The sequence below is a fragment of the Phaseolus vulgaris genome, chromosome 10, assembly GCF_051622355.1.
Source record: "Phaseolus vulgaris cultivar YP4 chromosome 10, ASM5162235v1, whole genome shotgun sequence".
Taxonomy (NCBI): domain Eukaryota; kingdom Viridiplantae; phylum Streptophyta; class Magnoliopsida; order Fabales; family Fabaceae; genus Phaseolus; species Phaseolus vulgaris.
In genome coordinates, this window is record NC_143507.1 from 45259395 (window position 1) to 45329645 (window position 70251).

General features: G+C 32.7%; 8 protein-coding genes across 14 annotated transcripts; 4 read left to right on the plus strand and 4 right to left on the minus strand.

Moving 5' to 3' along the window:
* Positions 1–5939: 5939 nt before the first annotated feature.
* GOS11 (golgi snare 11) lies at positions 5940–10040 on the minus strand. The gene is made up of 5 exons (XM_068622255.2): positions 9697–10040; positions 7593–7832; positions 6833–7000; positions 6522–6635; positions 5940–6230 (listed from the first exon to the last, which is right to left on the minus strand). Exons 1-5 carry the CDS (start codon positions 9733–9735, stop codon positions 6117–6119), a joined length of 675 nt encoding a protein of 224 aa, XP_068478356.1. The 5' UTR covers positions 9736–10040; the 3' UTR covers positions 5940–6116.
* A 3796-nt stretch (positions 10041–13836) lies between these two features.
* Positions 13837–18881, minus strand: LOC137819430 (aquaporin NIP6-1). Of its 2 annotated transcripts, none has more exons than XM_068623285.2 (6): positions 18744–18881; positions 18236–18485; positions 17890–18114; positions 17299–17493; positions 15232–15293; positions 13837–14305 (listed from the first exon to the last, which is right to left on the minus strand). In XM_068623285.2, exons 2-6 carry the CDS (start codon positions 18461–18463, stop codon positions 14131–14133), a joined length of 885 nt encoding a protein of 294 aa, XP_068479386.1. In that variant the 5' UTR covers positions 18464–18485; positions 18744–18881; the 3' UTR covers positions 13837–14130. The 2 variants fall into 2 exon arrangements, with proteins under 2 accessions (XP_068479386.1, XP_068479383.1); XM_068623282.2 differs by having other exon boundaries at positions 13837–14310.
* A 4218-nt stretch (positions 18882–23099) lies between these two features.
* LOC137818285 (factor of DNA methylation 1) lies at positions 23100–28203 on the plus strand. 3 transcript variants are annotated; one of them, XM_068621606.2, is made up of 8 exons: positions 23100–23265; positions 23951–24840; positions 25016–25197; positions 25650–25739; positions 25848–26135; positions 26880–27095; positions 27390–27628; positions 28017–28203. In XM_068621606.2, exons 1-7 carry the CDS (start codon positions 23240–23242, stop codon positions 27618–27620), a joined length of 1923 nt encoding a protein of 640 aa, XP_068477707.1. In that variant the 5' UTR covers positions 23100–23239; the 3' UTR covers positions 27621–27628; positions 28017–28203. The 3 variants fall into 3 exon arrangements, with proteins under 3 accessions (XP_068477707.1, XP_068477709.1, XP_068477708.1); XM_068621608.2 differs by having other exon boundaries at positions 23253–23405; XM_068621607.2 differs by lacking the exon at positions 23100–23265 and adding an exon at positions 23409–23469.
* A 2097-nt stretch (positions 28204–30300) lies between these two features.
* Positions 30301–31998, minus strand: LOC137818286 (putative CCR4-associated factor 1 homolog 6). The gene is made up of 2 exons (XM_068621609.2): positions 31633–31998; positions 30301–31366 (listed from the first exon to the last, which is right to left on the minus strand). Exon 2 carries the CDS (start codon positions 31320–31322, stop codon positions 30471–30473), a length of 852 nt encoding a protein of 283 aa, XP_068477710.1. The 5' UTR covers positions 31323–31366; positions 31633–31998; the 3' UTR covers positions 30301–30470.
* A 1187-nt stretch (positions 31999–33185) lies between these two features.
* On the plus strand, positions 33186–35023 carry LOC137818287 (small ribosomal subunit protein eS12). The gene is made up of 5 exons (XM_068621611.2): positions 33186–33319; positions 33792–33835; positions 34325–34613; positions 34695–34760; positions 34843–35023. Exons 2-5 carry the CDS (start codon positions 33828–33830, stop codon positions 34900–34902), a joined length of 423 nt encoding a protein of 140 aa, XP_068477712.1. The 5' UTR covers positions 33186–33319; positions 33792–33827; the 3' UTR covers positions 34903–35023.
* A 1644-nt stretch (positions 35024–36667) lies between these two features.
* Positions 36668–45738, plus strand: LOC137818881 (sister chromatid cohesion protein PDS5 homolog D). Of its 3 annotated transcripts, none has more exons than XM_068622522.2 (14): positions 36668–37120; positions 38422–38625; positions 38778–38959; positions 39957–40083; positions 40213–40410; positions 40720–40779; positions 40915–41940; positions 42039–42134; positions 42648–42718; positions 43449–43500; positions 44088–44168; positions 44426–44466; positions 45239–45307; positions 45401–45738. In XM_068622522.2, exons 1-14 carry the CDS (start codon positions 37013–37015, stop codon positions 45444–45446), a joined length of 2361 nt encoding a protein of 786 aa, XP_068478623.2. In that variant the 5' UTR covers positions 36668–37012; the 3' UTR covers positions 45447–45738. The 3 variants fall into 3 exon arrangements, with proteins under 3 accessions (XP_068478623.2, XP_068478624.2, XP_068478622.2); XM_068622523.2 differs by having other exon boundaries at positions 45404–45738; XM_068622521.2 differs by having other exon boundaries at positions 45239–45738.
* Positions 45739–50246: 4508 nt separating this feature from the next.
* On the plus strand, positions 50247–52395 carry LOC137818289 (cinnamoyl-CoA reductase 2). Its single transcript, XM_068621616.2, has 5 exons — positions 50247–50478; positions 50620–50774; positions 50892–51077; positions 51209–51561; positions 51908–52395. Exons 1-5 carry the CDS (start codon positions 50274–50276, stop codon positions 52077–52079), a joined length of 1071 nt encoding a protein of 356 aa, XP_068477717.1. The 5' UTR covers positions 50247–50273; the 3' UTR covers positions 52080–52395.
* Positions 52396–53774: 1379 nt separating this feature from the next.
* Positions 53775–59259, minus strand: LOC137818288 (metal transporter Nramp1). Of its 2 annotated transcripts, none has more exons than XM_068621613.2 (14): positions 59192–59259; positions 58811–58950; positions 57850–57928; positions 57714–57754; positions 57262–57340; positions 57041–57145; positions 56651–56760; positions 56025–56206; positions 55849–55918; positions 55475–55648; positions 55261–55365; positions 55037–55168; positions 54583–54678; positions 53775–54305 (listed from the first exon to the last, which is right to left on the minus strand). In XM_068621613.2, the coding sequence occupies exons 2-14, from the start codon at positions 58928–58930 to the stop codon at positions 53964–53966; spliced, it is 1635 nt and encodes a 544-aa protein (XP_068477714.1). In that variant the 5' UTR covers positions 58931–58950; positions 59192–59259; the 3' UTR covers positions 53775–53963. The 2 variants fall into 2 exon arrangements, with proteins under 2 accessions (XP_068477714.1, XP_068477713.1); XM_068621612.2 differs by having other exon boundaries at positions 59109–59229.
* Between the last annotated feature and the right edge of the window lie 10992 nt (positions 59260–70251).

Genomic DNA, 70251 nt, shown 5'->3' on the forward strand with positions numbered 1-70251 from the left:
CATCGGTGTCACCACTTCCCAATGTCGATGTAGTAGCTTGGCCCTACGTAACTAAGGATGTGAAATGGTGTGCACTTTATGATTCAGACTCAATTTACTCCACTGCAAATTCATGCCAGAAAAAATTCTGAAGGGTCAGAATGTGATCATGTACTTTCAAATAATTGCATTGGAACCTTGCTTTTAAATTGTAGTGGCTTGCAATTTTACAACTATCTATTCATATTTTTCTTTCATTTCAGCAATTGTAAACTACTTCATCAGCAACTTCCATTCAAGTCACTCTTTGAACCAATCATAATTCAGAAGCTAGTTTTGTTGCTAAGTTTTTTTTTTTACTAAACTATGAGATTTATTCTACACCAAACTTTCATACCTGTTTCTACCAACCACTATTTAAAGTGTGCTTTACCCTCTTTACCAATTTATAACTATTTGCTAAGAATTGACAAATGAGAAAACTAAATTTCACTTGCTAGATTTTCTATTCTTAGGGTTCCTTCAGAAGATTGTCATAATGCAACAGCCAGAGATTCATATACAATAAGGGTAACTAAGCAATAATGGCAGCTACACTCTTGCTCCCTTAAATTTAACAAATGACTACTCTTTGAGTAATATTCACCCGGTCGATTATATGTAGAAAACTCAGAACAAGGATAGATAACAATTTTAGTTAATTCCTTCTAGAAAAAATAAATAATTTATAGTGTTTGTCATGTTGTACCCAGACAAAGTTCTTTGGCATCTCAAACTTTCTCTTATACTGCTGCATCTGCATGATGATATTTTTGTCAGCGTTCTATGTTTATGTCTTTTTGTTTCCCCTTTTCTTTTGCATGGTTCCTTCTCCAAATATTTTACTTAGGATTGTTTTTTAATGTATATTACATACTTCACCTCTGTAATAATTGAACTGCATCATGCATCATAACTGTAAGTAACTTAAGTATGGAGTCAGAGTCTCATGTTAAATAAAAAATAGAACAAACCTAATACTAAAGTAAGTAAGATGAATAATATATATGGTTTTTGAGTTAGGGTATCAACAACTAAATAAAATATTAGTAAGTATCAATCATATAATAGTTTTTATTATAAATAAAAGTCACAAGGAGATCATTAAAAAGTAATATATGAGACCATAAAAAATAAATTAAATTATGATCTTTATGATAAAGATGACTGATGTATTATTTATGTACTGAAAGTTAATCATTGTACATTTGTTTCCATTTGAAGTTTGTATTATTGAGAAACAGTATGAAAAATATACAACAAAAAAGAGATCAAAAAGATGTTATGAGGATAAAATAATTTGTGATACAGAGAAAAAAATTGAAGTTGTAAAAATTAGAAAATGTTATGTAAATATATTATATGAAAAACATAACACAATTCTATAGTACTTATGGGGTTTCAAGTGTCCAATATGAGGAAGCTTTTTACTTACAGAGATCTCATGTTGATATATATGTTTGTAGCTTTTACTTACACAGATCTTATAGTTGATACCACATCATAAACTATGGTCCCTAGTATTTTATCTGAAGAAAATGCCCTTTCATAGTTGGGTATGTGTCTTTTCTCGTTTGTGTTTTGAGTTCTTTTAAGCACATAATAATTGAAGTCTATTATGGGAATTTCAGATGCCAGTTTCCTTTCTTGGAATAGTAAAACGTGACACGAAAAATTGCCATATAGAGGCAACCAATCCAACTTTCCCTCCTACTATGCAATGCCTGCTTCTACCATTTTGCTTCTTCTGTCACACAAAACATGTCACTATTCCACACACCACTCTCAGACTCCATATCTTCTCTCTCTTTCTATTTTCAAACCATTTTTTAGTGTCTTAAGAGTATATATATTATTAAAATCATGCCATCTAGAATGAAGTTAGTTTCTATGCCCTATTGCAGAAGTTTATATTTATTTAGCCAATATCTCTTTCTATAAGTTTATTGATACTGTTTTCATTACAGAACTCAAGAAAGTCAGTTTAGTTTTGCTGTCGGTAACATGATGTATGTAAGGTTATTAGACTAATGAACTTGTATTCCTTAAACTAAGTTTCAGATTTAATCTTTGTGAATAAAGAAAACAGGTTTGGAAAGCAATTTTTTGTTAAAAACGACCAATTAAATTATCTGACATAAATTGCAGGTATGTCACAGTGAAAAAATAATTGCTGCAAGAGAGCTGAACATTTAGTCCTCTCTCTTTAGGCATATGAACTGCATGCATCTCTTTCAAGAGGTGGAACTGCGTGTATTATTAATTAGCTAGCTAGGCACCTTAGGTAACAGTTGAAAGTAATGTTAGGTAAGTTTGTATGATGATAAAACTGTAGACTGTTACAGATTTTGTCTTGTAGCAGATCTTGATAAGAAGGCTTGGCATGAATGAGGCAATGATTAATTTGTAATTAATCTTCTTTATGCACCAAGGAAAATTGATGATGATGTATCTAATCTAGTGCTGCAATGCTATGAAAATGAGGTCCCCCTGGTCCCCCTTGAAGCTCTTGCAACCTTTCACTTTCTTGAGAGTTGGAGCCTTTTTGCTTGCAACCTCATTTTATTGTGATTGTGACAACAACCAACACAAAGTGTTGTACACAAGCAACTGAGGCCGCACGGTTGGCTTGCAGAAACACATGCTGTGATACCTAGCAAAGAATTCTTTGACATTTGATGGATAAGTAATAACTTTTGAGATTGTTTAACCCTTTTGCTTGTGCTCACGTTGGCTTGGAATCAAATGCTTGACAAGAAAGGATGGTGACAAGAAAAGGATATCTCCCGTGTCTGCATCACACAGGAAATTCATACAGGGGTTAAACATAATCAACCATGAAGAAGGACAAGATTTACAACTCATTCATATCTCTTTTTTTAACTATTGCTTTCATCTTAATGATACTGAATCCACAAACAATTTGCTAGATGAAGTGCTGATTTTAATGGTACAATACAACTTGTACTCAAATTTCTTGAGTTTTGTTTTCTTTAACTCTAGTAGATGAATTCTTAAATTAATTGTACTTTTGTGGTGTGGTTAGTTTGGTAGGATATTGGTGAGAGAGGGTCTTAATTAGTAGATTCTTTGGAAGGAGAAATCTGATTGGAAACTGAGGGTTGGCTTCCCTATTTTGTCGTGTTGTTCTTTGTTTTTGGTCAACTGTCGTGTTGCACATAGCCGTGGAGAATGTGACATGTGGCCTATAACCAGATGTTGAACTGATTAATGCATTGTACAGTACACTCTGCTAATACTTTTTCTTCTTTTTTTGTCACATTTTATTTCTCCAAGTATCATTTCAATTCGTTTGGTACTATGAAGGAGGGAGGTGGATATGAGAAAAAGTTCAGTTGTTTGGTTACAATGAAGTGTAAAAGTAAAGAAAGAAAAAGTTCTCAAAATGGAAAGAAGAAAATTCTATTCAGAAAAGAGTTTAAGCTTAATACAGACTTACAAAATCAAATTATAATTGACTCTCTTCTTCCTTTTCTAGTTCAATCTTAATATAAGAAGGCAATTAATCTATATGTTAGTTGTGTGAAAAACTTCAGATGGTTTGTGAAAATATTGAAAAATAAGTATATGGCAGAATCTTAAGGGAAAAAACATCAGAAAAGTGTAAATGTGATTTAGTCTACTAACAAAATAACACGTTATGCTAAGAAGAAGGAGTGATTAGTGGGAAAGAATAATTAGAAGATGGATGATGTTGGTGAAATTCATAGTTGTTGATCGAAGTCAAGGGAACATGAAAATATGTATTGATATGGTTGGAGATAAAGGTGAAATAGGATAAGTGTAGAGTTGCTGTTAAAGTTTTCTTTCTGCTTTTGTACTATTGCGTTTGCTGGGCCGAATTTGACTGAAAATCCCTTTACAAGATCTTCATGCTTGTTCATTCAGTATGCATCAATGTTCTAAAAGTAACAGTGACTCAAGAATTTGTCCATTACCAACCCATCATGCCAACACCAGAACATCTAAGGATAACTCAAAAATGACCACTTATTTCCACTACCATGCAAATCACATCACCATGTGCTTCCATGAAGTGTTAATCTGAATATGACAGAAGAGATATAGCTAACACACGTGTCTATGACTCATTTGCACTCATATTGATGCTAAGATCTTAACATGGAGTGGAGAAAATTAGGCCAAAAGTTGAGGTAATGTAGCTTCAATGCTATTTCAATTTCAAACTCAATGGTGCCACTTCAGATCAAGCCTTTTTTTTGTGCAATTCATGGCTTTTTTGCTTTGAATGTGATGGCATCTGTGCAGAATTTATCCATGATCATTCATGGCTGAATTTATCATTTAGACTTGTTAATGATTTCCAATCAAAGTAATATGAAAAGGCTGCAGTTGAAAAGTTCTATACAAATTCTGTCAGCTTTTCTTTTCCAGGATTCTCATTTAGCAGTGTTATTCAGAGCATGTTTAAAATATATATTTATCTTGTTAAGTTACCATGAATCTTGTTAATTGTGACAAAACAAAATTGTATTTAAGTGTCTGATAATATATTTGTTTTCCACCCATAATCCTGAAGTGTAAAGCTAAATCCTGTCCTTTTTAAAAATATTGAAATTATTCATTTTGAATTCTAAACTCTTGAATACAAATTTATATTTTTTATTGGAATATTAAATTTATATTTTTATTGTGAAATTTAGAATACAAAATTAGTATTTCAGAATATTAAAATATAAAATTAGTATTTTTGTAATATATAATTCGAAATACAATTTCTATTCTGATTTTTCAGTTCAATCTTATTATGAATTGCAGACTCTACAATAATATGAAATTTATATTTCAGAATAAAAAGAAGTCATAAATTTTAAATTTCGGATTATACTTTTAAATTCTATAATCCAAGAAGTCTTCATATATTTTATATTTCTAAACTAAAAAAAAGTTCGATAAAGAATATCAAAAAATAATTTAAATATTTTTTTGAACGTGGGAGGTTGCGGAAGAAACGCATGGAGGTGCAGAAAAAAATTGCTGAAGGACTCACATGCATTGTTTGTGTTGTGGGCCCATTTAACAGGCTCACTGTCGCCCTTTTTTTACACTTATTTTATTTTATTTGCATCTTTTTCTTGTTTGCACCCCTTTTTCTCGTTGTGTTACTTTCTATAAAAAAAAAAGTCTTTCTGGAAACTAATTCTGGGAAGGCTTTTCAGAAGAAAAAATTCCAAGAAATCAATTTCCTACATACATTTAAAGAATAAATTTTCAATTATTTTGTTTACAAAAACAATCTTTAATTTTTATATTTTAAAATTTTAAATTTAGTTATTTTTTACTTAAAATTTTGTCAATATAACATTTTTAAATAAAATAATGGATATGAATAAGTTAATATCTATTTAACAATTATAACGAGTGTGAATGTCCTTCAACAAAAACATAAGATGAATGTTCAATTTTAAAACTAGAAAAAATGTGAATGCTATTTAGCATCACCTAAGAGATAGATGCATCTTTTCTTTTTTTCCTAAAATTAATTGTTCTTATTTTTGGTTCATAGTCCAGAAATTTAAGGACCATAATTAAAAAAAGGAATTTAATTTAAGCCTTAGATGTAACCTTAAAAAGTTTTAGATATTTGAATTTTCTTTAGTTCCTATGACTTTTACTGAAACAGGATACAATTTCAAGGATTAAATTGCACATTTAGTCTACTTTTGATACATTCTAAAAGTAAATATCCAATTACTCTCTGTCTGTTCATTGCTGACTTTAGAACAATATATCAATTCTTTCACCAGAATTAGATTAGTTCATGAAAACTAATCATGTTTCATTTTTATTTACAAAAACTGTCTCAACAAATTGATATATAAAAACAGTTCATATATATATATATATATGCTATGATTTATGAAATGGGAACCAAGAAATAGAACACTAGAAAATTTCTGATCTTTACTTTGCAAGGCATTGCTTTTCTGATACATGGAATGAACAATGGAATAAAAAATAGACTATTTCAGCATTGCACGAGGTACTAAGCTCTCAATACACAAAAGAACATACAGGAGTTTACAAAAGTGGAGCATCTAACAGAAGCAACAGCTTCACTTGGATAGCCAGTAGATGAAAATCAGAAATGTGCATACGGCTGCAACAAGGGAAAGTATAATGGTATCCATTGACTTTTTCCTCTTTATTGCTGAAAGTATGTTATTTACCTGAAACATTATTAAAAACTGCTACATCAAACACCAGAACTTCAAACAACATCCATGCAGAGCAGATAAAAATTTTAGAATCAAAAGATGTTTTCAAATTGGTTGTGTCAGTTGGTCAAAACCGGATGCTGGATCTCCAAGTGTCGTACAGATCCGACCGGTACGAAATATGAAAACTTATTCAGTGCCCCTTTTCTTGCACTACTTATTCAATCTCACAAGACATGCATGATATATATGGCAAACGAGAAATGATTTAAACACCAAAGCCCATGATGATGAGAATCATACCGTTGGGAGGCGACTGCTCACGTTGCCAAGCTTCGAATTGATACCGCCAAATGTTGAACGTTGGAAGACAAGTGCTCCTAGTGTTGCTTGTGCTTGTGAAATGACATTGTCCATCTGCACCTCAAAAATAGGTAGAACAATTCAAAATAAGACATAAGTTACAATTTTAGAGAAAAAATCAAAGGCTTCTTGGAAAAGCAGTTATTTGCAGTTGTTGTATTGTATCCCTAGTGCAGGGTTGATCTGGATTGAGAATAAAGAAAACAGCATTTTATATCAGAAAAGCGAAAAAAAGTGTTTGTATCACTAACATGTCCTGTACTTCGGCTGATAGATGCACGCTCTTTTAGGAGTGCATGCTTTTCGGTGTCTACACCTTGTTCCAAGTCTAATCTTGTCCGATCAAATTCTTTAAAATCTTCTAACAGTGAAGCATGTTCTTGCTTAGCTAGAAGACTTGAACGAAGACGATAAAATTCCTGCAGTTCAATTACATCCAGCTTAGTGCAAAATGTTTAAAGGTTTCATTCAAGAATTATGGAAGGCAAAACTTAAGTCAAAGATCTAAGAGCAAATTATGGAAATAATATATAGTGAGACTTTGAAGATTAGTATCAAGTATCACTTAACATAAAATATCAAAGAGGCTGAAAAAGAAATTGGGATACAACACAGGGAGAGGGATCATAGTAAATATTAAAACATGTATATAATTTAATCACAATTCACAATATTACAGTACTATCATCAAGATATAATGCTGATGACAGTTACCAGCAGTTTGTCATATCTTCTGGTACTGAAAGAAGAATTCTTTCTACACAAAAACTTATAAATTAAATTGGGAAAGTTCCTTTAACATTTACTTGCCATTAGGGGAAGTGAAGAAGTTGAACATATTTTGGTTAGAATCCTTAGTTGTCAGAATAAACCATTGGTCTCAGGGTGGCATACATGAAATGTCTGTCACTATTTACATGCAGAAAGCAATTCAAAATGATAAAAGCTCCATAAATGGCACATGCTCAAAGAAAATGATGCAGGATAACTCGAGCTTGGACTGTAGAATACCTGGGTGAGATCTTGAAGAATTTCTTGGTGTCTAGTCAAAGTATGAGAAACCATTTCTGAACCACCAGATGACACCCAAGCTTGCATCTGTGCATTTACTTGTTGGAGTTGTTTTAGTAATCGCTCAATCCAAGACTCTAGATCACTCTCTGAGGCATCAGCTTTTGAGGTAACATTAGCAGAAACCAATTTACGATAAGAATTCATCTGCTCATCCAACTGAGCTTCAAGTTTTCTCGCCTGAAAGAGATTTGGGGGAAAAACTACAAATCATTTTCCTAAGAAAACAAAAAAATTTAAGAACTAGGTAACCACAAAGGAAGACAGAACCAAAAATATCAAATTTCACTTCTTTTTCATTATTACTATCATTACTATGATGATTATGTTAGTATGATTAAGGAAGAGGAACAACTTGTAAACAGATTAAACAACACTTAAACCAGCAAACAAAATAGGTCAACTTAGAATCCACACTTTCATGATGAAGGAATGTCCCGAAAGATTAATATATATATATTTCAAAATATAAAGGAATTGCACGCTTGAAGATGTAAAGGACTTACAACTAAAATTCCACAATATTATGTACAGTTATATCATGTAACACTATTTTTCTCTCTATATATTATATCAACCATCTTATCTCACACTTTCATATCTTTCCATCTCTCTCTTTGTTTGTACAACTACAATTTATCTATTGCATAAGCTTTTTATCAGAACTCCAGCTAATACCCCATACCATGTCTGTATAGATAAAGAACAGGCAAATACTGAGAAGCATATCTAAAAAATATCGATTTTAACCATCGGTACATGAAAACGAAAGGTTGCAATTGTTACAACTTAACTATTTAGCAGAGTTATTAAAATAGAACAATTCACAATTTGAATCATACCATTTGATGTGATTCATCTAGCTACAATTTGTATCTTAAGATGAATTTCAAATTCTATGAATCTTATGATAAATGATTGGATTGATACAATTTCATAGGATGGATATGAATCACACGTTCAACAATTCATTATTCTTTCATTTTGTTACTTATCCTTCTGCAATTCTCATGAAAGAAATTGAAAAGTCATATAATCTTAAAGTGATAAATGAAAAGAATTGAAGAAACATTTCTAAACTTGTCCTATTGAATCATACGGATACAATTCCATAGGATCAATATGAATCACATCGTTCAATGCATGAACTTTAATTGCTGGTTAAGTTTCTTCATTTCCACTCTTCCAATGTAGAGGCTTAACGGACTCATGTTTTGTTTTACAAGGTGTTTTATATAATTTAAAATTATTACATTGAACACTATGAATCATCTATATCATATATTTAAAGTTATTTTTCATGTCTTTACATGTTATGATTTGACACAAATTATGATTTACAATTCAAAAATTAGCTTCACAATTCACGAATTTAATTGAATCACAATAATAGAGTCTGTTTGGTTTGGCATTGGGGTAAGTTATGATAGATTTGATTTTGAAAAAAAACTGAGAGAATTGCATTGAAAATCGTACTACTCATTGGAAACTGCGAAAATTGATTTATAATGGTAAATCAAATTCGACCTTAGTCACTCAAAATCACTTCATATTTTCCAAACATTGTAACAGAACAGCAATATCCCTATACCATCTATGATCACGTTGTTAATCATCACAGAAAAATTGTTATCAGTCACAACAATCCTGATTTGGCACCTTCGAAAGATCATCTAATGGAAACTCACTCTGTGGATGTAGATCAGAATGCAAAAACCTGATCTCCTAAACAAATCAGATGCATTCGTAACCTATCAAATGAACCTAAATCGAGGGACAAACAAAACTCTATAACTCAATCCATCAACACACTGCCGTAAACCTGCAACTCAACAAATCAACCCGTGTTGAAAGCACAGATAGCAAAAGGGTAGAATCCCATCCCATGAATTCCCCATCACCGACAAAATGAAGAAACTCTATAAGGAAAAAAGGGAAATTTAGAGCACTCGAATTACGCATGCCCATATCAATTGCATCATTTTCAAACCTACCCAGATGCATAATCTGGCAAACAAAAGCATAAAAACAGAAAATTTGGAACCTGCTTGCGAAGGGCATCCCAGGAACTCGGAACCTCCATGGATCAGAAACCAAAGTAAGATAAAAAAATCGAAGGTTGTTTTATATTTTGATGGGAAAACAGTGAATGTTGATGATGTTTTGAGGTTGTTTGTCGATGAAGACGGGTCGTCTGCTCCCTTGAACAGACGACTTGCAATTGCTTTCTTCGTTTTCCTTTCTTCTGTTTGATGAATTATTTTTGTTTCCTTTTATGGTGTTTTTCTACCAAAAAGGGCAAAAAAAGAAAACAAAAAATGAGTTTGCTTTGTTTATAATCCAGAATTTTAGATAGATCTCGATCCTTTCCTTCCTTAGATGAGACGTGTGTCCACCAATTCATGCATTATCATATAATAATAATCACATACTAATCAAACTAACTAATTTTCTTTATTTTGCTCAATTTTTAAATTAATGTTACCCTTTTATTCATTGAATAATAAATATATTATAACTTCTAAATACTATTATTGTACTATTTTTATATTATTTTATTACAAAATTATTCATTATTACATATTTATTTTTAAATTCATTGTATCAAGAATTGGATATGTGAAAGCATCATTTTTCTATTCATTTTCCTATCACTAATGACAGTTATCAAATTGTCTTCTTATTAACTATATATAGCACACATACGATACCACATTTGACACGAAAATATCACATTTGACACGAAAATACGTATAATTTTTAAAATATAAAATATAGAGAATACAGTTCTATATATATTGTATAATTATGAATTATATAAATTGACAATAAAGATTTATGTGCACAAGTATGTTTCTGATTTTTTTATAACCATAATAAAAATTCATACAATAAGTTTGAGTATTAGAAAATTAATATATTTTTTAATTAAATTGTATTAAAATAGTGCTAGAATTGTCAAAAAATTCAACAAATATTTTTTGAATTGAATACTTCATGGATATGTGTCCTACGAGTGTCGGTATCCGATACGTATATCCGACACCGACACACCATTTAAGAAAAGTGTCTAAGTTTTATAGCTTATTAATTATTAATGAAGAGTTTATATTTATAATATGTAATAGAAAGAAAGAAAAATTAATAACCTATACAAATTGTATAAATATCTTATAATAGATAACACATTTTTTTTTCATAACCGTATCTTAGCAAATTCTTTCTTACCTTTATAACTTTTTTTTATCGAATTTTCATATTTTAAAAAATATTGAAATTATTTATTCTTAATTTTATAATTCAAAATACAAATTTATATATGAATTCTACAATATATAATACAAAATTTTATGGTAAAACTCAAAATATAATTTATATTTCAAATTGTAAAGCTTGAGATAAATTCAAAAATATAAATATGTTAAATTGTAGAGTTCTAAAATTATTTTTTAAATTTAAAAATATCTTGAATATTTTATAATTTGACATATATTAAAAGATATTTTTAATTTAAATTTGGAAAATATTTTTGAATTTTATAACTCAGAAAGGATAAATTAGACTTTTCACATTATGGAGGTAAAAAAAATACTATATCTTATAAAATGTGTATTATTTTATTTTTTTTAAACTACTTAATCCACACAAAAAGATAAATTAGGTGAAGTCCTTAAATCCTTCAACTTGCATATTGCATCTTCAATTAATATAAGCATGTATTCACGACGTTAGTTTTTTTTAATGTTTTGATAAATTTTTATGCTAAATATAATTTTTTTTCATACCATTTCAATGAGTAATTTAAACGTTATGTTATTTTTCCATATTAATTCATGATGATAGATTCTAAAAATGTGTTAATAATATAATATTATTATGTTTATGGTACTATTTTAAATTATTTATTTTAGTTAGATGGTAGTCAATTTATAATTTTTTTAAAATTTTGTAGGTCAACCTAAAATTTATAATTTACCACGAGTTGAGTTAGATTGAAATATTGAAATTTTTAAGTCAATCCAATTAGCCTCTAGATATACTAATTTTCATCTTTTTATAATGTAATTTAGGGTTGGTTTTGTTTTTGATTGAAACAAAAAAAAAGAAAAAAAGTTTAAAATATAAAAATAGGTAAGAAATAAAATAATTTTTTTAATTGTTTGACAGGATAAAATTAAAAATTAATATAGAAGGTGCTTTTAAATTTTTGTTTTAATAGAAATTAAAAAGAGAGATTATTGAAAAATTTAATAAATAGGAATAGTGATTTCATAAATTGTTTTTTCTCTTCTCTCTTAATAAAAACACACAAAATTAATTATCTTTCATTTTTATCTTCTCCTTCACTAGCAAAACAATACACAATAGTTATATATGAATGGGATATTTTTGGATATCTAATAATATTTTAAATTAAAAAAATATTAATATCTAAAAATAACTTTTATTATTAATAAATAACTTTTAAATTAATATTTAATTAACTACTAAAATTTTAATAATTTTGTAGTTTCTATTTAATGATTTAATGATTTAATAATTTTAATATATAATGTGCAAATGTATAATTTAAAAATACATATTATTTTGAGAAAATTTTCACACGTAATCGTGTATTGAAGAATGTAAACAATTAATATATTTTACTGTAATTGGTTCTGATAATACAAATGGAAAATACACATAAAACTCTGGGAATAAAAATTAATGACAGCAAAATTTTTATCATTAATTTGGTTTGTTATTGTACTCTTAATTATATATTTTGAAAAACTTTTTCATTATTGTTAGAAGAAACGTGGACAAAATGAGTAGTATCTAATTACTTTACAAGTTTTTTTATCAAATTTTAAAATTTAAATAATTGATAGTTAAAATTTATTAATTAATTAAATATTAATTTAAAAAATATATTTTAATAATAGAAACTAATTTCTGCTCATATATACCAATCAACTGTTCTAAAATATAGCATCTTATTGGATGAAAATTGTTTGATAAGTTTGATATTTCGATTTTAGTTTTTAGTTTTGGGAATGAATCGGGTAAGAAGTCTACTATAGATTATTGTACGAGAAAATTGGTATGATATTAATATATGAATTTTGGGTAAAATCTGAAATCATAAGAATTCTATCATTTTCAATAAGGATCTGAACTATGTACTCTGATGCAATTAAATGTTTGGTCTTGAATTTCTGTAAAATCTCATTATGCTTCGTTTCTTTTTTTTTTATTGGTGTTTGGAAACTTTGGAATGTATGCGAATGGTTGTTTGATGTTGTTCCTGCTAGGGAGATGGGACCTAGAGAACTGTTGAAGTCTTCTTCTCCTTCCTTCGGTCGGGCAGGTGGCTGAGTGATGAACTGGGATCCTTCTCTTCCTTCTGCTTATCTTTCGGCACTCGGGACTCGGTCGTCGGGTATACACCGGATGGTGGGGGTACCTGCGAAGGCACTCCGACGCTCAAGTCAGTAAAGCGGGCGGTTAGCTCTCAGGTAGGTGAACAGTAATAATGACATACCTTACTCCTTGGAATGCGTGCTATTTATATTATTATAATGGGCCTACCTTGTTGGGCCCGTTTATCGAGGTGGATACCGCTTAGGGTTGCATTACCTAGTTCTTGATGATGGATTAGCTTTACTGATCTCGGTTTGAGCGTTAATCGTAATAGGGTTCGGCCGTCGGCCAAATAAGTGTGGTCTTCGACCATCTCAGTTAAGTCTCCAAAGGTTTCGGCCACTCGTCAGTCGGCCAAGTATACAAAGGTCTAGGTCTGCCGGTCGTTCGGCCAGATTTCTGAAGATATTGACTTATCAGTCTCTCGGTCAGGCTTGACTGGGAGTCGGGCAGGCAGGTGGGTCCCGGCCTCGCCCAGTACCGGTACAGATGTTTTTTAGGTTTTTAGGTTTTTTAGTTTGGTTAGTGTTTTTGTTTGTTGGTTTTGTGGTTTTTGTTAAATGTTGGTTACTGTATATCTTGTATAAGGTTTAATCCATCCCTGAAGTAGTTCGCATTTATTTATTTGTTATTGGTGATAAAAAAAATAAAAAATATGGATTTTGATATAATATTTATATATTTTTTATTTTATTTTTAATAATATTTATTTTCCATATATAGGACAAATAACATACCTAAAGTTGCATGACAGACGAAAACTTTATAAAAAAAACTGGTGTCATGAGAAAAATAGTGGTGCATTTATTAAAGCAAAACAGCAGCAGCTACAGCAGAATGCATGGTACGTGCATGAACAAACCAACATTGATTTGTTCTGTCCATGGATATTAGTTTTACACAACACATTGATGCATCTGAACATATATAGATCCATGTATCTATCTATTCTATATATATAACCAAACCAGTGCTGAATTCTGCATGCTTTTTCCCTGCAACATTCATAATAATATTGTTCTTCTTCCCAGAAGGTGCATGAAATGAATGAATGGTTCATCACCTTCCGAAGCTTTCAACAATGGGAGGTTTTGTAGCCTCTTCTTGGGGCAACTTGACCATAGTGTAGGCCCCTGCCCCACACAGAGTCCCAAATATGGGAGCAATGAGATAGACCCATATGCCCTTGTAGTTGTTTGCAGCAATGGCAGGACCCAATGTTCTTACAGGGTTCATTGAACTTCCAGTGGCTGGCCTTTAATTAGTCACCATAATTATACATGAATAATATTAATATAATTAACCAATATTATTATTATTATTATTATTATTATTATTATTATATCAACGAATATTTTTCACCTATCACTTCCTCTTTTTCACACTCTCGCACACTATTCCATTCCTTCTTATCTATACTTAAGAACAGATTCTACTTTCATTCAACCTTCTCACAACCCCTACTTCTCAAAAGATTGGACTATATATGCCAAGAATAATTATAACCATCACAACACGTACTAGATACTTGGATATTAAAAAAAATAAAATTAATCATTGTATTAACCAAATTAGATCCTATTTTAGAGACTAAAAAATTATTCATATCTAAAGTAGTTTCTATTATTAATAAAAAATATAAAATTGTTTATAAATTGATATCTAAATTAGCTACCAAGGTTTTAGCTACTAATATTTTAGATTCTAGATTCGTCTCAATTAGTCTCTAATTTAGAATCTAAGATATTAGTAGTTAAAACATTGGTAGTTAATGGTTAGATATCAATTTAAAAACTATTAGTAATAGAAATTATTTTAGATACTAATAATTTTTTTAACCTTTAAAATAATCTCTAATCTAATCCAATAATAACTAATTATTTTAGTTTATAAAGTTAATTGTAATTTGATAATTTTTTCGTAGCTAGTGACTCACGTGCTTCTTACTATGTTTTGTTTAAGAAACCTATCCGACGATGTTGATATGTTGACAATTCTGTATCAGATTACAATTCAAAAAAAGTATTCTTTTTATCAAAATGTACATCCCATTTGAAAAGAAAAAATAATTATAAACTCATATCTTTTACTTAAAGTTCTCAAAATAAGATTTTAGTAATTGTTAATAGGGTTTTAGTGGTAGTAGTGTATTTGAATAACAAGTTGGGACATATACCCGGCTATAAGTATGTTGAGCATAACTGTGGCTCCCACTGCTATTCCTGCAAGCTCTCCCACCTGCACCATAATATTAACACATCATAATATATATCACTTCTATTTTTTTTATCACTAAAAAATTAATAAATTAAAAAACATTTCAGAATTATCTCAACCTTATACATATATCAGTAGATATATAACTACTGATATATATATATATATATGCTTTATACATATATCAGATATATAGCTACTGATATATGTATACTGTATTTGCTTCAACTAATCATGCATATATTTTTTTATTGGTGTAACTAGCAAGATTCTAAAACCCTAATGTTGTTAAACATGGTATATCTCACTACAAAAAATGTAAGTATTGATGTTTTGACATGTAGTGGTAGAAAATGAACAAAAGCTGCTAATATATTTATTTTCCATTAATAATATCTCATGTTTTGTTACTATATATGGTACTCATTGCATTTTATGGAATTTGGTTTAAGTGGAACCAAGAAAATGGAATTTACCTATAAAAAAACCTCCTTGGAGTTTGTCTCTATTTCTTTTTACAGCATTGAAACAACGTTTGGCTCAACCATTGAAGTGGAAACTTAGCTATTTGTTGTAAATATGTGTATTGTGGGCAAGAATATGAAAATTAACACATTTGACTTCAAATATTAAGGGTTTTACATATCAATGAATAATTTTTTTTTATTTAATTTGTTTTTAGTCACTATTAATAAAAGGATTAATTTATTTGTTAATTTCAGAACCAGTCCTTTCAATTATATATATATATATATATATATATATATATATATATGTGTGTGTGTGTGTGATTACAAAGCTTATAATTAACTTGTTTAAGTCTTTTAGCGCCTAAAAAATCCTTTATTGGTATTCTAAAAAAATAGTATTTATTGGGTAATGATGTTTCAAATCAGCAAAAAAATAATAAATCACATATTAGATCTCCATGTGATTACATTTTCTTATAGAATATAAATCTTTCAAATGATCTTTAAACATCAACAAAAAGTCATTAGTTTTTTTATCATCATTAAAATAGTCCACTAAAAATAATTTTTTAATTGTGCTAATATACTACAAGAAAACGTCATTACTAGAAAATCAAAAGGAAAACAATTTTAAAGACTAAAAATAATTAATTATTATATTAACTAAAATATATATTATTTTAAAAATTGAAAAGTTATTAATTTTTATTATTAATAAATAATTTTTAAATTGATATATAGTTAGGTATCGATGTTTTAACTGCCAAATATTTAGATTATAAATTTAATAAAACTTTGATAGCTAATTATATACATTTTCTAAAACTATTTATCAATAATAAAAATTAATTTAGAAATCAATAATTTTGTTTTTACTTATAGCATAGTCGTAGAAACATGAAGCTGCAAAAATCATACATATATACACAAATTCATTCGAGATAATTTAATTTAACAAACAGTTATCCGACCAATTAATCCAGCAGCATGCAATACACAAAATAAGTTTTGAATAATCTTTAAAAAAAATTATTTATACCACCAAATTAAGAGGCCAAGTTACTGCGAAAGAAAAAGGTCATGCGATATATGCATGCAATATTCTGACAAAAATATTTGTTCTCAGTGTTCAATTTTACACAGTAAATTTTCTTTGCAAGAAAGAGACAAAGAAAAGAGGACAAAAAAGTGTAGTAAAGTGAGTGATACCTTAGTCTATAAAAGAAACTCTTCTCTTGACAATATCGAGATGTTCAGTTTTGTTTTGTTTTATATGGTACATGCACGATGAGCTTCATGGATCTAGCTAGGGGGAGACAACGTGAAAATGTTTTCATAATATACCATGTTCTGTGTCCCTTTTAAGATTGAAAACATGCCCTAACAATTACTAAATAATATAGAAACAGACAAAAACCTTTTATGGAGTTTATCTCTTCCATTTGACGTAATTAATGAAGGTTTGTCGATCTCAAAACATCGTTTTCATATACTTGTTGAGCTGATTCGGTTTAGTTACTTATCAGACTAAGTGGTTAATAGAATAAGATACTCACAGCTCTTGTGTCGGTGGCAACTGCAGTGACCACGAACATGAGAATAAAGCTGACAATGAACTCTGTGGCGAAAGCTTGCCCATATCCCACAGAAGGGACCGTCACTCCACCGCTCATGAAGGGATTAAAAACCGCCTTCACAGCAAATGCAGCACTCACTGATGCCAAAATTTGTGTACCAATATACACCGGCACCTGCAAAAATCAAGATCAGAGCAAGAAAAAGAACAAACATACAAAACTTAGTTGCAGTTTCTTGATGTTTTTAATGAACAATAGAGTTCTGTTTGCAGTATTCTGATACTAGGGCAGCACCAAATACCAAGAATGTATACTGAGTTTCTCCTTTTTTTTGACTGGTTTCTAGAACTCTTGTTATGTATGTAATTAATTTAAGGTTACTATAAAGAATGGTGATTAGAACTCTTGATATGTAGTTGATGTCTTTGTGAAAAGATACTGTTTGAACTCTTTTGATTTATATGAGAGTTGGACCACTTACTAAGTTTACCAATTTGATTTAATTGTTTGTTGCTGATAAGAAAAGTGTTGGAACAAATAAAGGGAGATTAAGGGTTAATTTTTAGTTACATTCTTCCAGGGAAAGTGCTTTAATGCAGCGAAGGAAATGGTGACAGCGGGGTTGAGATGAGCCCCAGAGATGTGACCAGTGGAGAAAATGATGATCATGACAGCGAGTCCATTTGCTGCAGCACATCCAACTAGAGTCTCTGACCCATGAGTCTTTTGGTTCACAATAGCAGTGCCTATAGCAGCAAACATCAGAATGAACGTGCCTATAAACTCAGCTCCAACCTGGTTTCATTTGGAATCAACCCAACAACACGAATCAACATACAAGGAAAAAGGGTCCTCATTATCAGAAAAAAGAACTCAGCTTAGTGCAATTTTGATGTTGTTGTTACTATATATGTACCTTTTTTGCTAGAGGGATGGGAGGGGCTGGTAAAGAGCAAGAGGCTCTAGGCATGGCTCCATCTTCCAAGGTCCATTCTTCAACACTGAAGCATTTGCAGCTTCTGAGGAAGGATGATTTCCTAACAATATTTGGTTTCTCAAACCTAAGGCCACCAAACAGAGGGAGCCCTGGAGTCCCTGGTGTTGCAGGTGTTGAAGGTGCTGAAGGGACTTCCTCGCTATCCATTTCCTCTCTCTATGTAAAGTAGCTGAAACAAAGTGCAGTGTAGATTAATTTTTAACTCATTTCTAAACACAAAATTAAGAACAAAGTGAACATCCAGCCAAATAAGTAGGATAAAACTAACACTCAAAACCAACCTTAAATCATATACATGCAAACCACATAATAAAAACACCAGTGAAAAATAAGAAAAAGAGGCTAATACTTGTAGAGTAGATAGATAAGACAAGAAAAAAAGAAAGAAGAATATGGTTAGAAAATGGGGGGAGGGAGAGAAAGATACCCTCGAGAGTTGTGTTAGTTTTGTCTTTAGATTGAGGTGTGAGGCTGCAAAGAAAGAGTGTGAGAGACGTATTATATAGGAGGAGTGTAGTTGACCAGAGAATCGAAATGGAAAGAAAGGGAAAAGACAGGAGTGGTTGAAACTGTGGCAGGTACAGAGGAAAATGCCAGGTAAGTGTTGGTTATGGAGGTGGATGGTAGGATCAGTGCAGGGCACCTTCTGTATGGGATTTAGGAGAGAGCCCTAAACGTCAGACATCAATCAATATGTACCACTGAATGTGCATTAGCTATTTCTCTATTTTCTATTCCATTGCCATTTCTTCTTGGCCATTCCTTTTCACTGCACCTTCCTGCACTGCCACAGATGCACTTGTCTCACCAATCATCAGAAATCAAATTCAAACCCTCAGCAATGTTTCTTGTCTGTACCATAACACCACCTTTAACACATGTGATTGGAGGTACTGTTGTTGTGGAGCATCCAATAGCTAGGTAAAAAGAAAACACACTTTTGCCCTTGTGTTCATGAGTAAATCTTGTGAAAGGTTTTGATTCATGGCAAAATAGCAAACAAAAATTTGAAGTCACTGAAGTTATATATATGTATATATATATTTTCCAAATTTAACCTATGTCTCTTAAAAGGGTTATTCCCTTACATTAAAAGACCTATATCAGAAGACATTGATGACAGAAAGAAGCAGTTGAGAAAAGCAGCAGAAAGAAAATGGATGATGAAAATGCCCTTGCTACTTGTTTTTGGAGATGATGACAAACTCAAAATTTTGCATTATGCTTATTGTGCTGTTACTGTAGAAGAGTCAATCAATCTAGAAATGATAGATTCTTAATGTTTGAATAGTATTTGTTAAGTAAACATCAAATCATACTTACCCTTGTGGAAAAGGAACAGTGGAATGCTTCTTTCTTTCTACACATGATTAACTTTCTTATATTAAATATAGACATATATTACTTAATCAAAGTTACATGTTTTTTTTATAAAACTTTTATGACATCTTAGCACATTTCAACTAACACCATCATTTGCCATCATAAAAAAAATTATTAAAAATAAAGAAAAAACAAAAAAGTATGGAAAGTAGACCAAATCAAATTTACATACTTAAAAATCTAATTATCTTATTTTAAATTTGTTTTGTTATCTTAACTATATATATATATATATATTTATATAGTAAATATTAAGAAGAAAACACTGTTTAATATGAAAAAAAAATAAAACTAACTAATATTTTTTACAAAAATTAAAAGTAGACAAAATCTTTTTTTACACAAAAAATAAAAATAAACAGATAAAAAATAGTAAAGTATAATATATAACAAAAAAATTAAACTGTACCAATTATCATAAGAATAAACAAAGGCTAGAAATTAAAATAAAACTCAAAATGCTATAACACTCAGCTTAAAATGGACATTAACAAGTTAACAACATATATAATATTAAATTAATTATCTGCAATCTTTTATTATAAAAACATAAATCTGTCGCGGGCTCAGGCCAGCCCGTTTTCTGTCCAAAAAGATGAGCCCAATTTGCCTATTCACATTCCTTAGTCAAGAGCTTCTTCTTGCACCTTCATATTGTTTTTCACCTCCATGGAGTGGTAAAATTACCATTTGATCCTTAATAAGAAAAAAACCTTCAACATTCTCGATCTCTATGCACCAAAAATCCCATCATCCAAATCATGAAATATTACACGTGGAGGTTATTTCGTAAAGGTACATAGCACATTTAGTTGAAGATATTGAAAACTCAGGTCTAGAATTCTAAAAAACATTTTGAATTCTAAAATTTGAAGTACATTTTGTTTTCAAAAAAATTTAAATTCAAAAATAATTTTTTTTTCTATTTCGAAAATACTTTCGAAACTCTAAATTTAGAATAGAAAGATATTTCAAATTCTAAAGTTTGAACTATATTTTATAGATTGAAAAATACCTAATATCAAATTTAAAATATTTCAAATTCTAAAATTTGAAATGTATTTTTTATTTTTTAAAAAAATATTGTGTTTCTTTTATGAAAAAATAATTTGTTTTATAGAGTTGCACAAAAAAATTATGGAGGTGAAGAATAAATTGGCCCATAAGCACGTGAATTTCCACTTTTGCTCACATTTCTCAGTACAAATGTAGTAATCACACACAATAGCGTCAACACAAGTGATAATTTCTAAAAAATCCAGTTAATTTTTTAACGTTGTTATTGCCCCTCTTAGCAATACTAGGGCTATCAATTTTCTTTCTTACTTTTTGCTGCTTTCACATTTAATTGTGTTCATACGTAGAATTTGATAATTTCTAGCACAAAAGAGCTCAACAACATCATCAGTTCAGGGAAGAACACTTTGAAGTACGATGACACAAGGGTAATCACTTTCAGACACAGGGGGGAGTGGAACGATGAGCACAGTAAAATGTGAAAGTAAGAAAGAAAAAGAACACTTTGAAGAACAAAATTGGTAGAGAAAAAAAGATTATCTTACAATTGGGGAAAGTGAAACGATGAGCACAATAAAATGTGAAAGCCAGAAAGTAAGAAAGAAAATTGATAGCCCTAATGGTAATAATGAGGGGGCAGTAACAAAGTTAAAAAATTAATTGCATGTGAATGTGTGCTATTGTTGGGAATTTCAAATTTTCCAGAGAGAGAAAGAGGAGGCCTATAACAAGATACTTCTGATGGAAAAACAGCTTGATGCGAAACAAAAATTGGAAATGGAAATTGAAGAGTGTACTACCGGAAGGCCGAATGTCGATAAGACCGAAGGAACATGGAAGCAAATGATAAACCGCGATTAATCATAATTAAGTCAGTTTAACCATAAACCATGATTAAAGCACAAATGGACCTTCGTCTGGGCCCAAAAGAAGGCCCATAACAGCTGAAGCCCAACACAAGGCTATAAATATCATGAGGGACCCTGTGCCAAAGGTAATCTTCTAATCCCTAGCATACCTACATATTATACCCGTACTGACTTGAGCGTCGGAGCACCTTCGCAGGTACCCCACCTTGCCATTCTTGGAAGACTTGCCAGACAGAGTCACCGAATACAAGAGCTGCAAGGACGAGAAGACGAAAGCTACAAGAGTCATTCTGAGAGGTACCTGACCTTATAAGAACATTTTTTGTGCCCACCGTGGGGCCGGGAAGAAACCCCTTTAGAGTGACCACATGGTAACAACAAGAAACATGACAGGAAATGAGAGGAATGTGCACGTAGGAGAGACCAACCAACCAGATCCCATGGCAATGATTTTGCAAATGAGGAAGGAGATGGATGTTTTAAAGAAGAAGAATGAAGAAGAGGTCCCGCGATGAAGTCCTTTTGTGGAGTCCATTATGGAAGTGCCCTTGCCGAGTACCTGGAAGAATCCAGCTCTTGACAAGTATGATGGAACAACTGATCCTGATGAGCATGTAGATGCGTATGTAACACAAGTCAGATTATATACCGTTGAAGATGCACTGTTATGCCGAGTATTTCCAACCTCCCTCAAGGGAGCTGCTTTGAGTTGGTTTACTCAATTACCAATGCACTCTATTGACTGTTTTGACACTTTGGTCAGGAAGTTTTGTGCACAATTTGCTACAAGTCGCCCCCATCACCTCACGTCCATCGCCTTGGTTAATATTCAGTAAGAAAAGACAGTCATTACGAACTTTTATGAAAAGGTTTGGCAAGATAGAGTTGAACATACACAATCTAAGTTCTGAGGTAGTCATGCATCACATGGTAACTGCTCTCAAACCTGGTTCGCCTATGGAGCTTTTTTCAAAAGAAAGAAGACAAGGGCAAAGTTGGGTTTAAGAAGTTGTGTTGGATGCACATAAAAAATGATATGGTGCAGGAGAAATTGCCCAAAAAAATAAGCCCAATTTGCCCATTCACATTCCATAGTCAAGAACTTCTTCTTGCACCTTCATATATTTTTCTGCACCTCCATGGAGTGGTGAAATACTATTTGATCCTTAATAAAAAAAAAACCTACAACACCCTCTATCTCTTTTCTTCTGCGCTTTCTCCATGCACCAAAAATCCCATCATCCAAAACTTAACCGCAGAAATGTAAACACTCGTCGAAAATAACTTTCAATCACAAAATTTAAAATATTTCAAATTCTAGAAATCGAAAGGTATTTTCTATATTCAAAAATTTAAAAATGAAAAAAAAAACAAAACTGTGCTTCTTTTATGAAAAGGTAAAATTTGAAAATAAAAAATAAAAAATATTTATACAGTTGCGCGAAGAAATTATGGAGGTGAAGAATAAATTGGCACATAAGCACGTGAATTTCCACTTTTGCTGAATCTTGCTCAGTACTAACGTAGTAATCACACACAGCAGCGTCCACAAATCACTCCTCTATAGATCATCATCAAACCAATCACTAGCGTACGATTGCGTCTCCACATTGACTCACGTTAGCCACAAACCAATAACAAAAGAAGGGTCCTCATGGAACCTATACAGCGCCAACACAGGTGATAATTTCTCAAAAATTCAGTTAATTTTTTGACGTTTAACTTTCTTACTGCCCCTCATTACTAGGGCAACCAATTTTCCTTCTTACTTTCTGATTCTTTCACATTTCACTCACTGTGCTCGTTTCACTCTCCTCACTGTAAGTTTAATTTATTTTTCTCTACGTTCTTCAAAGTGTTCTTCCTTGGATTCATGATGATGCAGTTGAGCTCTGTTTGCGTTAGAAATGATCAAATTCTACAAATGATTTGTCGAATTTCGTGTTTGTTTTCGGTTTTTTCGATTTTTTTTTGCATGTATTAGGAGAATCTTTGTTCGAGGATCTACCCTAGATAATATCTTTTGGAATCCGAATCGGATTTTGTGATATTTCGAGAAAAATGTTAGTAACTCAATAAACGTCTGATTAACTTAGCTAATCGACAATCCAAACTGTGATTCGTGAAGTTGTACACGATAGCTTGCGCACCTAATATTCAGATGAAATAGGATAGTCAGAGTACAATCGCTGTAATGTATGAAGTTTTTCTCGAGTTAATCACTTATGAGACTGGAAGGACGTGTTTGAACATTTCCTAAGTTTCTTATTCAAGTTTTTGGCTTTGATGATGCTTTCTGAAAATTTTCTAGACCAAATTTTAGGCTGCCCTTTTTCCTGAACTGATTTTTGGCATTTGTATGCAGAACTTCTATGGACTACAGCTCCGAAGAAGATTCAGATATAAGTGAATCTGAGATTTATGACTACTCAGAGAAACCATATGAACTGTTAAGGGCTGGAAAATACAAGGTTAAAAATTTGAATGGAACTCTTAGATGCCCTTACTGTGCAGGGAAGAAAAAACAAGACTACAAATATAAGGATTTATTGCAACATGCATCTGGAGTTGGTAAGGGTTCTGCTAACAGAAGTGCAAAACAAAAGGCAAACCACCTTGCTCTAGCAAAGTATTTAGAGACTGATCTAGCTAGTGAAGCAGAGCCGATCCAGAACCCAGCTTTACCCCAAGCTGTTAATCAACCTTCACAGCAAGAAGATCTTTATTATGTTTGGCCCTGGACAGGCATAATTGTTAACATAAAGGGTAAATCCATTGATTCTAGACACTGGTTGAAGGAATTTGCTCAATTCAGACCAAATGATTTCCATATATTCATGAAAGATGGTGACATGACAGCTCAAGCTGTAATGGACTTCAACAAAGACTGGAATGGTTTCATAAATGCAAGTGAATTTGAGAAGTCTTTTGAAACAGCACGTCATTGTAAAAAGGATTGGAGCTCAAGGAAGTTAGATGACTCAAATATTTATGGATGGGTTGCACGAGAAGATGATTATAATTGTGGAGGGCCAATAGGGGAATACCTCCGCAACAAAGGAACGTTGAGGACAGTTTCAGATATTGTTCAAGAAGCATCTGAAAGCAGAAATAGTATTGTGACAAACCTAACTAAAGAAATTGAGTTAACAAATGAAAACCTTGATAAAATGCAGTCTAAGTTTAATGAGAGGACTATGTCCTTGAGTAGGATGCTTGAGGAGAAAGATAAGCTTCACAATGCTTTTGAAGAAGGTTTATATACTTTTGATTTGTAGCTTCTGCTTTTACCTTCTTGCATGTATAATCCATGTTTTCTTAATGTGGCTATATATCTTTACTATAATGAGATACATTTTTGTGCAATTATGAATGTAGAAGAAAACCAATAACTTGATAATACTACATAATTTTTTCATTTTGTTGCCAGAATCAAGGAATATGCAGCGTAAAGCACGTAACGAGGTACGGCGGATCTTGGACGAGCAAGAAAAATTGAGTAGTGAATTGGATGATAAGAGGCGGAAGCTTGATTCTTGGAGTAGAGATCTGAACAAGAGAGAGGTACTAACTGATCAAGAGAGGCAGAAACTTGCAGAGGACAAGAAGAAGGTAATGTATATTTTACATTCTCTCCTGTAAATGTGTATTATATATTTTAGCAAGCATTGTCATTGTCACTTCAAAACTTTTTTACATATTTTTTGTCTTTGGTTTGTTACTGATATTATTGGTTGCTACTGATTTGACCCAAGTAATTTGTGTTGATTTTATCCCTTTAGATTGGAACCTAAAGTCATTATAGGCTTTGAAAACATTAGCATTGATGATGTTCTTTTCCAGGATGAGTTTGTTTGTGCTTATTTTTATTTTAAAAAAGTGCTTTTCTTTATAAATAATTAGATTTCAGTTTTTTTTGTCTTTGTCTAATCTGCTTATTTTATAATAAGCAATTTTCTGTTTATTTTAATTACAAAATCCTATTTGCTTTGTAAGTAAGTCATTATTTTAAAAATTGCTTAATTCAGAAATACTTACATTGCATAATCTCTTTGTCTTTGTAGAAAGATTTGAGGAATGAATCACTCCTGTTGGCTTCAAAAGAACAGAAGATAGCGGATGAAAATGTCTTAAGGCTTGTTGAAGAGCAGAAGGCTTGTTTTCTATTTACTATTTAGTGTCTTGGTTATGAAAAGTTTATTTATCACTTAATTCTTATGCATGTGAATGTGTGCTATTGTTGTGAATTTCAATTTTTTCAGAGAGAGAAAGAGGAGGCCTATAACAAGATACTTCTGCTGGAAAAACAGCTTGATGCGAAACAGAAATTGGAAATGGAAATTGAAGAGCTAAAAGGTAAATTGCAAGTTATGAAGCATCTTGGAGATGAAGATGATACAGCTGTTCAGAAGAAGATAAAAGAAATGAATGATGAATTGCAAGAAAAAATAGAGAATTTGGAATCTGTGGAGACCATGAATCAAACCCTCATTGTGAAGGAGCGCCAGAGTAATGATGAACTGCAGGAAGCTCGCAAAGAATTAATAAAAGTATGATCTCATTTACTTTCTCTCTGATAAAAGTCTCTCTGTCTCGGTATATGTGGATATTTACTAATATACACTACCTTTTTTAGGAGTATTTTAGAAAGCCATAGCTTTGTTTGCAATTTAAGAAAATTATAGTTATATCTTGCCAAAGCTGAAGCTCTCAAAGAAAATATGGAGGTATACATTAGCAGATTTATGATTTTTTTGAATACACCTAAGATGTAAGCTGCTAACGAACTTCTTGCTAACATATGTTCACTTATTTTTTTATAAAGGAGTATTTTACCCTTGATGTAGTTTAAGACTGTAGTTATATCTTTGCTAAAACACCCCTAAATAATACGTTGATATCGGTTAGCAAATCCCATATATATACATATAGCTATGTACCTACCTTATTTTTACAAACAGTACGTTAGAAACCTACACCTTAGGTTTATTTGAAGAAAATCATGGCTATAACTTGCTAACCTACTTCTAAGAAACAAGTGGGTGTACGTTAACAAATTTCAATTTATATCTTTCACTTAGGTGCGAGTTTTAACATTTTTCTTCATTGATTCTTGAATTAACCACTTTAACTAGCAACTGCTTCTGTTCCTGTGTCTTGTCATGCTAAGCTGTGAACATGTTTGTGAGAATATTCTCTTCACCATTTGTGGGAAATAAGAATTTTGATATTCTTTTGTTGAATCTTTAGTAGATTGGAGAGACTAAATGTTTATTTTGCTTCTAATGTTTTAGGGGTTAGAGGATATGCTTAATGGTCCTAGAAGTAATATTGGGCTCAAGAGAATGGGAGAGCTTGATCAGAATGTTTTTGTCGCTAAATGCAAGGAAAGATTTTCTCCTGAAGAATATGGGACCAAAGGTGTCGAGCTTTGCTCTTTGTGGCAGGAAAACGTGAAGAATTCTGCTTGGCATCCATTTAAAGTGGTCGTGGTTGATAATAACCCAGAGGTAGGCACCACCTTGACATGCTTTGTGTTCATAATGAAGTTCTGCCTCAACTGGTTAGCTGATGTAGTTACTCGTAATTTTCTGTTCACAAATTGAAGAAATTTGCTTTATACGCTTTAATTGCTAGTAATTAATTCATTATATAATTCTTTAAATTTTGGACTTGGCTTGGCATATGTTAGAAAGTCCTGGATAATCTGTTGTGGAAATACTCTTTTAGCTCCTCATATTTCTTGTATTGTTAGTACTTCTACAGTATAATACTGAAAACATAACGAGATTGCATTTGTGCAGAATAGCATAGACGAGAATGATGACAAGTTACGAAGCCTCAAGCAGGAATGGGGAGATGAGATATATTCAGCTGTGGTAACAGCCTTAACAGAAATAAATGAATACAACGCAAGCGGTGGGTATACTGTTGTGGAGCTATGGAACTTCAAGGAAAAAAGAAAGGCTACGTTGAAAGAAGTTATCACTTATATTATGGATCGTATCAAGCCAAATAAGCGCAAGAGAGGATAGCCAAAAAGGTTAGTGTTTGCGACTCAGTTGAACCTTGTTGAGCATTTTGTGTGGCTGATTAATGAACAAACATTATATTCCTGTGACGGCCTTACTGAATAAATAATTTGTATGTGAAGGATCTATGGAGTGATTGATTGTTTCTGACATAAATGAGTTACCTTGTTCTATATTCAATCACTGCATCAGTAGGTTTTTGCTTTTCTAGAAAGTTGGCTATTTTGAACATCACTTTTATTGTGAATAATCTTAGAACTAGGTAGTGATGAATGCTAAGAATTAAGTATACCAGTTTTCTAAAAACACAGTTAGAAGAAATTATGGTATGTGCATGTTTCAGTTTAGCTATTAATATATCTAAAATTTGAATGAATTTTGTATCTTGAATCTTTGCAGGGAGTACAAATGCAGATATATATCAATGGCTAGATGGAAAATAGCACGGGTTGAATGAGGAAGCTTCTGGGCATAACGGTTAAATATGATAACTTTGCATCAATATTGGATTTGAACATCTGTAATCTCACAAAGTTCCCTCAATACTTAAAACTATGAATCAATTTTATGAGTTTGTGTCCGCCAATTGCCTTGCCGCGTTTTCTAAAAGAAGTACGAAGTTTTAGCTTAATTACCTTGACTGGGTTTGATTTTCAACAACACTTTTGAATTTGATTTAATTCAATAGGTTTAATATTTTTTCTTTTAAATTACGGAGAGAAGAAAGTTGAGATGATTGGTTTATATAAATATCCCTTTCAACTTGCACTTATTTTTTAAGTCATATCAGTTTCCAAACGTGAAATAGACACTTGAATTGAAACTAATTGAGGATTCGTTACTTTGTATTAGTGTTTTGAATTTCCTTAAATTCATCCAAACTAAACACTTCTGGAAAATTCGGATAAATTCTTTTCATTTTAAATGTTTCTTTGATTTATTTATTTTTACGGAAGTTTTATTTTCAAGGTGAAAATATGATATGCACTTGCAATGTGCAATGTTTTCATAACACCATCCAAGGTAATTTCTAATTGATTCATATCACTGAATTTACCATTAAACTCGTTTTAAAAAATTTAAACAAGATCCTGGAATGATAATCATTATTACTCTATTAATAGATAGTTTACAATTATTTGAAAGTTCTTTACAGAAAAAATTGAGAGAAAAAAAAAAAAACCATTTTCTACTTTCATTCATTTTTCATACTTTCAATGTAATAAAGAGTCTCCTTTTTATTTTCAATGACGTTTACAAAACTAAAAAATCAATCTCATTCCTTGTGACATCCTTTACAAGAATCACCAAAACAGGGTTTTTTTAAGTAGCTGTTAGGCAGTCAGGAACAGGAGCATTTGGTGCAGTTAGCAAAATGAAACTGTTGGTAAAATAACTGGATGATCCTCATCTCATGTTCATGCCTCCAATCTCAGTTTCTCTGATAAAAACATGATTCCTCCAACTATCTTATTGGATTATCTTAAGAACCACTTCGACAAAAATAAGACTGCATCAGGGAAAAGTGCATCATTGCATGAATCTTCTAGTATTGTGTTGACACTACATCCTACAGAGAAAGCAGACTAACGCAAAAAATAAGAGGAACACATGGATTGACAATGCTTAAAATCAACGAAACACAGTACCGCACGCTGTCTCCTACTGAGAAAGAAACGCTAACCACAAGACTAATTGGTCAAAATTACCCATTTCATATCCAGATCTTGTTTCTCAGAAGAACAAGTTGCACATGTTTCCTGCCAAAATGAATATAGTGCCCTTCATAGCACTCTTGAGATTTTCTGCCAATGCTCTGGAAGCTGAACAAACATGAATGTCCCACCTACAAACCCAATAAACTGCATGTTTGCTATCACTTTGAATTGTCACAAATGTAGAGTAAAAAACAGGCCTAGGTGAAACCACTTCCCAAGAAAGAAATAATTCCTTCCAAATGAACAAACCACGATATTTGGCCCCAAAATCCTAAACAGATGAAAGGGTGAGTCATTAGCTAAGGTATGCGGTAAAGTTAATATAAACTGTGGCTTTACCTCCAAACTAGTTATCATTTGGCATTCTATGTCTGATAGGAAGGAAGTATATTAATGCAACAGCATTGTTTTCTCTCACTTGAAATAAAAAACAAAACAAAACAGTGAAGTTCCTTTTATGTTATACGAGCTCAGCTACCAAGAAAATCGAAGCAATGGATAACACTTTCGAGGGTAGAAAAAGTTCAAAAACCAGTTGGTGGCTCTCAACAACTGCCTGACCACATCCCTTCCCTAAAAACAGAAACCTTCTGGATGAAAAAAATTCTGGTCACAGTGCTTCAAACGACAAGAATCATTCTATCATTTTGCAATCATGCCATAGAGAAACCAAATTCAGTGGCTAAAAAATGTGTTTGGCCTGGCATCCAGGATGGCTGTTAGCCTGAAAAGTCAAATCAAAAGCATGCATAACACAAAAACAAACCTTACCACATGTCTGGTTTGGCATCACAGGGAACGGACATGCAATAACCCGCAACACTCAGGTTTGTTTCTGCATTATTTGCTTGCTTTTTGACAGGAAATTGCAGGTCAACTTGTACCCTGAACACTGATCAAAACATGCAAGTTGGTTCAGGTTGAAAGGCTAAAACAAAACCAGAGTTCACAAACAACATGGAGGATAAGTATGAACGAAGGTATTAATAAAGACACTTAATGCCAAAGGTTTACATTAATAGAGATTGGTATTTCACCAGATATACAGCAACTCAAACAAAGAGATCTACCAAAGTTTAAAAGATTTTTTTCTTCTAATTTTGTATTTTTTTATTGATTTTTGTTTTTTTTGTCCTCAATGGGCTCCCTGTCCATTCTCAACACCTAACCCATACAAGACACCAGCATACTTCTCCAAAGAGCCACTAAAGAAATTGTCCTTCAATTTCCTGAACGTACACGAAGTAAGCAAACTATCGGAACCCGCCTGATGGCAAATCCCAATCCTCTCGACCTCCAACAACTCGGCAAGCTTGTTCAAACCGCCGTGAAGGCTGTTGCAGAACTTCATGAGGTGCTTGATGTCATATACGGTGGGAAAATACATGTTGATCAGATTGAAGAACTCCACCTGCGTATCGGGCAAATTCTGACACGTCAAGAGCTTCAACAAGTACCCGAAATCGTAACCGCTATGGAAAGTAACCCAATGAACGTTGTCATTCAAAACGATTCCGGACGACATGAGAAGCTCCCCGAAACGGTGCGCGTCGATGCCGTCCTCGTTGTTCTTCTTGAAATCGATCCCGCTCTGGCGCAAAAGCTCGATGGAATCGTTCGCGAAGACGTCCTCGTTCACGTTGAACTCCCGGAAATTGAATTGCCAGATGCAGCACGAATGCGATTCCTCGTCGACATCCCCTGCGCCGGCACACGTGGGAAGGTTGCCGTACTCGTCGGAGAAGGTGAGCCCCAATTGTATGAGCTTTAGCATGTCTACGTTGTCCTTTAGGGTTTGGTAATGGTAATCGTAGCTGTTCTTGAAATTCCCCACCGGTCGGAGAACAATCCCCGGAAACTCCGTGTCCATCGCGATGTACGGGTAATCGTCCACGATTTCGCGAATCAACGCGAATTCCTCTTCCAGGTTATCGTTCCACACCTCGCGAATCTGGATCGAATCGCTTTTGGGTAAAATCAGCGGCATTCCTTGCAACCACGACAACAATTTTATTGCGCACTTCAATGGATCTGTTCAATTCCATAATCAAAATTCCACAATCAAAAATTCATAATCAAAATTCCATAATCAAAATTCCACAATCAAAATTCCACAATCAAAATTTCAGAATCAAAATTTCAGAATAAAAAATTCCACAATCAAAATTCCACAATCAAAATTTCATAATCAAAATTTCAAAATCAAGATTTCAGAATCAAAATTTGAGAAAACATATAAGGAATTGATTGACGAGAAATTGTGAGAAGATGATGATGATGATGATGATGATAACAACCTGGGGTGGGAAAAGAGTGAGAAAGGAGGATAGAGAAGGAAGAGATTTGTGGGGAAATGAAATCTCTCCCGTTCTAGGGTTTTCTTTTTTGTTTTGAGATGAAAAGGGGGCAAAGAAGAAGTGGGCGAAAGAGGAGGAAATCAAATTATTTTGTTACAAATTAGTGGTTCTCTCCTCTCATCTCATTGGATTCCTTTTTCTCCCACTTTCCCTTTCACCTTCTTTTTTTCTCATATTAATATCTTTTTTTTTTTTCTGTTTGTTTGTTTCCAGACACAAACAAAAACTAATTATTAGTTATCAATTACAGCCATCTATCCATTCACACTGAACCAGTTGTTCCACTTCCGCCTCTGGGATTGGGATAGCATATCCTTCTGCCCAAACAAACCTCTTTTAAACGGTTCAAAACGTGTACACGATTCTCTATCCTTCAATGCCAAACAAACAAACTCTTAGACAGCTGCCAACTAATCACATCCTACCAAACGTTTTTCTAAAATTTTATATGTTAATAACAAAATACACATGCTTAAAATTTATAGAAATATTGGTATTTTTAATTTTTAATTACTAAGTAGACCTTTTGTGTTTTATATTTTTAATAAATTTCAGGTTAAATTATAACTTTTGACATATGTTAATTTAGTAATTAGAGGAGGTGTGTTTATCACTAGTGTTTATTGGCAGCCTTGTATGTTTTGAATATGTAAGGTAAATAATTTACCTCTCACTTATTATCCATCTTTTTAAATTGTATAATTTGGAAGTTATATAGTTAATAAAAAGAACTTTTGTATTGTGATTTTTTTATTTATTTACACAATTTGAAAAATATTTACGGCTTTAGTACTGCACAATTTGAAACAAATTCTTTATTTATTTATAAAATGTCAAAAGAAATTACGAAAGGTGTAGGAATTATGAAGGTGTAGGAAGAAATAACCTTATTACGTTTTTTTTTTCACCTCCATATGTATTTCTTCCACCTCCATAAAATTTTAATATTTCAAAAATAATCCTAAGTAATATTCTATATTATATAATTGAATGTTTTTTTTTCTAAATTCGTAATTAGCTTTTGAATTATGTAATCTAAAAACATTTTTTCAAATGTATGATTAATTTTTGGATTACATAATTTTGAAGTCTAAATTAACTTTCAAATTATGTAGTCTGGAAGTTTATATTAGCTTTCAGATTATGTAGTCTGAAAGTCTCTTTTCAAATGCGTGTCCGAATTATATAATCCGAAAACTATTCACAAATCCAGGGTTATGGATTATATAATTCAGAATACCATTTTTTAAAAATATATTTTGGATTACATAATCCGTAAGCTATTTTCAAATCTGAGATTAACTTCCAGATTATGTGTTCCAAAATATGGGATGACACAAGAAGGATAAAAAGGTATTTTTTTGTTTTATATGGAGGTGACAGAAGAATATATAGAGCTGCAGAAAGAAACAGTCTTACTAATGTCATGTTTGAGCCCAACTTTTCAGAAGAGGCCCAAGTCAACAACTAAGTCCACACGGGCCCAATAGAATCCAATTTTAGATTTAGAGTCACATTTCAGTATATAAAAAGTGACTTAATTGCTAGGGTTTCTCTTTGGTTATAAGATTGTTGTCACCGTTCTCAGCAACTACTGGTTTCGGCGCAAGCATCATCAGCTTCAAAGGTTTCTCTGTCTTACTTCTTTCTATGTTTAAGTCTGGGTTTAAGTATTACTGTATATTGGGTACACTTCGAATAATCTGCATCTACTTCAAATCGTGCTAAATTATTATTTTTTCTCGTTTTAAAATTATTGTGTTTGTGGTGAAATATTTTAGGTTTTCTGTTAGGTAAGGCATTGGTAATTGCAGAATGAGTACTGTTTATGAATGCTGCTTCATAGATTAAGATCTGACTCCTTATACCAAACAGATAATTTTCCCTTTAATGTTTTGCTTGCAACGCATTAGTAAAATATCTGAATGCTGCTTCATAACCCAATATTAAAAAATTATTAAAAAGTATAAGGCTTTCGTAACAAATGATCTCAATCTCGCTTCATAGCACAGTATAGAAAAAATAATATGAGCCGTTTAATTAACGATATTATTGTAGATGCTCCCAATATCTGATTTCTTTTTGTTATTGGTGTGCAGGAAGGAGATTTTTGTTTTTATCTATCTACAAGGAAAATGTCAGGGTATGGTAATTTTGCTTTCGTCTGTGATTGAATTACAGTAATCATCACTGGTGTTAATAGGGTCATAACTTTTGTTTGTTCCTTTATATTTCAAATCGTTGTATTCTGAATTTGCTTATACATTGTTTAGATAATTGAATTTAAAAACCAGACAGTCGCATTATTGTTATATATTATACATTTAGGAACGAATTTAAATGATCTTTGGTGGGGCTTTAAAAAAAGTTGTCTTCATTATGATATCGTCTCTTGAGAATAGGTTACCATCATCGAAGTATCAATTCCCGCATGGGTTACTCTGTTCATCATATTTATAAGAATAGCATACTTGCGATGGAATGGAAAATGATGCTTTTTTAGGGTACTTGTAAAAAATGTCCTCTTTTTTCTGGTAGTGTGTCATAGTCGTGTTTCTCTTGAAAATAGTATTTCATTATCCAATTATTAATTCGTGTATGTTTGCTTTGTCCATGATGTTTTCTCCTGCAGTGAAGAGGTTGTTGTCCCAGCTGAGCCAGCTGCTACCATTCCTGGTGAGCCCATGGATATCATGACTGCCTTACAACTTGTGCTCAGAAAATCTCTGGCTTATGGTGGTCTTGCCCGAGGCCTTCACGAGGCTGCAAAAGTGATTGAGAAGCATGCTGCACAGCTCTGTGTTCTGGCAGAAGACTGTGACCAGCCTGACTATGTTAAACTTGTCAAGGCCATTTGTGCAGAGCACAATGTTAGCCTCCTCACTGTTCCTAGTGCAAAGACCTTGGGTGAATGGGCTGGTGTAAGTGTTCTTGATAGTAAACATTATCAATTTCATTTAATTTGAACCTCAAAACTGATTTCTTTTACGTTCTCCATGCAGTTGTGCAAGATTGATTCCGAAGGAAAAGCTAGGAAGGTCACTGGTTGCTCCTGTGTGGTTGTCAAGGTATTAACTGTCTAGAAATGAAAATATTTGTTCAGTGTTTTCTTCATTGCATTATCATTATTTAACTATTGTCATCTTGCAGGATTTCGGTGAGGAGCATGAAGCCTATAACGTTGTTCTGCAGCATGTCAAGTCTCAATGAGTTGCAAGATTTATAGATTTTGTGCACACCACATTTTATTTTGCGGTTTTTCAATGAGAATGAATTTTGCCTTGTAGCAGGATTATATCTATTTTGGTTTTGAATGTTTAGTTTGCCTCAATCCTTGTGTTGCTGTTACTTTTTTATTATGTGATGCATTGCTATTACTTTAACTAGAATGTTTCTCATATTTGCAGTAAATTAATCATTAAAGAGTAATTTAGCCGATAAGATAACCACTCTAATTTAGTTTTTTCTTCAAAGTGGGGTGGAACTTTTATTTGTTTTCATTAAGATATTTAATTACTTATACTAAATTAAAGTTTTTTATTATCATTGTTATTGACTAATTACATATAAAACATGTCCATTTTCGTGTAATAATAATAATAATTTTTATATGAAATCTGGTTCTCAAACATTTTTTAATTTAACTTCTTCACACTATTTTTATTCTATTACGAAGAAGTGCTATAAATGTTGGTCAAAGTATTACTATAAATTTAAAAGGATTTTCTTTAAAGAGTTCTTTAAACTTAAATATTTTTTTAATCTTAGGATAAGCAAATAATTAATGTTAGGTAAGCAAATAATTTTCTATTTTCAAATTATAAATAGAAAACCATCCATTTGAATTCTCAAATATTATATTTTTATTAATATATTTTTTAAGGTAACATCGAAATACATTTTTTATTGTCAATTTTAAAAATATATAAAAAATATATTCGTAAACATCTTTAAATATATTTTAGAATGAAACTGAAAAATCTTTGATTGGTTAGGGTTTAGTTTTTAAAACAATGATGAAGAAGTTATATACTATTAATAAGTGTGTAAGTAGAAATATATGAGAATGCAAGAAGCATTTATCTCTATAATTTTTTCCACACTTTGTCTATACAAATTATACGTTTCTTTTTCATGTACTTTTTATCATAAATATTTTATCATAGTCAATAAATTGAAAATATTTTCTAGTATGACTTTTAAATTAATTATTATAAAAGCCAGCTATCTTATTATACATGATAGTTTATAATTGAATATATTGTCAAAGCACTTTAAATTACAATGTACTTAAATTAAATAAAAAGTGTTACACTAACCTTATTTGTTTTTTCCTACTCCAGCCGAAAAAAAATTCCCAAATTGACACAAAATTACAAGGTAAAAAAATTATATGTGAATAGTGTAAGTGAACACATCTGTTATCAAATTTAGAGAAAAATCTTCTTTCTTATTTTGACCTAATTAATTAATGTATTTTTAATTTGTGAGAGTCGACAATGTTCTTGTAGAATTACCCCTAGTTCTTTTAAAAAAGAAAGTTGATGATGAAGTTGTTGATTCTAATATTTGTTTAAAATGAAAGTTTACAATAGCATTGTCAACTGTCACTGTATATGACTTTTTTTTAATGTTATATATATATATATATAATATTGTTGACTTTTGTGATAGTTATTTAAAAAATATGTTGAAAATTAAACTTTATACTGAAAGCAAATAATTTTTTACTTGTAACATTTTTTATAGCCAACAACATGAAAATATATAATTTTGGGTTAAGGATACAAACATGTCTCTGTTGTGGTAGAATTTTTGACAAAGCGTGAAGGAGCAAAACCAGGTATGTGTGTGTCAGTGACACATAAGCTCTCAGTGCAAAGAGTTCAACACTTCAAGTCTAATGAGGAAGTGGTATAATGGTAATTGGAGCAAGGTTATTACCAAAACTAAGTTCATGAGCACTGTTCTCAATGTTCAAAAACAGCCTTAAAGTGCCAATGAGGAAGAAAAGAAATGACCCTTTTAAAGGATTTTTTTTTTCTTTAAGGTTAACTAAAGGAAAAAACAAAAGTAATCTTAGAACAGTGTATAGGAGTTTTCAAACGGAGGCAGAAAGAAAGTGAATGATGGGTGGAACTATAAACTCATTGGTGGATTGTGAAGGTGATCATATGTGTGTGTTTGCATGTGCACGTGCAACACATCCCTCAGGCCCCTGAATTCACAAAGCATCTGCTGGGATATTTGCAGTGACCTCACCAGTTAGGGTTATAGAGTATAAAGGCCTGATTGTTTGTGCAAACATTCTGACCTGAAAATGGCCTCTCCTGATGAGACAGAGAGGAGTGTGGCAAAAAAACTTAGACATTTGGGGAGGAAGCTCCTCAAGGGCTCTTCAGTTCACAAGCTTATGCAGCTGCTTCATGTAATGATCTTTCATCTGCTTTTTTACATGCATGTATTTCTATCACTCTGCTGATTTTTTGTGCCATGAATTCCACTGTCTTGTGAAATTGATCATGAATTTCTAGCAGTTGGACCATCATTGTTCAACAGATCTTTTGTTGCCATGTGGTTCGGTGTAGATATTTGTTTATGTTGATGTTTGGTATTTCTGACCTCAAATGTATTTGGACGCCCAAATTTTGGATATTTATCAAAGAGATTCTGTAGATTTTGTATTTTAAAAGTTATTATTGTGATTATTCTCATGATCCAACATGTCTTCCATTTTTTCTGCAGCATTCAGGTTTTCATTTTTCTTCAATTTTCTGACTTTGAGTGGTCTGTGTGACTCTATTTACTTTTCTTATGGGGTGGGTTCCTTAAAATTCCTTTTCCAATTTCTGAATCCTTTGTTGGATAGAGTGACTGTCCAATGTCCATCTTTAAAATCCCATTTGGAAGTCCAAAGCCTCCTTGAAGATTAAGTTTTCTATTTGCTCTTTGGTGCTTAATTGAATTATTAGTTATTACTGATTATGTTTTTTATCTGGGTGCTTCCTTGATGATTGTGGGGAGAGGGGTTTACTTTCCCTTTACAGATAGAAATCTGGGATGCCATGCCAGAGTACTTCACCCTGAAGAGGTGGATACATTGGCAAGAGCAAGGCAAAAGTCACTGCCTTGTGAAGGGATCCAACCTTCCCTTGTACTAGTGAACTATAGAAATCGCCTTGAGAAAAGGGAAAGTTTCCTTTGCGAGGTTTGGGAAGCCTTCTGCACTGCCTGGCTGTAACAAGGCCACATACACTTTGTTGACCTGCCTCTATATTCAAGGGAGGTCACACTTTCATTTGAGCAGCACAATTGCATGGTAGGACACCCTTCACCAAAGAACAATGTCCGAGGACTTCCCTTCAAAAATGATAAAATCCTTGTACTGAACAGTGAAGGCAGCACACTTCCAAACTAGATACCAGAACCATAAAATCCCATTTGATCACAAGTTATATTATATTGCTTGTTGATTAAATGTAAGCAAATCTTATTTTGATATTTGACCCGTGCTCACAAATTGTGCACTAAAATATGGATATTTAGAACGAGTTTTGTTCATTCCATCAGTTGATATCAGGTTTGACCCTTCTCGAGTAACAACATAGGGAGTTATCCCCATATATTTCAGTTTTTCTTATGAATTTTGGAACAAAGTTTAACAACATTGTTACAACAGGCCTTCCAAACTTGATTGAACTTTGACTTTATTGGTTTTCTTACATTTAGAAATTGGAGCTTGTATTATCAACCGTGGATCAAGAACCAAGTAAGCCAATTCAAGAATCACTTGTACCTTCCATGAAGGCATTGATTTCAGATGAACTTTTGAGGCACACAGATGAGAATGTTAAGATTCTAGTTATATCTTGCCTCTCTGAGATTACAAGAATCACAGCGCCAGATGCCCCTTATGATGATGAACAAATGAAGGTAGCAATTTTAGTTTGATACATTGGATTTTTCCTTTTTAAATTATTCAACTATATTGTATAGTGTATACCATAAATGATGTTAATGATTTTTTCTAAACATAATTTTTCTTGTTCAAATTAGAATATATCATTTTATTTCTTGTTGAGCAGGAAATCTTCAAGCTCACCGTGGCATCTTTTGAGAAGTTGTCTCACATATCTGGCTGTGGCTATGAAAAAGCGCTTACCATACTTGATAATGTCAATAAGGTCAGATTATGCTTGGTCATGCTGGACCTTGAGTGTAATGACCTGGTTATTGAAATGTTTCAGCATTTCTTGAGATTTATAAGGTTAGAGCTTGACAATATGCCTTTATCTGTTTCTTCCTGATATGTTTCATTATATCTAATTACTTATTTAACAAATGAACATAGCCTCTTATGGATATTTGAGATGTGTTGAAATTGTTAAAATTTAAACAGTTCTGCAATTTTGATGAAGCATATTGAAGTTTTTCACATGACTAGAGGGTCATATTTGAAATTAATCATGTACCAGCTTATCTGCATGCTTTCCGGATTATTCTTGAATACACATGTTAGACACCCTCCCATTGCTAGGGTGAATGTTTGGGAGATAGGGAGCGGAAGCATGGGATCGGTTTTCATGAGGGCGATCAGAATAGTAGAGATAACTATTGCAAATTTGCGATGAAAGCAATGAAAGGCAGAGGAGGAATAGGAGAGGGTGAGCATGTTTCAAGTGTGTGAATCACGGAGAGGAATCTAACCCAGGATCCTGAGGTGTTTGCATTGTCCATGTTTGATTTAAAACCATTTATTAGCTTCTGCCTAGCAGGTTAAGCTGCTGTAATATAAAGGCTCTCTGATGATTTTAATCTAGAGTCTCTATTTTCTTTCTTGTTTGTATGAGTGTTTTGAATCAGTTGTTTTACCAATATCACCTTAGTATTAGTAGAAAGACAAGAAATTTGAGTAAATACTTTTAGTAAAACAGGGCTCTGTTTTGCAGTTTCCTGTCATTTACTTGAGGTTCTTCTGGAGACGAAACAATTTTCTGTGAATTCTTTTGTGTTATTCATATTCAAACATGAAGTGCTGTAGCCGAGGAAATCAGATTTTTCTTTGCATTTTCCTTTTGCCAATGACTAGTAGATCATAGATGAAACATTGGAAGTTGTTTTGTATTTGTAAAGGCTGATGAAGAGGCAGCTTGCTTGTTACCTACACAAAAGTTGATTAACTTTTCCTTTTTTACTTTTCCCACTTTTTTAAGTTTTCATTCACTTCCACAATTATTAATTACTAATATTTTGTCAATTTAAAGGTCAAATCATCCGTGTCATGCATTTCATTCAATGGAATCAATAATGACCTTGATCTTACAAGAAAGTGAACAAATTTCCCTGGATCTTCTTAGACCTCTGTTGGATAGTGTAGGAAATGAAAATCAGGTAACATGCTTTGTATTATATCTATTTCTTGTATTCTTTTCTTTTTCTTTCTTTTATTTATTTAGTAATTGGTTTCATGTCCTTTTTTTTTGCATAACTTTGTCAATCTGGTTTTATTTATTTTCCCAGACTATTTCACCTATGTCTTGGACATTGGGTGAGAAAGTAATCAGAAACTGTACTGCCAAGCTCAAGCCTTATCTCATGAAGGCAGTGGAGTCCTCAGGCAGAGCTCTAAATGAGTATGCACAGATAGTAACTGATATTTGCCAGAATGAATCTGAATCCCCCCAACGCGATGATGCAAATGGTTCTAAGAAGACAGTGGTTTGTGTTATTTGCACTACTCTATCAGATAAACTGTTATAGCTAATATGTGATAGGCTTCATATTGGAAACCATGGAACTAATTTAGCTGATGTCTGCAAGTTCTCTAGAACTTGACTGTGGCTGTTGTTTCATTCATTAGTATGTTTACTAAAAGAATCGCCTTAAAATTAGTTCTTTTTGAGAAAGATAATGGTGCTCAATGCTTTGTAAAAGAAAGATGTACTGAAGAAGAGAAATTAACAAGCTGCTTGATTTTAGTCTTTGACTTAGATTGATGTTAGGATTGATTATGTTGCAATGCTTCAGGCTCAGGAAGCTGGTAACAAGCTTAATGTTCCTAAAGAAGCAAAGGAACAGCCATATGATGTAAAATTATCTTCTACTCTTCTCAATTAGTTATTTTGATTTTAAATTTTCCCTTGCAAATACAATTGCAATGCTTGCTTTGTTAAAGTACCAGTCATTGTGCAGTATTAAACTTTTAACTTGATTCTTAATCAGGAAACCGAGGGTCATGAACCCGATGATTCTAGTAAGAGAGATGTCCAAATTTTGGATGATACAAAGTCAAACAGAAGGGACACTATGGATGAAGTTATAAAAAAAACTGGTTCAAAAAGGAGATCTCGTTCTGAAATTACCAAGAAATCTGAAAGAGGGAGTGCAAAAGCCAAGTTGGAAACTGACAATGTAGAGTCTGTTCAGGAACCAAAATCAGAAACTCAGCTGAATACTGTGTCAAGGAAGAGGGGGCGTAAGCCAAATTCTCTAATGAATGCAGAAGAAGGCTATGATCACTCGTGGATTTATCGGGAAACTGAAGTGGAAAAATCAACACTGTCCAGAAAGACTCGTGAATCCAAGTCTCCTTTTCCATCTTCTGAAAAGCCTACTTCCAGAAAAGATAAGTTGCATCAAAAGCCTAAATCTGTAAGTGAAACTCTAGTTTGTAAGCCGAAAAGTGAGAACATAGCAAAACCTGCCAAATCCAGAAGGACTCACAATATTGGCAATGATACAAGTAAAGGTTGTGAAGCTTTAGCTTCTAAACCTAAAACTAATGGTAATACTGATCCTTCTCCTTCTATAAATAATGCTATTTCTGATGGTCATATCAAACGAGGTCGGAGAAGGAAATTAAATAGCACAGGGAATCAAGATGTTCATTCCAATTCTTTGTCAATGTTAAAAGACAACTTGAATTGTCTGCCTGAGAAGATTTCTCTGGATTCCCCAACAGTTAGGTTGGTAAAGGAATCTGAAGTAAGGAATATCTCTGAACAAAAACCCATTAGGAAAATCAAATTTTCTGTAAAGATTGATGGAAAACTTGTCATGGGCCCAGAATCAGCTGCTAATAGGGAGCCTAACGTTTCATGTGGAGATGAGGGGAAACACAAGTCATCTATGAATGATGAGCTAGAAAATATTAAAGAGGGCAGATTCTCAACTCAAACAAATGTTAGGAAAAGGAGGAGGCTTGATGCTACTCCTAAAGAGGGCCTCTACAAATCATCAGCTGTGAAGGTATAGTTAGTATCTTTTTACAATCCCCCAGTACAACACATAATATATCAGTAAAAGCTCACATATTGTGTTTTGGGGTTGATATCTCCACTTTTTAGGAGCTGATTGCAGAATCTGCAAGTAAAACATTAAATGGTGTCAAGGAAACCTTACAAGCAAGGCTGAGGAGAAGACACAGTAATGTGAATGCTGAGGTATGCATTTTAAATTCTGTGTGTAGTTTGTGAAATTTCAGTTTTTTCCAATAACACACCATGAAATGTCCCATTTTTTAAATTTTATTATGTCTCAGTATTCTTTTTTGTTTTACTCTGGAAGGTCCTTAATGCGTGATACTATTAGTATGTGCTAATTGTGCTAACCAGATGGCAGTATTCTTCCTTCCTACTGCTGGTTTGACTTCGTGATTAAAAATTTATATCTGATCATCTATTTTCTCTCTATGCATATGTGCATGTGTTTGGCAGTCGCACAGTGAAAATATTGTACCCTACTTTCCATACTGCACAGCAATTTCGGTCTAAATAAATATTTCACATAACATTTAATTTTCAGGCTTTTGACAGAGTGCTTTTAATTAGATTTTTGTTATCAAATGTCGTTTGTTTGGTGGAAATTTCCCCTTATTAACTTTTTTTGTCCTAATTTATACTGTGTTAACCTTTTCTTCTCAATAAATAACCATTTGATGTACCTTTTTTCTTCAGGCATCTGAATCTCATCATGGTAATTCATTTGTTGGTAGTAGAATCAAGGTATGGTGGCCAAAAGATAAGACGTAAGTATCTTGGTGGCATATTTCTTGACCTATTTATATCTCTGCACTCGTCTGTTACCAATTTCTACGTAAGCATACTATAGCCTCAGCTACATTAGGCCCTTCAATGCTGCAGTGGTAAAAGAGAATAGAAAAACACTATAGGGGGGAAGCTAAGCCATCTTGGCTCTAACATGTAGTTTCATGTTTATGACCTATGGGTTTATGACAATACCTATGTTTAGAGGAAACTATATTATACATCGTAGTTATGTTTGGAATCGTAGACACGTAAAGGATGAAGGTTTACTGTAGCCATCTGTTTACAATTTGTACTTGCTCTGTCAATGCTTAATAGAGTTCTCATGTGCTATATTTTTTATATTGTGGTGGGGATTGTTAAAAAAAAATTGCAGAGGTTTATTATTGATGCATTCTCTTTGAATTTTCAGATTTCAAAATCACTGTCCATGTCTTGCTAACTCATGCAGTTGACTCATAAGATGATTGCATGTGCTACTTAAAATAGAGTGGAGGCACATATGATCATCTACCATCTCTTTTCTCTAGGGTGGCTCATTGGGTTGTGTAGAACACTTGAATTAAGAAATATGCTATGGGATTTATATAAATAATTCAAATCAGGCTATGTTCTGGAAGTTTTCGCTAAGAATACTAGATATTTAACTTGTTTTGTGTGTACGAGCTGTTGTTTCTTGCTTGATTTTGTTTGTTAAATTCTTCACTTCAGGTTTTATGAAGGTGTTATCGAATCTTATGATCCTATCAAAGGAAAGCACAAGGTGAGATGGTTGTTATTGATGCTAATCTTTATGTTTTCTAGCTCTAGAATTTATTAATTAATATTTGCTTATGTAGGCTTTATATATTGCCACTTATTTGGAATGCATTATGTATGTTCTTCTTTATCTCAAAACCATGTTACATGCTGATTGAAGTAGTCCTTGTGTAGCAAACAGTAGCATTGACTCTAATAATATGTTGGTGGCATATGTTCTTTTAAACCATTCTTATTTACATTTTTGCTAATCCTGTGATAAGTTTTGATGTATCTTTCTTTTTTTGGTTTTCAAATACAAAGTACAATTTAGTTTAAGACTTCAACTTTTAAAGACCATGGACTTTTTGTTCAAGACTTTCCTCTATTTCCTTGTTTCCCCATTTTTAATCAATTAATCATACAATCTCCTTTTTTTCACTCTTCTCGTGCACAAATATTTACTACAGAAATGATAATTGAAATTCAACTATTGATTATGGAACAAGATTATTCGTGTGAATTAGACTTACAGTTCTTAGCATGAAAAACATAAACCATTGAATGAGTTTAATAATTATATTTGTCAATACTGTGAATTGCTTTTAATAGATTTTGTATGCGGATGGTGATGTTGAAGTGTTGAACCTCAAAAGACAGCGTTGGAAACTAGTTGATGCTTCGTTAGACGAGGTGAGCAAATTTTTTGATGCTCATTAATTACTTTGTGTGTTGCTGATGTTGTTTCATAGATGAGGTGAGTATCGTGCTTTAATAATGTTTTAATTATTGTAAGTACATGCGTCATTTGTCATACTATTGCTGTTTCATCAGATGAGGTGAATAAAGATGAAAGCTTTGGCACTTATTTAATTATTGTGTGCATGTGTGTGTATAATATGATATCATATAGTAAATTTAATTCGTGCATGCTGTTATTCTGCCATCAGGAAGGGCTTGCACTTCAGAGGCTCCCAGAAGCATCGGACGTGTAAGTATAATTTGATCTGCAGAACATTAATATTACTGATATTATACTATTTTTTCCTTTCCCAGAACCAAGAGCAAACCTTATTATAAAATAGAACATGAACAAAAGAGAAAAGGAAGGCAAATGATATGATAATGAATATTTCTTTTTATTCTTTTAATTGAAATCAAAACAAGTGGTCTGAATATATAGAGCAGTACACTCATCATAGGTCTAGCTAAAGGGAGAGAATGGAAAACAAAGAGTCAATAAGTAAATACTAGAATCAGAACAGACAAAATAAAGGTTATACACCTCTATAAAGAGAAAGAGCTAAGAATTAGAAAAGACACAATTAATATTAGCATTTTTCTGTAACTCTTGTATCCATATCCTTTAATAAACCTTGATTAATGTTGATTCTGCACATGAGCACTGTCCCATGGTGATGCAAATGCTGCCTTGGGAGTTGAGCCTGTTATCGATTATCTATAAAAAAAGTCATTTATTTGACAAAGGGTAGCTGCTATGATAAATTGGCTTGAGCCCCATCATCATAATATGTTACTCCGGTTAATGATATTGGGTTTTGTGGCTCATTAGTTTTTGCTTCTAGTAGAGCAAGATCTATCAAGGAGTATACTAAAGGCAAATTTATCTTGGATTTCAACCAATAACTGGCCTTTTATCTTATATGCTTGTTAAGTTGGTGTTCTCAATTAAGTTCTACACAATTATTTTGCTATTGTCTGATATATTAAGCTTATACTGTCAAGTTATTCATAATATACAGATCAGAAAAAGGCAAGGGAAAATCAAAGTTGGAGTCATCCAAAGCTGCAACTATCAAATCTCAGTCCAGGTTAGTCCACAAATCTGAATCTGTGAAATATGCAGATGCTCCTGCTGCTGATGACAAATCTGGTTTGGGTGATGATTCACTGATAATTTTTAGCAGAAAAGACTCCAAGAAGCCTAAAAACCGAAAGAGGGACAGCTAATTCTGTCAAAATGGAGAAGGTTGTGTAAGGATACCAGCTATGGGCCTCAATGCAGTGTTTACTAGTTGGCTCTAAAGCTTTTGTAACTTTAGCTTATCCTAGGGATTATCAGTTAGCATGTTTTGTTTCATAGTTAAACTTCACAGTCTTTAGAATGGTTTGACATATTATGGTGTCTAAGACTGTTTACCTCAGAAGGGTTTTATTCACACCATTTTCAAAACTTGGTTCCATGTAAGTAAATTATGTGTATCATGTATTTTTGTTAGAATAGAAGGGTTTGTTTCATTTCTGTTGATGGGCAAGGCTTGTATTTTTGAATGGCAGAGGAAATGATTTCATTGTCACCTTTGATCCCTCATGCATAAACTACTAGCTTCATTGGGTGAGTTTTTTTTCAGGTCTCTCAAAACTACCTAATAACATATCTGGTCCATTGCATGAGGAATTGGACATAGCAAAGTACTGTCATGAAACATACTAGATCTTAATCATCTAATCATCTGAATTAACAAACTCAGTTTTAATATTTTCTTACACAATTTTTTTCTCAAATAAAATGATAATTAATCTTAATATATTAATTTTTTTTATGAAAAATTGGATTTGAGTTAATATGAAACCTGATTCACATATACTAATATCTAACCATTTTTATTGTATTATTAGATTAAATTTTACACCAGTTCAATCAATTAATGGGGATTTAGGGTGTTTCTATCAATAGAAATACTCTCTCTTCCCATTTGCAACAATAACTTTTTTAAATTATTTAATTTGATTTAATTTAAAAAAAAAAAATCTCTTCTTTTAAATTGATAATGACTATATTATTACATGTGGTGTGGTGTTTATACTGATGTGAAAAAGTCAACTTTTAAATAAAATAAAACGTGATCTGTTATTTGTGTCACATGTTAACTTTGATCAATATGATAGAAAAAAAAGGAAATTAAAAAAAAAAAATATAATAATAGAAAAATGATTAAACTTTGGATTAAGTTTGTGAAATTATTACTTTAGATTAAAAAATGTGATGACTAATTGCATTTCTAGAAGTAACTTTGACAGTATCAGAAGGTCTGCAATGGTACTAAAGAAAAAGAATTCAAAGCAGAATCGTATATGTTAAGCTGCATTTTTGGTAAATTGAAAACATTGAATTGCATCATCACAGGGTCAAAAAGAGGAAATGCAGTTCTCACCAACCAAACCCTTTTGAAAAAAATCACAGTTTTCCCCATTTTCCCATACTGTTTCCACACAACTACCTTCAACATTGGAATTTGGAAGTAAATAATTGGTTTGATTGTGGTTGTTGCTGAGTGTTGATTTAGTCTTCTTCTTCTTCTTCTTCACTTTGACTAATTATGAATGTGTTTCTTGCACCAACCCAAGCACTTGCTAGCAGCATATGTTTCTTTCCCACTTAGCTACAAAACAAATCTATGCACTACGATTCTCTTTTCACCTCACCCGTTTACATTTATTCAAACAACTGGTGGACAATATTACATAGGCTCTTCGCATTTTGTAATACTACTAGAAAATCATTAAATAAAAATAAAATTTAAAGATAAAAAATAATTAGTTGCTATATTAACGTAGATATTAGTCTAGAGACTAAAAAATTTATTGATATCTAAATTAGTTTTTAAATTAGTATCTAACTAATTATTTAGGTTTTAGCTACCAATTATTTAGATTTTAAAGTTGGTATCTAAAATCTTGGTAGGTGATTAGATATCAATTTAGACTCTATTTATCAATAGTAGAAACTAATTTAGATACTAATAATTTTTTTAGTGTCTAAAATAGTATCTAACTTAGTAAATATAACAACTAATTATTTTTTATTTCATGATTTTCTTGTAGTGTTTTATATAGAAGAGACAAATTAAATTTCATAGTTTTGTGAGGAGGATGAGAAAAATAAGAGGGTGCACACAAAGAGACATCCAAAAGTAGAACTATGGGAATGAATTAAAGTTATTAAGAAGTGAAGTTTAAATCTAACTTAACTTTATCAAATCAGTTTATAAGATAAAGTTTACATCCACTTATATATAACATCAAATGATGTCTTGATCTCTAATCCATGTAGGATCTTTAAGAGAAATAAATAAGGTAAGATCAGAGTGAAATACTACTACAAGAAAATCATCAAATTACAATTAATTTTAGATACCAAAATAATTAATTATTGGATTAAATTAGAGATCATTTTAGATACTACAAATATTATTAGTATCTAAAGTAGCTTCTATTACTAATAAAAATTTATAAAGTAGTTTTTAAATTAGTATCTAACCATTAGTTATCAATGTTTTATCTACTAATATCTTATATTCTAAATTAGTCTCTCAAAGACTAATTGAGACCAATTTAAAATCTAAGATATTAATAGCTAAATTTGTGGTAGCTAATTTAGATATATAACACCACAATAAAACCATCAAATAGAAACCAATTTTTAGAGACAAAAAAATAATTAGTTGCTATAGTGACTAAATTAGAAACCATTTTAGAGACTAATTTTTTTTTCTAAATTAGTTTCTATTATAGACCATTTTATAAATTTTTATTAATAATAAAAATTATTTTGGATATTAATAATTTTTTTAGTATCTCAGATAATATCTAATTTAATTAATATAATAAGTAATTATTTTTGTTTTTAAATTTTGTTGATATTTAATGATTTTTTTTTTATGTATGGAATGATTACACAGAAACTACAAAGATATTTAACAAGAATCCAGTGCATGTATTAGTTGATAGCTATAATTAACCAATAATATAGGTAACCAAAATTTTGCCTACCCACACCAACATTTTTTGCATATCAAAACTTTGGTATTCATTTCATAAATATACAATTTAGGTATAATTAGACCACTATGACATATATATTTCATTGTTAGTTATACTTTATTCAAAGGGATGGCAACAAATTAAATGAAATAAAACCTAATCAAGATATAAATATCTGAGGATGATCTGATGAAGGTTAATTTATTTTTATAAAGAAATTGAAATATTTTTGTCACCTTGTCAGATAATTTTAAAAATTGATAAAAAATATTTAATTACTCTTAATTAGATAATTTTAAATTTTACTTAAACATATAAATTTATTTATTTTTTACATTCTTTTCTCTCAAACATGTATTATTTAGTGTTTTATCAGAATAATAGTGTAGTTAGTATTTTAAAATATATAATTATAAAAAATATTAATTTGTTGTATATATAATAATTAGACAACTCTATATACCTTCCTTAATTTATATTCTAGTTTCATTAAGTGGCTCTGTTATGTGATGGAAAAAGAGATTAATGCAAATTTATTCATTATGATTTCATGTTGAATTTTTTTTTCTTCACCTATGTAATTTACAGTTTTGTTAGAAATAATAAGAGAAAATGATAATATACAAACTTTTTAACATGGAATTTTTTTTCAAAATGAGAAAAAAAAATGATAGCATAAGAACTCGATTCTAATTATAGGACCAAACAAATCTTTCTTTTTCAAGATGATAAAATATTATATTAAATCTTAAATTCGATTAGAGATTCCATATAAATTAGTAATAAAATCAAACTATAATATAAATTACGTGTTCATCTTAGTTAGATATATTGTAATGTTGATTTAGAACTAAATTACGTTCTCTAACATATAATCTCATCCTAAATACACATTAAAAATGTTATTTAAAATAAAAAAAAAGGTTAAAAAAGTTTTTGGTGTACTTAAAGTAACGAAACTATCTGAGTAAATCTTTTAGTATTTTTTTACGTAACAAACTATTTTGTAACGTATTATAGTATTTACACTAATAATAAATCAACTTAAAATATTTTAATATTTTAGTTCAGATTAAAAAAAAATCAGTTTGACATGTAATAACCACGTCTATGTAAAAAAATATTGAAATATAAAGTCAATTATAATATTTTTTATGAAAGAAAAATAGTGTTTGCCTATTATTGATGCGAAAAAAAAAGTCTCAAAAAGAAACTACTTGTCTCTATCAGTTCTAAATTTTGTAATTTTAATTTTAACCTTTAGGTTTAAAATTAGTCACGTGATTTTCAGTGCTCTATTGGGCACCATGAATTAATTTGACTTTCTGAACCATCATCGAAACAACATCTCTTAGAACAACGGAGGAAAACGAGTATGAAATTTATTAGGGTTTGTTGGTACTATAGTTTTGACTTTTGAAAAAAAAAAAGTAAATACTTTTTTCATAAATCAGAGAATTTTTTAATAATTAAAACATAAGCTATATTAATTCCTACTCTTAAATCTTGGTCTATGAAGCTCGGATATTCCTCTTAAATGGCGTGTCGAACACCGACACTCGTATGACACCTGTAGGACACGTATCCGTGAAATGTCCAATTAAAAAAATATTTGTTAGATTTCTGACAATTCTAGTACGATTCTAACATAATTTTAAAAAGAAAAAATACATTAATTTTCTAAAAATTCAAACTTTATTATATAAATTGTTATTATGATTATAAAAATAAGAAACAAATATTTGTGAATCAGTCATGAAACAAATCCTTGTGACGTCATGAAAAACATCTTTCTCCTCCAAAAAATAATCTGAAACATACTTGTACACATAAATCTTTATTGTCAATTTATATAATTCATAATTATATAATATATAGATTCGTGTAAAAATTTTAAGTATTTTCATGTCGTATGTGTTTGTATCTATACTACATAGATATTGTTAATTATTATATTGGAATTTGTTTATTCTATATGAGATGCATGGAGGTTTATAAAAGGCATCTTTGGGCATGTTCATCTTCATATTCCTTTCTTTCTCATCCACCCATTCATTCTTTTTCTCTCAATCAATCACCACCGAGATGCCAACTGACACGTCATCAGTTTCCGGCGAAACCGTCTGCGTGACCGGCGCCGGCGGCTACATAGCCTCTTGGCTTGTGAAACTTCTCTTAGAGAAAGGCTACACTGTCAGAGGAACCGTTCGAAACCCAGGTACGTACTGCATTGCATGCTAAATACATGAACTAAGTTCATTTTCGTTATGTTTGTTTGTTTGTTTAAATTTAACGTTGGCTTCATTAGCGGAAATCTATGTTATGTTTTGATTTTGTTCTTAACGAATGATTATCTCAGATGATCCGAAGAATGGCCATTTGAGAAAGTTAGAAGGAGCCAAGGAGAGACTCACTCTGCATAGAGTTGATCTCTTGGATATTGACTCCATTAAAGCTGCTTTTCACGGTTGCCACGGCGTCTTCCACACCGCTTCTCCGGTCACCGACAACCCCGTTAGTTTTCTCTTTCTCCATAAACTGATAAATTCTCGTAATTAGCTAGAAAAAGATAACTTGGTGAAAATATGAACCAGTACAAAACTCAGTCGATTTTATGAATTTGTATAACAGGAAGAGATGTTGGAGCCAGCAGTGAATGGAACGAAGAATGTGATAATAGGAGCTGCAGAAGAAAAAGTGAGACGAGTGGTGTTCACTTCGTCTATTGGCACGGTGTATATGAACCCCAACACGAGTAGGGATGTGGTGGTTGATGAATCATTCTGGAGTGATTTGGAGTACTGCAAGAACACCAAGGTCAACTAATTAACTCTTCTTTCTTCCTTCTTTCCTATACCTATTCAATGCTTTTAGGTAGAACTAACAAGACTTTATAAGTTCTCATGTAAAAATGGTTGGAATGTGTGTTCTGATAATGAAATTTGCAGAACTGGTATTGCTATGGGAAGACGGTGGCTGAAGAATCAGCATGGGATATGGCTAAAGAGAGAGGGGTGGATTTGGTTGTGGTGAACCCAGTTGTGGTTATTGGGCCATTGCTTCAACCTACCATTAATGCTAGCACAATCCACATCCTCAAGTACCTTACTGGTTCTGCTAAGACCTATGTAAATGCCACACAGTCTTACGTGCATGTCAAGGATGTTGCACTAGCCCATGTTCTTGTGTATGAGACTCCTTCAGCTTCTGGTCGCTACATCTGTGCCGAAAGTTCGCTGCATCGTGGTGAACTCGTTGAAATTTTGGCCAAGTTTTTCCCAGAGTATCCAATTCCCACCAAGTAAGACTTTCTACTCTTTCCACCAGCTTATTTTTTTACCAAGATACTATAAATGTAAAACTCTGTAGGGTCAAATCAGAAAGGTATTTGAGCTGTAGTGTAGGTATACCAACTTTTACTTCTTTATGAACTCTTTCTAGCCTCCCAAAAGAACACTTTAACCACCAAGAATAGGTCAATGACCAGCTTTCACATTTTACTTGGAAGAACAACTGTTGGAATGGGAATTGGAAAAGCTACCACCCCACATGCATTTATAATTGTTAAATGATTACATGTAAGATTGAAGAAGTTGGATATGATTGTGCAAGAGATTGGAACTTAACATAAGGTTTGACTTGTGCAGATGTTCAGATGAAAAGAACCCGAGAGTGAAACCGTACATATTTTCAAACGAAAAGCTGAAAGATTTGGGAATGGAATTCACCCCAGTGAAGCAGAGTTTGTATGACACCGTTAAAAATCTGCAAGACAACGGCCACCTTGCTGTGCCACCAAAGCAAGAACACTCCTATTGAAGTTAAATCCTAACTAGTTTGCAATACATAAACAAGTTTAAAGTAGTTATTAGATGGATTTGTGTTCAATTACTCATGTAAGATCCTAAGAACTGCGTATTCTCAGCTTGTGAAACACAGTTCAGCTAATTGTTGCCTTGTGCAAAAGTAAAATTGATAGTAATAATGGATTTTCCACCTATATTTAGCAAGTTCAAGATGTTAAACTAAACACCTCCAATGGTTTAGGTTCAAGGTTTAGTGTTTCTGTTTGTATGGACAAAGAGGAGTTAGATAATATTTTGAACTGATTATACAATTGTTGATGTGTTACTTACCTTCTCACTTTTCTCTTCAATTCTTACTTTTCTCTTCAAGTTTCCTCCTTTAATTGTTGGTGTTTGGTGTATATTGACCTTACACCACTGTAAAGGATTTACTTATAGTGTTTAGTCATGAGTTTGTAATTGGCCGAATCAATCAAATATCAGTTGCTAATTGATTTATAGCATGATTCCTGATCTATAAAGAGATATATTGGTATATTAATGTCACATAAATTTGGTAGGACATAATCATAATTGTAAAGAATTTCCATAATTGTCATTGTTATCATTTATTAAACGTTTTTAATATATATTAATGTGATCGATAAGTCATCGAGAACGAATCACATTACTTGCTGACCAGTATCGACCAATACACACCAATATAGTGTTAGAACTTCTAATTTAGTATTTTGCCATTGATTATTAGTTTATGAGACCCTAATTTGGTTGAAGCTCGACACCGTTTACCTGAATCCATGTGAGTTAGTTTCTTCTTCCATTTCTCTTCTGTGGATCAAAAGTGCTTTTTATACCTCACTAGCTTCAAAACTCACTTCAAACCAAATAATAATAACTTAGTGGCACCTTTGGCTTATGCATGCTCAGTTTCTCCAAAACGTTGAAATAAAGATACCAACTTGGTTACTCAAAATCCATATTGTCCACAAGTATCTCATTTTTTGTTCAAAATCTCAAACTTGTAATGATAAGATTGGTTGCATTTGTGGGAAAAGGGTAGTTGGTGGAAGGTTCCTTTTCATGGTAGGAAAAGAAGTTGAACAATGTAACATGTTGACTTATAGCTACACGGTTTTGATTCAATAATGCGGAAAAAAGAACAAAAATTGAGTTATTGGTCTAGTTGTCGTTGAATCTTGCATATATATCATTTACCAGAAAATCATGAAATAGAAACCAATTTTTAGATACCAAAATAATTAGTTACAATAGAAACTAAAATAGATACTATTTTAAGAACTAAAAAAAAATTGGTTTCTAAATTAATTTCTATTATTATTAAATATTTCTAAATTGGTATCTAATTAGCAACTAAGGTTTTAACTACCAATTATTTAGTTTCTCAATTTTAAAAACAAAAAATAATTAGTTGTTTTATTAACAAATTAGATACTATTTTAAAAACTAAAAAATTTATTGATAACTAAATTAATTTATATTATTGATAAATAATTTATAAATTGATATCTAATTAAATACCTAGGTTTAGATACTAAATTTAGAATCTAAATAATTGGTAGCTAAAACTTATATAACTAATTAAATACTAATTCAGAAATTATTTATTAATAATATAAACTAATTTAGATACCAATAATTTTTTTAATTTTTAAATAGTATCTAATTTAATCACGATAGAAATTAATACTTTTTTCTCACTAAAATTGATTTTTATTTAATAATTTTGTAGTAGGGATAAACTTGGTACTTACTTTGCACCAAGAAATGTTCTCTTTTACATACATTCAATTTCTAGAAATTAACAAAAAAAAATGGGATCTTATTTTATATTCCTGATAGAAGCTTTTGTAGGACTCATTCTAGCTAGTGTTATTTCTTAATCAAATTCTGGTGAACTCCTTTTTTGAGGCAATTGCATGCTTACTATGTCTTCTCTTGGGAGACAATACATTGATACATCACCTTGTTCATTCGCCATATTCTGATCTTCCGATGTACTAAATGTCAGAATATATGTTGTCTTTGTATTTTTGCGAAAAACCAAATAAGCAATGCCTCCCATGTATAGTGCCACACCCGAAAATCCCAGTATCCCCAGAAATACCGTAGTCACAATTCTTAACTCAGCATGAAGAAGCAACTTCACAAAGCTAGTCACTAAATAGTATATGTTTATGCCCATGATGAGGGAACCAATGATCCAAGTAACAGCTGAAATCTGCAATTCAAATACAAAATCATTTACAGACATGATGCAGAAGAACAATTTTTTACCATGCAGCAACAACAACCTTTTCCAACATTAACTTCAAGAATTATAGCTATTTGAATGAAGTTTAAGGGAAACTGAGTACATGTGTTTATCTTGTTTGCAATTGGGTATCTGTCAGACAACCACTCTAAATATTTTGACAACATTTGTGATGTGTGTGATGTTGGCAATCATTTTGCTATTTGTAAGAACTTCCAATTTTTCTTGTCACGAAAAAAGTTACCGTGATTGAGTTGACGTGTTCTCCCATCTTGATTTTGCTGCTAGTGAACTTGAGGAGTGGAATCAGAGCAAAAGGAAGCTCAAATGATAAGATCATCTGATCAGCAGACATAGAGGGACTTCAGCACAAACTATAGCATATCCCAAAAGATAGTCTCACAAGGTCAATAGTATTATTATGCACAAGATTTATCCATACACAGTCTGATAGAAATTATAGAAATATGTTACTTTTGACAACTGCAAATTGAAATGCATCAGTTTACATCTGTGATTAATCTGGTAAATGGTTGTCAACATATCATCAATCTTTCAAAATATATGACACTTCATGAACTTGTGACAATCTGAACAACTTTTTGACTCCAATACCAACAAGCTTCCAAATGAAAAGCATAACATGACATTGTATGGTTAAAAAACATGGAGAGAAGCTGATGGCAAGGTAATCATACCGATGCAATTATGATGAGCTCCCCAGCTCCAGCAGAGCCACCTATGAGTGCAACAATCAAACTAGGAACAATGGCTAAGGAACGTGTTAGCAGATTCCGAATCCATGACTTCAGTCGCAAATCAAGAAATCCCTGAAATAAGATAGAAATTAAGGTGAAATGAAAAGTAGAAATAGGTACTCCTTTAAGGCCAAAAAAAAAAAGAAACAGAAAAAACATCATACCTGCATGACGTATTGCCCTGCATATGTTCCTGTTATGGTAGAACTTTGACCTGAGGCAAGTAAAGCAATTGCAAATAGTTTTGAACTCCATTTGCCCAAGACATTCTGAGTGTGAACCACATAAAAAATTATCATCAATGATTTCATTGGCACACTTTCCAACAAAAAATGATATATGAAGCTCAAGAACTGAGTACAGATGGTTGTTACATACTCTTAATAAAAAGGAGGCTTTGTTCAAATCCAAATCCTGACAACTATTCTGATCTTCAGCACTTAAGTTTGAAGAACTGCAAACTGCACCACTTACAGAAATAACGGAAATATTAATGAGGAAGGCAACCGTAAGTGCCAAGGCACTTTCCATCATGTAAAATCTGCAAGCCTCCTGTGAAAGATGAAAAGAATATAATGGTGATTGACATCAGATACAAGGTTTATACAAAAATGTTCAAACATCCAAATGTAGTGGTTATAATTTATCAGAAAAATCTGACAGAATTGCGAATGTGAATTATAGTGAAGTTGTGAAAAATCAATTCATTTTGGTTTTAATGAATATATGCACACAAGAGATTAAGTGTTTACTTTGATTCCACGAACTGATCGGGGTATTTTCCTGGAAAGCACCAGTGCTGAGTGGAGGAAGAGATTGTGTCTGAAGCAAATGCATAATAAATAAAGAAACATAGCACTAATTTAGTTCACATTGCTAAGGGACAGAAGAAAGAAATAGCTGCAGAAGGAAGAGAAGAGGAACCCACGGCATAACCATTGCCCCAAGGAGTGAAATTGCTAGACCAGTGGCACCATGCCCCTCAAGTTTTGGAACAAATAGGCCTGTCACAACTTCTTTGGCCACAGGCTTTGCATATCCAAGCTCAGCCATAAAGCAACCAGCAATTGTAAATACTAGAAATGCAATGAAGAATTCTAGTTTCCTAACCTGTTAAACACCCAAGAAAAGTTTTCTTGTAAACATTAGCCTTATGGAACATGAAATGTCAACCATTAATTTGTTCAGGATATAATAATTTATGTGTATCATATGTCAAGATTATTCTGAGATCTTTTCTCTGTCTCAATTGAAGGTTTGGTCTTAATTCTCTTCTAAATTTTTCTCTCCATGTTTTTCTTTTTTTACTGGTGTCTCGATCTTTTAGTCTGTCTTTATCCGCTTTAGTTTGGTGTTGGAGTTTGTTTCTCTGACAGGATTAGTATTTTGAGTAGTTGTCTGGAAAGTGTTATGTTGTTAGATTGTCCTTGTTTTTTTCTAAATAGGTTAGATCACCCCTGTTCATTTGTATATATTGTTTATTGTGATAAAAAAAAAGTCTTATGATGCCAGGTTACCATTGTGAACAGAGCTATAAAGAATACAGAAAACTACCCCGTATTGCTGTAATGCTAAGAGGACCAATGTACTGAATCCTGTCAGAAGAACACCAATCCAAACAGGTATGTTGAAGAGCATGTTCAATGCAAAGGCCGTCCCAATTACTGCATAGAAAATCAACCAGTAGTACTCATAATTAGTCAATTTATTTTATGAGTAATGATACTTTGAAAACTTCTCCAATATATAACCTGTGATTATTTTCGTTATTTCATAAACTGATGCAAGTTTTAGGTAGGAAAAATTGATTGTAGAGTGGTATTAGTTTTCAGTATATCACTTCTCTTATTTTATTATGTCCATTGTATATTTCAAAAGCATCCTTGGCTGCCAAATAAGATCAGAATGAGAAGACCATGATTATGATATGTGCAACAGTTATACCTTCAGGAATGTCACAGGCCACTACGGCAATTTCAGCAATCACCCAAAGGATAAAGTTGGGTAGTCGAGAATATTCAGCTCTACAATGCTCAGCTAGGTGCATTCCTGCAAATAGAAAATAGAATTTTGAAAAATATTGATAACAAAGAAGGAAAGTTAAAATCCAAACTTATATCCATCAAATTTATTCAGTAAAAACACAACATTACTAGATCAAGTACCAGTGACAACCCCAAGATTAGCAGCCATTGTTTGAATTAGAAGAGCAGCACATGAGGCCACCAATATGATCCATAGTAACTGAAAGCATAGATTTGACAAAAAAAAAGTAATGTGAAAACTGGAGCATAGGTGTAAAATAACCTATTAATTATTCAATAAAACCTAATTGCATTCAATGAGAAAATTTACTTCTGCAAAATCATCAGTCAGAAACCATGATAGGAACAGAAAACCAACTGCCTTAGCTAAAAATATGAACCTATTTTATTTTGTAGAACACAATGTGCCTTTTACAAATGTCATTTTAGTCTGGCAAAGTAAAGTGGATATCCAAATCCAATGCATGCATACTTTAACATCATAAACAACTACTGTTCAAGATGTCTCTGTTCTAAATTGGAAACAAATGAATCTAAGCTGAAACAACTGCATGAAACTATACCATACACACCTCATATTTATATTTTGCTCCTGATTGAAGATCCGTCTCAACTGCAAGCCATTATAAAAACATGATTAGAAATTCTATGTCACTAATTATATATTTCCTTTTATGTCAGAAGAAAGCAATGAATAAGTGATCTCACAGTTTCCAGGGTCGATATATGCAATGGAAACAAGAAATCCAGGCCCCACGTATGCAAATAAGTTCTTCCAGCTTGTTCTCTGCAAAATACAAAAAAACATATATAAATGATGGCAATGATTGTATGAGTTACTGAAGTCTACTTTGCAATCAAATCACAAACTCGGTAGTGTTGTGCCGTTATTATGCCACTAACTAAGAAAAACTTCAATGTTCTTTTCAGTTCATAAAATGCAAATGAAAAATGATTTTCTTTTTGCACATGTCACGAGTCAAATAGTTACTTGGAAGTTTATAAGCAGCGTGTTTGAAAGCATAAACATTGTGAGTTTAGATTATACTAAAACTTCTCTTCAAATTGCTATCAAACATATCTATTTCTTTTGTGAAAAGAAAAAGATTGAAACTACTACAACAGGCAGACCCAACAAAAAGAAAAGGTTAAAACACATTTTATGTCTTATATTTTATACAATTATTTAGGTTGGCTCTGATAAGCTCATGTGTTCATGGTTACTTAGTCCTACACCACACAAGAATACAATAGAGAATTAGTGTGTTTTTATTTGGAAAAATGAACACTTTCTACAATTATCTTGAGGAAAAGAAGAAAAAAATAATAACCAGTTGGCCCAGTTGAATCTTAAACAAACAGAGGTTCCTTTTAAATACCAAGTCAAATAAAAACCTACTTTATCCCCTTTATCTCATTCCATTTTTCATGTAATATTCCCAGCACCCTTATCAGTATAAGCAAATCAATAGGACTAAACAAAAGTTAAGATGCACTTTAGCATTAGCATATAAGTAGAGAATAAAGCATGCACTCCAAAATAACAAACGTTAATCTCAAACATAAAGCCATATTCGCTATGTCCTACACAATTTTTCAAATCCATTAAGCAACCAAGAACATTATGCAAAAGTAAACCAGTAAGATTAGAAGGGCCATTGAAACTGACATCAGGTACAACAATTTGATCACTGTCTGAATTCTCAATCAACGGCGCATTGGACAAACTCCTGTTGCCGGTGCTGGCAATGAACTGAGGCTGCCCAGAAGAAGAACCTCTCACACTCATATTTTCTTCTGCACCCAAAACTGAGATAAACAAAAAGAAGAAACGCCTTCAACATCTTCAACATGTATAAGCACCAGAATACATGTTTATGGATATTTTTGGCTACAAAAAAAAGTTTGTGAAATGAAACGTAGTAAAGAACAGAAAGTAGAAGTAAGTTGCAGGGTGAAAGTGGTACATGTATGAATAAAACAACAAGTGATGACAGAAAAGAAAGCAGTTGTTTTGTGTCAGAAACCAGAAAATGGTAGCATACGCAACCTTAAGAACCACGAAGACTTTTATGTGCAGAACAAACTACTTCTTAAATAGGAACTGCTCCCACTTATATTAGGAAGAAAAATTAACATTTTATATTTTAATTTAACCATTTAATACATTCATATTTTAAGAAAAAATTAGCATGCATGTCCTATTGGTGTAAGAGTGTTACATTAATTAGAAATTATTTTTTATATATAACTTTTAAGATAACTATTACTCTCTTATTACTTATAAAACTTTCTTTTTTATTTTATAAAATATCATTCATAATCTTCTTATCATTGAGCTAATTGGACTTGAATTTGATGGAGAAACATGTAATTGAATAAGAGACTCACCATCTAAGTTAGATCATCTAAAAAGTCAATGACTTTTTTTGCTTTAATCTCTAATTCATAATGCCTTGTATATTAATTATTTTTTACACTGAAATACTATAATTAAAATGAATTAGAGATTATATTTGGAAGTATTTATGAGAATGGTATTTTTAAAAAAAATATGTAAATTTATGGGAAAACATTATTATGAATTAAATTTTTGTAATTTGTTATGTGAGAAAATATATTAACCTTTATTATTGGTTTTCTAGTGAGGAGGGATGTTTCCTTATTAGAGAGTGTAGTTAGGCCAAAAAGAATGGTTTCTAGTACTAAGAAATATTGTATCTTGATGATTGGTCTTTGCTGATTTTTATGTTTGGTCGATCCTTTCCGTTTCCTAGTTGTATTGAGTTATAATAACTCTAATCCACGTATCTGTCAATTACTATGGTTTTCATCTCATCACTTGTAAATACAGTCTCTTGGCCTCTGACGTAGGGCGGTCAGACTTAAAAGCTCTTCAAAACTCAAATTTTTACCATGTCTAGATCGATTCTAATATGATCGAGAATACTTCGTGCATAAACACTATCGGACCCATGACCATACAATTTGTTTTTTACATATTATATTATTAAAATTTGAATGAATTAAATAATGAAATGGCTTTAGTGGCCCTTCAAGTATGAGAAATATATAATTAAAGTAAAAGTAGGACCTATCCTTCAAGTGTGAGAAATATTTTTTTTATTATAGTCGCCATCTCCTTTCTTTATTTTATTTCTAAAGTCCATAACTTGTTTTTTCTTTCTATTTTATTCATCAACTACACCGGTGCGCGACCTTTCAACAGCTTCACGTTTCACTGGGAAAAAATTGTGATACATAGAAATATAATAAACAATATTATCTCTTTTATGACTATAATTATACCTTCCACCACTTCCATATTTTCATATTTTCTTCCACAACCTTCATAAATCTTCAATTTCAAAATTACCTTTAGCCAAAAGTGTAGATTTTTTTTTTCACTTCTGATCCTCTTTACAGCTTTGTAATTTTAAAATCCAGAAAAAGGGAAAGTGATGTCAATGAAAAAGATGAAAAAAATGACAAAATTGTCATTTCAAGTCTTCTATTGAGGTGCAGGAAGAAAGAATGGAGGTACTAGAACAAATGTGAGCCTAGTTACATACTTAGCAGGCCCAAAATAAATTTGAGCAGGCCAAATTTTGCAAGCTACAATCCATAATAGATATGTTTCAAAGGCTGTTTCTACTTGTACCTCCATAGTTTCTCTAGACGCTCACATAACTCAAACAAAAAAACCATTTTGTTTTTAAAAAGTTGTAGGAACTGTTATTTTTTCTATTTACACATATGGATTGTAGAATTTGGAAAGTTTCTCGATTCTACAATCCAGAATACATTTTTTTTCTTTAAAAAAAATACATAATTCAGAAGATATTCTCGAATCTGATAATACCTTTCAGTACAATCTGTAACATGTTTTACCATAATATGTATTCTGCATTGTCCAAACCAAAAGATATTATCCGATTCAAAAATATTTTTCGGATTGTATAATCTGAAATGTAATTTTAAAATATATTATGAATTTGACAATTCAAAAAGTCTAAAAAAAATATTTCCAATTCACACAACAACATCCTTAACCTTTCTCCTCTCTATGTTCTTCCACCATTCCACCCATCTACCACTTTCACTCCAACAAATTAACAAAGAAAAATATGTGAGATTTCATGTCTATTAGAGATTAAAAACATTTTATTTCTTATACAATATTTTTTTATGTGTTGATTTTCTTAATTATCCAAGTTTGAAAGTATGAAGTGCAAGCAATATATAATACAATGATCACTATTAGCTTGAAAGGGACTTTGTCATTGGCAATCCCACAATCAACCGTCTAATTGGCGTGTATTCAAATTTTCAAATCATTGTTCTTTTCTTTCTCTCTCTCTTCTCTTATCAAATGAGAGGATCCATAATATAATATTATATAGGTACTAGATAAATCATGTTTACTTAAACTATATGCTTATTTGTTTCCTTATAAAATATAAAATTATGTAATATTATTAGATGATTTGGACATCAAGTCAAATTTTTGAACATGAGAGACACGACATAAGGATGAAGATCACACTCTCTCAACGTAAAAAAAAATATTAAATAAATGTATGATGATTTGTGTTACCACTTTTTAAATTTTTATACATTCAAAACTTATTGCATCCACATTTTATAAAACTTATTGGCATATGGGATTGTGAATCTGATAGTATTTTGAAATTGGTTGTTCTTTTCTATGTATTTCTCTTCCCAAAAAGTTCAATCATTGTAGTGCAATAATATGTGTGATTGCCTTTCACATAAATCTCGGGATAAGACTTTTGTCTTATAACTTGTTGCATTTTTAAGCAACACAAACTATTTCCATTGCAATAATCTAATTCAAAATACAACCCTACTTTTTTTTTATAATTTTGTCTTTAATTAATAATTATATTTTTAAACTATATTTACGTTTCATCGTTTAAAAGGAACATAATATTAAAAAATTATTAAATAAAAATCAATTTTAAAAATTAAAATATAGTTATGATATTATTTAAATTAGATATTATTTTATACTAAAAAAATTATTTATTTTTAAGCTCTGGCAGTATCGAATAAAAAATTTATTGTCAATCTTGTGGGACGAATCTGCGGCTCAAACCTCAGCCAAAACTCAATAGACACAGTGAAAAATGTCTGGTAAAAATTTCAGAAATTAGGTCGGAATTTCACAAGTTTCGGTAGAGGAGAGTCTTGGTTTGCTCAAAATTTCTGAAAAAATCTCCCGGAATAGTTTTTTCCTGAAATTCCACCCAAGAATCTCCACTGAATTTGGGACAAAACGCGACAAATTTCAGGTCAAACGGATGAGTATTCACCCACGAAAAAAATCAAACAGTTTCACACACAAACGAACCTTCCTTTCAGATCGGGCAGTGACGAATAAAAAATTTATTGCCAATTTTGTGGGACGAATCTGGGGCTCAAATCTCAGCCAAAACTCAATAGACACAGTGACGAATGTCTGGTAAAAATTTCAGACCAAAATACCCAAGGAGTAAGGCGTAGTAAGTCCCAGACCGAGAGTGAACAAAACCGGTTTTCCGAAAACAAAACGTCCTGACTTTTCTTCCCCGTATCTTCTTTTTGTGATTCGTTTATGGACGTGCCTCCTTACCTGGGTGCAAACAACATACAAAAGTGCTTGTGTGAATTTTTTTTCAGCGCAATACGAACCCAGAATGAAATTGCAGAAATTAGACCGGAATTTCACAAGTTTCGGTAGAGGATAACCTTGGTTTGCTCAAAATTTCTGAAAAAATCTCTCGGAATAGTTTTTTCCTGAAATTCCACCCAAGAATCTCCACTGAATTTGGGAATAAACGCGACAAATTTCAGGTCAAACGGATGAGTATTCACCCACGAAAAAAATCAAACAGTTTCACACACAAACGAACCATCCTTTCAGCCCTGGCAGTGACGAATAAAAAATTTATTGCCAATTTTGTGGGACGAATCTGGGGCTCAAAGCTCAACCAAAACTCAATAGACACAGTGACGAATGTCTGGTAAAAATTTCAGACCAAAATACCCAAGGAGTACGGCGTAGTAAGTCCCAGACCGAGAGTGAACAAAACTGGTTTTTCGAAAACAAAACGTTCTGGCTTTTCTTCCCCGTATATTCTTTTTGTGATTCTTTTATGGACGTGCCTCCTTGCCTGGGTCCAAACAACATACGAAAGTGCTTGTGTGAATTTTTTTCAGCGCAATACGGACCCATAATGAAATTGCATAAATTAGGCTGGAATTTCACATGTTTCGGTAGAGGATAGCCTTGGTTTGCATAAAAATTCTGAAAAATTCTCCCGAAATAGTTATTTCCTAAAATTCCACCCAAGAATCTCCACTGAATTTGGGACAAAATGCGACAAATTTCAAATCAAACGAGTGAGTATTCACCCACGAAAAATATAAAACAGTTTAACACACAAACGAACCTTCCTTTCAACCCTAGCAGTGACGAATAAAAAATTTATTGCCAATCTTGTGGGACGAATCAGGGGCTCAAAGCTAAGCCAAAACTCAATAGACACAGTGACGAATGTCTAGTAAAAATTTCACACCAAAATACCCAAGGAGTAAGGCGTAGTAAGTCCCAGACCGAGAATGAACAAAACCGGTTTTTCGAAAACAAAACGTTATTGCTTTTCTTCCCCGTATATTCTTTTTGTGATTCGTTTATGGACGTGCCTCCTTGCCTGGGTGCAAACAATATAAGAAAGTGTTTGTGTGAATTTTTTTCAGCGCAATACGGACCCAGAATGAAATTGCAGAAATTAGGCCGGAATTTCATAAGTTTCAGTAGAGAGCATAGCCTTGGTTTGCACAAAATTTCTAAAAAATTCTCCCAGAATAGTTTTTTCCTGAAATTCCACCCAACAATCTCCACTGAATTTGGGACAAAACGCAACAAATTTCAGATCAAACGGATGAGTATTCACCCACGAAAAAAATCAAACAGTTTCACACACAAACGAACCTTCCTTTCAGCCCTGGCAGTGACGAATAAAAAATTTATTGCCAATCTTGTGGGACGAATCTGGAGCTCAAACTTAAGCCAAAACTCAATAGACACAATGAAGAATGTGTGGTAAAAATTTCAGACAAAAATACCCAAGGAGTAAGGCGTAGTAAGTCCCAGATCGAGAGTGAACAAAATCGGTTTTTCGAAAACAAAACGTCCTGGCTTTTCTTCGCCGTATCTTCCTTCGGTGATTCGTTTATGGACGTGCCTCCTTGCCTGGGTGCAAACAACATACGAAAGTGCTTGTGTTTATTTTTTTCAGCGCAATACGGACACATAATGAAATTGCAGAAATTAGGCCGGAATTTCACAAGTTTCGGTAGAGGATAGCCTTGGTTTTTCACAAAATTTCTGAAAAATTCTCTCGGAATAGTTTTTTCCTTAAATTCCACCTAAGAATCTCCACTGAATTTGGGACGAAACGCGACAAATTTCAGGTCAAACGGATGAGTATTCACCCACGAAAAAAATCAAACAGTTTCACACACAAACGAATCTTCCTTTCAGTCCTGGTAGTGACGAATAAAAAATTTATTGCCAAACTTGTGAGACGAATCTGGGGCTCAAACCTCAGCCAAAACTCAATAGACACAGTGAAGAATGTGTGGTAAAAATTTCAGACCAAAATACCCAAGGAGTAAGGCGTAGTAAGTCCCAGACCGAGAGTGAACAAAATCGGTTTTTCGAAAACAAAACGTCCTGGCTTTTCTTCGCCGTATCTTCCTTTTGTGATTTGTTTATGGACGTGCCTCCTTGCCTGGGTGCAAACAACATACGAAAGTGCTTGTGTTTATTTTTTCAGCGCAATACGGACCCAGAATAAAATTGCAGATATTAGGGCGGAATTTCACAAGTTTCGGTAGATGATAGCCTTGGTATTTCACAAAATTTCTAAAAGATTCTCCCGGAATATTTTTTTCCTGAAATTCCACCCAAGAATCTCCAATGAATTTGGGACGAAATGCGACAAATTTCAGGTCAAACAGATGAGTAATCACCCACGAAAAAAATCAAACAGTTTCACACACAAACGAACCTTCCTTTCAGCCCTAGCCGTGACGAATAAAAAAATTATTGCCAATCTTGTGGGACGAATCTGGGACTCAAACCCCAGCCAAAACTCAATAGACACAGTGACGAAAGTGTGGTAAAAATTTCAGACCAAAATACTCAAGGAGTGAGGCGTAGTAAGTCCCAGACCGAGAGTGAACAAACCTGGTTTTCCGAAAACAAAAGGTCCTGGCTTTTCTTCGCCGTATCTTCCTTTTGTGGTTCGTTTATAGACGTGCCTCCTTTCTTGGGAGAAAACAACATACGAAAGTGCTTCTGTGAATTTTTTTCAGCGCAATACGGACCCATAATGAAATTCTAGAAATTAGGCTGGAATGTCACAAGTTTCGATAGAGGATAGCCTTGGTTTTTCACAAAATTTCTGAAAAATTCTCTCGGAATAGTTTTTTCCTGAAATTCCACCCAAGAATCTTCACTGAATTTGAGATGAAAACGGATGAGTATTCATCCACGAAAAGATTGACAATAAACGGATGAGTATTCTTCACTGAACGCGACAAATTTCAGGGCAAACGGATGAGTATTCATCCACGAAAAAAATCAAACAGTTTCACACACAAACGAACCTTCCGTTCAGCCCTGGCAGTGACGAATAAAAAATTTATTGCCAATATTGTGGGACGAATCTGGGCTCAAACCTCAGCCAAAACTCAATAGACACAGTGACGAATGTGTGGTAAAAATTTCACACCAAAATACCCAAGGAGTAAGGCGTAGTAAGTCCCAGACCGAGAGTGAACAAAACCGGTTTTCCGAAAACAAAACGTCCTTGCTTTTCTTCGCCGTATCTTCCTTTTGTGATTCGTTTATGCACGTGCCTCCTTGCCTGGGTGCAAACAACATACGAAAGTGCTTGTGTGAATTTTTTTCAGCGCCATACGGACTCATAATGAAATTGAAGAAATTAGGTCAGAATTTCACAAGTTTCGGTAGAGGATAGCCTTGGTTTTTCACAAAATTTCTGAAAAATTCTCCCAGAATAGTTTTTTCCTGAAATTCCACCCAAGAATCTCCACTGAATTTGGGACGAAACACGACAAAGTTCAGGGCAAACGGATGAGTATTCACCCACGAAAAAAGTCAAATAGTTTAACACACAAACGAACCTTCCTTTCAGCCCTGGCAGTGACGAATAAAAAATTTATTGCCAATCTTGTGGGACGAATCTGGGCTCAAACCTCAGCCAAAACTCAATAGACACAGTGACGAATGTCTGGTAAAAGTTTCAGACCAAAATAACCAAGGAGTAAGGCGTAGTAAGTCCCAGACCGAGAGTGAACAAAACCGGTTTTCCGAAAACAAAACATCCTGGCTTTTCTTCGCCATATCTTCCTTTTGTGATTCGTTTATGGACGTGCCTCCTTCCCTGGGTGCAAACAACATACGAAAGTGCTTGTTTGAGTTTTTTTCAGCGCAATACAGACCCAGAATCAAATTGCAGAAATTAGGCCAGAATTTCACAAGTTTCGGTAGAGGATAGCCTTGGTTTTTCACAAAATTTCTAAAAGATTCTCCCGGAATAGTTTTTTCCAGAAATTTCACGCAAGAATCTTCACTGAATTTGGGACGAAACGCAACAAATTTTACGGCAAACAGATGAATATTTACCCACGAAAAAAATCAAACAGTTTCGCAAACAAACGAACCTTCCTTTCAGCCCTGGCAGTGACGAATAGAAAATTTATTGCCAATCTTGTGAGACGAATCTGGGCTCAAACCTCAGCCAAAACTCAATAGACACAGTGACAAATGTCTGGTAAAAATTTCAGACCAAAATACTCAAAGAGTAAGGCGTAGTAAGTCCAAGACTGAGAGTGAACAAAACTAGTTTTCCGAAAACAAAACATCCTGGCTTTTCTTCGACGTATCTTCCTTTTGTGATTCGTTTATGGATGTGCCTCCTTGCCTGGGTGCAAACAACATACGAAAATGCTTGTGTTTATTTCTTTCAGCGCAATACGGACCCAGAATGAAATTGTAGAAATTAGACGGGAATTTCACAAGTTTCAGTAGAGGATAGCCTTGGTTTTTCACAAAATTTCTGAAAAATTCTCTCGGAATAGTTTTTTCCTAAAATTTCACCCAAGAATCTCTACTGAATTTGGGACGAAACGCGACAAATTTTAGGTCAAACAGATGTGTATTCACCAACGAAAAAAATTAAACAGTCTCACACACAAACGAACCTTCCTTTCAGCCCTGATAGTGACGAATAAAAAATTTATTGCCAATCTTGTGGGGCGAATCTGGGGCTCAAACCTCATCCAAAACTCAATAGATACAGTGAGGAATGTCTGGTAAAAATTTCAGACCAAAATACCCAAGGAGTAAGGCATAGTAAGTCCCAGACCGAGAGTGAACAAAACCAGTTTTCTGAAAACAAAACGTCCTGACTTGTCTTCCCCGTATCTTCCTTTTGTGATTCGTTTATGGACGTGCCTCCTTGCCTGGGTGCAAAAAACATACAAAAGTGCTTGTGTGAATTTTTTTCAGCGCAATACGGATCCATTATCAAATTGTAGAAATTAGGCCGGAATATCACAAGTTTCGGTAGAGGATATAGCCTTGGTTTTTCAGAAATTTCTGAAAAATTCTCTCGGAATAGTTTTTTTCCTGAAATTCCACCCAAGAATCTTCATTGAATTTGAGATGAAACGCGACAAATTTCAGGGCAAAGGGATGAGTATTTATCCACGAAAAAAATCAAACAGTTTCACACACAAACGAACCTTCCGTTCAGCCCTAGCACTGACGAATAAAAAATTTATTGCCAATATTGTGGGACGAATCTGGGCTCAAACCTCAGCCAGAACTCAATAGACACAGTGACGAATGTCTGGTAAAAATTTCAGACCAAAATACCCAAGGAGTAAGGCGTAGTAAGTCCCAGACCGAGAGTGAACAAAACCGGTTTTCCGAAAACAAAACGTCCTGGCTTTTTTTCGCCGTATCTTCCTTTTGTGATTCGTTTATGGACGTGCCTCCTTGCTTGGGTGCAAACTACATACGAAAGTGCTTGTGTGAATTTTTTTCAGTGCAATACGGACCCAGAATCAAATTGCAGAAATTAGGCCGGAATTTCACAAGTTTCGGTAGAGGATAGCCTTGGTTTGTCACAAAATTACTAAAAAATTCTCCCATAATAGTTATTTCCTGAAATTCCACCCAAGAATCTCCACTGAATTTGGGACGAAATGCGACAAATTTCAGGTCAAACAGATGAGTATTCACCCACGAAAAAAATCAAACAGTTTCACTCACAAACGAACCTTCCTTTCAGCTCTGGCAGTGACGAATAAAAAATTTATTGCCAATCTTGTGGGACGAATCTGGGGCTCAAACCTCAGCCAAATTTCAATAGACACAGTGACGAATGTGTGATTAAAATTTCATACCAAAATAACCAAGGAGTAAGGCGTAGTAAGTCCCAGACCGAGTGTGAACAAAACCGGTTTTCCGAAAATAAAACGTCTTGGCTTTTCTTCGCCATATCTTCCTTTTATGATTCGGTTATGGACGTCCCTCCTTTCCTGGGTGCAAACAACATACGAAAGTGCTTGTGTGAATTTTTTTCAGGGCAATACGGACCCAGAATCAAATTGCAGAAATTAGGCCGGAATTTCACAAGTTTCGGTAGAGGATAGCCTTCGTTTTTCACAAAATTTCTGAAAAATTCTTCCGGAATAGTTTTTTCCTGAAATTCCACCGAAGAATCTCCAATGAATTTGGGACAAAACGCGACAAATTTCAGGGAAAACGGATGAGTATTTACCCACGAAAAAAATCAAACAGTTTCACACACAGACGAACCTTCCTTTTAGCCCTGGCAGTGACGAATAAAAAATTTATTGTCAATCTTGTGGGACGAATCTGGAGCTCAAACCTCAGCCAAAACTCAATAGATACAGTGATGAATGTGTGGTAAAAATTTCAGACCAAAATAACCAAGGAGTAAGGCGTAGTAAGTCCCAGAACGAGAGTGAACAAAACCGGTTTTCCGAAAACAAAACGTCCTGGCTTTTTTTCACCATATCTTTCTTTTGTGATTCGTTTATGACGTGCCTCCTTACCTGGGTGCAAACTACATACAAAAGTGCTTGTGTGAATTTTTTTCAGCGCAATACGAAACCAGAATGAAATTGCAGAAATTAGGCCGGAATTTCACAAGTTTCGGTAGAAGATAGCCTTGGTTTGTCACAAAATTTCTGAAAAATTCTCCCGGAATAGTTTTTTCCTGATATTCCACCCAAGAATCTCAAGTGAATTTGGGACGAAATGCGACAAATTTCAAGTCAAACGGATGAGTATTCACTCATGAAAAAAATCAAACAGTTTCACACACAAACGAACCTTCCTTTCAGCCCTAGTCGTGATGAATAAAAAATTTATTTCCAATTTTATGGGACGAATCTGGGACTCAAACCTCAGCCAAAACTCAATAGACACAGTGACGAAAGTGTGGTAAAAATTTCAGACCAAAATACCCAAGGAGTGAGGCGTAGTAAGTCCTAGACCGAGAGTGAACAAACCTGGTTTTCCGAAAACAAAAGGTCCTGGCTTTTCTTCCCCGTATCTTCCTTATGTGATTCGTTTATGGACGTGCCTCCTTTCCTAGGTGCAAACAACATGCGAAAGTGCTTGTGTGAATTTTTTAGTGAATTACGGACCCAGAATGAAATTGCAGAAATTAGGCCGGAATTTCACAAGTTTCAGTAGAGGATAGCTTGGTTTTTCACAAAATTTCTGAGAAATTCTCCCATAATAGTTTTTTCCTGAAATTCCACCCAGGAATCTCCACTGAATTTGGGACAAAACGCGACAAATTTCAGGTCAAACGGATAAGTATTCACCCACGAAAAAAATCAAACAGTTTTACACACAACCGAACCTTCCTTTCAACCCTTCCAGTGATGAATAAAAAATTTATTGTCAATCTTGTGGGACGAATCTGTGGCTCAAACCTCAGCCAAAACTCAATAGACACAGTGACGAATGTG

What these genes read in the sequence shown, in the direction of transcription:
- GOS11 (XM_068622255.2), bottom strand. Translation starts at nt 9,735, where the DNA reads ATGGAGGTTCCGAGTTCCTGGGATGCCCTTCGCAAGCAG. An exon ending in TTCTTCAAGATCTCACCCAG is followed by an intron (nt 7,001 to 7,592) that starts GTATTCTACAGT and finishes ATTGAACTGCAG; the next exon opens with GAATTTTATCGTCTTCGTTC. An exon ending in TCAGCCGAAGTACAGGACAT is followed by an intron (nt 6,636 to 6,832) that starts GTTAGTGATACA and finishes TTTGAGGTGCAG; the next exon opens with ATGGACAATGTCATTTCACA.
- LOC137819430 (XM_068623282.2), bottom strand. Translation starts at nt 18,463, where the DNA reads ATGGATAGCGAGGAAGTCCCTTCAGCACCTTCAACACCTGCAACACCA. An exon ending in CCATCCCTCTAGCAAAAAAG is followed by an intron (nt 18,115 to 18,235) that starts GTACATATATAG and finishes AAATGAAACCAG; the next exon opens with GTTGGAGCTGAGTTTATAGG. An exon ending in CTCAACATACTTATAGCCGG is followed by an intron (nt 14,311 to 15,231) that starts GTATATGTCCCA and finishes GACTAATTAAAG; the next exon opens with GCCAGCCACTGGAAGTTCAA.
- LOC137818285 (XM_068621606.2), top strand. Translation starts at nt 23,240, where the DNA reads ATGGAACCTATACAGCGCCAACACAG. An exon ending in TTGCAGAGGACAAGAAGAAG is followed by an intron (nt 25,198 to 25,649) that starts GTAATGTATATT and finishes TTGTCTTTGTAG; the next exon opens with AAAGATTTGAGGAATGAATC. An exon ending in TGGTTGATAATAACCCAGAG is followed by an intron (nt 27,096 to 27,389) that starts GTAGGCACCACC and finishes GCATTTGTGCAG; the next exon opens with AATAGCATAGACGAGAATGA.
- LOC137818286 (XM_068621609.2), bottom strand. Translation starts at nt 31,322, where the DNA reads ATGCCGCTGATTTTACCCAAAAGCGATTCGATCCAGATTCGCGAGGTG.
- LOC137818287 (XM_068621611.2), top strand. An exon ending in CCTTGGGTGAATGGGCTGGT is followed by an intron (nt 34,614 to 34,694) that starts GTAAGTGTTCTT and finishes TTCTCCATGCAG; the next exon opens with TTGTGCAAGATTGATTCCGA. An exon ending in GCTCCTGTGTGGTTGTCAAG is followed by an intron (nt 34,761 to 34,842) that starts GTATTAACTGTC and finishes GTCATCTTGCAG; the next exon opens with GATTTCGGTGAGGAGCATGA.
- LOC137818881 (XM_068622521.2), top strand. Translation starts at nt 37,013, where the DNA reads ATGGCCTCTCCTGATGAGACAGAGAGGAGTGTGGCAAAAAAACTTAGA. An exon ending in CAAAGGAACAGCCATATGAT is followed by an intron (nt 40,780 to 40,914) that starts GTAAAATTATCT and finishes ATTCTTAATCAG; the next exon opens with GAAACCGAGGGTCATGAACC. An exon ending in CTATCAAAGGAAAGCACAAG is followed by an intron (nt 43,501 to 44,087) that starts GTGAGATGGTTG and finishes TGCTTTTAATAG; the next exon opens with ATTTTGTATGCGGATGGTGA.
- LOC137818289 (XM_068621616.2), top strand. Translation starts at nt 50,274, where the DNA reads ATGTTCATCTTCATATTCCTTTCTTTCTCATCCACCCATTCATTCTTT. An exon ending in AGGAACCGTTCGAAACCCAG is followed by an intron (nt 50,479 to 50,619) that starts GTACGTACTGCA and finishes TGATTATCTCAG; the next exon opens with ATGATCCGAAGAATGGCCAT. An exon ending in AGTACTGCAAGAACACCAAG is followed by an intron (nt 51,078 to 51,208) that starts GTCAACTAATTA and finishes TGAAATTTGCAG; the next exon opens with AACTGGTATTGCTATGGGAA.
- LOC137818288 (XM_068621613.2), bottom strand. Translation starts at nt 58,930, where the DNA reads ATGAGTGTGAGAGGTTCTTCTTCTGGGCAGCCTCAGTTCATTGCCAGC. An exon ending in AGCTCATCATAATTGCATCG is followed by an intron (nt 54,679 to 55,036) that starts GTATGATTACCT and finishes TCTGCTGATCAG; the next exon opens with ATGATCTTATCATTTGAGCT. An exon ending in AACACGTCAACTCAATCACG is followed by an intron (nt 54,306 to 54,582) that starts GTAACTTTTTTC and finishes TTTGAATTGCAG; the next exon opens with ATTTCAGCTGTTACTTGGAT.